Source organism: Ranitomeya imitator, chromosome 1 (assembly GCF_032444005.1).
Source record: "Ranitomeya imitator isolate aRanImi1 chromosome 1, aRanImi1.pri, whole genome shotgun sequence".
Lineage (NCBI taxonomy): Eukaryota > Metazoa > Chordata > Amphibia > Anura > Dendrobatidae > Ranitomeya > Ranitomeya imitator.
In genome coordinates, this window is record NC_091282.1 from 50,575,521 (window position 1) to 50,641,274 (window position 65,754).

The 65,754-nt window shown below is 45.7% G+C and overlaps 1 pseudogene; it reads right to left on the bottom strand.

Annotated features, from left to right (window-relative positions):
• Positions 1 to 11,864: 11,864 nt before the first annotated feature.
• LOC138661536 (acyl-coenzyme A amino acid N-acyltransferase 1-like) lies at positions 11,865 to 47,879 on the bottom strand (annotated as a pseudogene).
• Between the last annotated feature and the right edge of the window lie 17,875 nt (positions 47,880 to 65,754).

Consider the following 65,754-nt stretch of genomic DNA (forward strand, 5'->3'; position numbering starts at 1 on the left):
GTAGTGGGGCGTGATTCCCGGTGTCCACCTCGTGGACTGCTAACTCAGTCCTCCCAGGTCGGTTGGAGAATACGACCCGGAAGGGTTCCAGTGTGGTTTGCAACTGCACCCGCTGGGGTTCAGTTAACGAGGCGCTTACCTCCACATCCTCGATGGACCCATTGGCCTTGGCTTGGGCCAGCAAGTCCAGGAGGGTGTCTTCCTCCCCGTCTTCGGGTAAGCTGCAGACCGGTAGGACGAAAGGTTCACGTTCGTGATGAGCCTTCATCATGTTGACGTGAAAGGCCTTTCGCCTACCCCGAGCGTGGTCAAGCGTGACCACGTACGTGACCGGGTTGAGCTGTTGGTGGACGACGTACGGGCCCTCCCAGGCTGCCTGAAGCTTATCCGTTGGTACAGGGACCAGCACCCACACCTTTTGACCCACGTGGTAGGTCCGCTCCCGGGCGTTCTGGTCGTACCAGTGCTTCTGATCAGCCTGAACCTGCGTCATGTTGTCATGCACCAACTGCGTCAAGGTCTGCATCTTGTCACGGAAGCGCATGACATACTCCACTATGGACACTTCAGAAGGGTTCGGCTCCTCTTCCCAGGATTCTCTTACCAACCCAAGGGGTCCCCGGACTCGCCTGCCGTACAGGAGCTCGAAGGGGGAGAACCCCGTCGAGGCCTGTGGAACCTCTCGGTAAGCGAACAGCAGGTGTGGGAGGTACCGCTCCCAGTCGCGCCCTTGAGTCTCAACCAGCATGCGTAGCATCTGTTTGAGGGTACCATTGAAGCGTTCACACAAGCCATTGGTCTGTGGGTGATACGCACTCGATACCAGGTGCTTCACCTGCATTCTCTTACAGAGAGCCTCCATTAGGCGAGACATAAATTGGGTCCCTTGATCAGTAAGCATTTCCCTGGGAAATCCTACACGTGAAAAGATGGCCAACAGGGCATCCGCCACCTTATCTGCCCTAGTTGACGACAGAGCTACTGCCTCTGGGTACCGGGTAGCGTAGTCTACCACAGTAAGGATGTATTGCTTTCCAGAGCTGCTGGGGACGGCCAGCGGGCCCACAATGTCCACCGCGATCCTCTGGAAAGGCTCCTCTATCACTGGCAAAGGGATCAGGGGAGCCTTAATAGCAGGCCCCGCTTTCCCCACCCTTTGACAGGTGACACAGGAGCGGCAGTAGTTTGACACATCTGTCCCCATCTTAGGCCAATAGAAGTGTTGAGACAGCCGGGCCTTAGTTTTGCTGATCCCCAAGTGTCCAGCTAGCGGGATCTCATGGGCAATCCGCAACAACTCACCCCGGAATTGCTGTGGGACGACCAGCTGTCTTTCCCTCAACCACTCCTTTTGTGATTCTCCGGGTACTGTCTCCCGGTACAACCTTCCTTGTTCCCAGAACACCTTCTCCTTATCAGTCTCGGAGAAGGGCGTCCCGACAAGTTGTCTCAAACTCTCTAGGCTCGCATCTGTGTGCAGAGCGGCCTGAAACTCCTGGCTAGGGGAAGCCAGAAGCGACGTCAGGGTCCCTTCCCCACGGGAACCCTCTTGGACCTGCTCTGGGTCCACCTCTGGTTCAGTCACCGTGATGACTGAGGAGGGTCCGGAAGGCTGACAGTTATCTGCGTTCCGGGCACTCTGACTGCGGGTGACAGCAGCTACGTAGGCTGTCTCCCCGGGGATTTCTACAGGCCCATCAGCCGGCGCTGCTATGGGCTCTACCTCCCCATCCACCCCCAACACTCCAGGGGCAGTGCTACTTATGGGCCAGTTACCTTCCTCGGTGGCACTGGTCACTTTCATGGCATCACCTTCCTCACGGTTCCCATGCATCTCCCCATTTCCTGTAGCACCGACACTTGCCCCTGTTAGGGGTTCCTCAGCCGTCTCACTCCGCAGAGCGACGTGGCTGGGCACGCCTGTACCTATGGACACATTAACCTTCACAGAAAAATCATTATCAGGTTCAGCTGGCACAGGTACAACATTTTCACCATCAATCCTAGGGAAAAAATGGTTAATAGATGCATCATTGCAAGATAAAGCATGGTCAGGTAACACATGCGATCTCCCATCATCATCATCATCAGGGTTAACTTTACCCTCATTAGTAGATTGGGGAGGGGTGTCAGGGACGTAGTATGCAACCATCCTCCCCAAATCAGTCCCCAACAAAACATCAGTGGGCAAATTATCAGACAGCCCCACTTCCTTCACCCCGCTCCCAGCACCCCAATCAATAAAAACCCGGGCCATCGGTAAGGGACAGCTGATGCCCCCAATCCCAGTGACAGTTAGGGTTTTCCCCGGAATGATTTCTTCAGGGGCCGCCAGTTCGGGTCGGATGAGGGTTCGTTCAGCCCCGGTGTCCTTGAGGCCTGTAGCAACATGGCCTCCCACAGTGACGTGCTGTACGTTGTCACACACCCTCCCAACCACACCACCCACCAAAAGAACTGCTGCATTAGGCCCTGGGGCCTTGGCTGGGGGGTTCTTCGGCCTGTCTGGACAGAAGGTACTGATATGCCCAGGCCGCTTGCAGGTGTAACACGCGCGAGGTTCGGTGGTAGGTCTGGTGCTGTTGGCCACAGGGCCAGGACCTCGGGTTTGTTGGCTGGCAGGGGTACTGGCGTTGGTTGCAGGCTTACCCCCTCTCCAGCTGGTGGTGACTGGCTTCCGCACTTCCGATCTACGGTTGGCCTCATAGGCATCGGCAATCTGCGCTGCTTTCGTCACGTCTTTGGGTTCTCTGTCCATCACGAACTGTCGCACCTCAGCTGGGCAAAGATGAAAGAACTGGTCTTTGATCATCAGGTCTCGCAGCTGCGCAAAGGTGGTCACTGACAGTCCTTGGGTCCACTGGTCAAAGTGGGTCCCCAGTCTATGCACCACATCACTGTAACTGTCGTGTGGGCCACGTTGGAGGGTCCGGAACTTTCTACGGTACACCTCGGGTGTAAGCTGGTACTTGGCTATCAGAGCCTTTTTGATGGCCTCATAGTCACCATCTTGTTCTTGAGGGAGGGCAGCAAACGCCTCCAGAGCTTTACCTCTCAGCCCTGGTGTCAGGTATCGGGCCCATTCATCTGTAGGCAGCCGGTACTGTCTGCAGGCTTTCTCAAAGGCCCGCAGAAAAGTGTCCAAGTCTCCGTCCTTCTCCATAACAGGGAAGTGATCGGGCCGGGGTTTAGGCATCTGAGCGCTGCTGGGCTCACGGCTGGACTGGGACGACCCCTGCATTTGCAGTCGGGCCATCTGCAGCTGGTACTCCCGCTCCGCTTGCTGGGCCTGGGCCTCTCGCTCAGCTCGGGCCTCTCGCTCAGCTCGGGCCTCTTGCCGGTATTGCTGAATCAGCTGCCGACGTCCCTCATGGTCGTCAGTGGGGAATTCTTTCAAGGCCGCCTGCAGGTGGGGGTCCAATTCGCCCGGATTGCTAACAGGGCCAGCATTCAGTGGGTGGACCTCTGCTGCAGCACCATGTTCGCTGGTGCTGGCTTCTGCGGCCTCTGAGCTCTGAGATTGGTCTCGAGCGGCTTCCCATTGCACCAGATCTGCGACCAGTTGGGCTTTGTTTTTGCTTGCAAAGTCAATGTGCTGTGACTTGCATAAGGCGACAAGGGTGTCTCTGGTCTGCTGCTCATAGAAGGTTTCTCCCAGCACAACCATGGTTGCCAAATAAAAGATAGGATAGAAAAACGAAGAGAAAGGGAGGGGATAATTACCAGTACGCAATTGTCTCACAACTAAAAAGCACTGAGTTCGTTCTCCAAACTTATTTGCGCAGAGTCCTCGCAAGAACTTTCTGCAAGTTTTTAGTGAGAGGCATGATTACTCAAACCAAATCACTAATGCTCTAAGATATCCCACCGCCTTGCCACCAATTGTCACGATTCCCCCTGACCGCTGTCACCAATGGGTCAGGATTCACACCGTGACCGTCACCCCTACGTCACGGATTGAGGTGACTTTAGGCCAACAGACGGCGGTCACATGTGCAGGGGGCTTATCTTAGTTATCCCTCCACTCCACGATGTGATGAAAAAAACCACACACAAGGCTATTGACCTCTTAGTATACAGCAGGGGCTTATTCTAGGTATCCCACTGCTTTTCTATATACCACGAACTGCAGGGATTTATGTATATCCCGCTTACAGTTCCACTTAACACTTGCAGCTCTCTGGCGCCCCCTTACTCTCAGGTCAGATTAGGTACTGCACCCTGGGTAATTAGTCGCCAGAAAGGCTGCCTGCTATGTACTGGCTATTGGGCACGCTGCAGCGACGCGATAACTACTCCCACTCAGGCAGGAACAATAATTATTAACGTCGCAGCCGCTACAACATAACCCAAAAGTCTGCACACTTCTCGCTGCCACCAGCTTCGATTAAACGGGTCCGAAGCTAACCCAACACAACAGTAACAGTAGCGTATTTCACTTCAGAAGACAGGGTAAGTTTAGAGCATGGATGAACGAACTAATATATAATAGTATATTCCATTGAAATTAATTAGGCAGTGCTTTATGAAAAAATATTTTATAAAGAAGTTACAAATGAGACAATTGCCAATATGTACAAGGGTAATTATAACATAAAGGGAATAAATGAGAAAAAGCAACACTTACATGTTCAAAGCATGACAGGCAACCAGGCTAGGGCAGTTTCCATATATCCCAGTCCATGGGATGCTGCTGGCTTCAGGAGAGGACAAGAAGTCAGGAAGAAATCTAGCAGAGACACAGCTGGGGATGTGTGCAGCCAGTTATACTTTCAAGGCTGTGACATCACAGAAAGGCTGGCTTATCCAGACCCTCCTCTCTCTACATTCTGCCTAAACTTTAAACTATTCTCTCTGATTTCTATAACTTCACTACAAAACATGTCCGAGTCAGACCAAACTCATCATTCATCTCAGATTAACGTGGGCATTCTAATGAGATCAAATATGTCCTATCTGGGATACATATTTCCAGAGAAATCCCTACTTCTTTACCAGATGGAGTTAGAAGCTCGTGTTTCGCGGGTTGTGTAGATACACCGAGTGAGAATAAAAATATATATTTTCGTATTTCTAGCTTAAATCGTTTGCCTAATATCTAACAAAAACTAAACAAAGAATCTTTCCTGAATCTTGGAGCCACTTTTCCAGTTTGAACTAGAGAATGTGGGAGGGGTGAGGGACTTTCCTCTGAGCCTGGAATTTACGACCCCAGAGCAATAAAACCTCTCTTCCCCCATACTCTCAGAGAAGGAAAGCCAGGAATTTGCAGCTACAAACTGTTGCTCCAAGAAGGGGGCTTAGCCCACACAGGCTAGAGAACTACTTATGATATTTCATACCATATCGTGACAAGAGGCGTGGCCTAAAATTTGCCGCTTTGTCCCTCTTTCCCAGCTTCAAAAGTTGGGAGGTATGTATCATGTTATCAGCAGCACATCTACAGTTTACACCGGCGATGTGCTGCTGAGAACAAGGATTTCTGTTCCAGCATAAACAATCCAATCACTCGATGGATAGGCAGCATTTTGCTTGTTTAGTCTAATACACCCCATAGTCCTCCATGTATTATAATGTGCCCCATAGTCCTCTATATTGTAAAATGCACACCCCAGTCCTCCATATAGTATAATGTGCTCCATAGTGCTCTATATAGTATAATACACTCCCTATATTCCTCCATATATTAATACTCCTCAGTCCTCCATATAGTATAATACACTTCTCATAGTCCTCCATTTATTAAAATACACTCCTCATAGTCCTCCACACTAACCCCTTTCTGACACCAAACGTACTATCCCATCAAGGTGACCAGGGCCCGTATCACTATCGATGGGATAGTACTTCATATGCGATCAGCCACGCTTACGGGGGAGTGCGGCCGATTGTGGCCGGGTGTCAGCTGATTATCACAGCTGACAACCGGCACTATGTGCCAGGAGCGGTCACGGACAGCTCCGGGCACTTTAACCTCTGCCATCGGAACGCTGCAATCTTGTTTGATCGCAGTGTTTCAAAGGGAAGCATCGCGCAGGGAGGGGGCTCCCTGTGTGCTTCCTTGAGACCCTCAGAACAGCGTGATGTGATCGCGTTGTTCCGAGGGTCTCCTCCTGTCTCTTCCCTGCAGGCCCGGATCCAAGATGGCCACGGGGTCCTTCCAGGTTCTGCAGGGAGGTGGCTTTCTAGTGCCTGCTTAGAGCAGGCGCCGGCATGCCTCATGCACTGCCTGTCAGATTGCTGATCTAGTGATGTCCCACCTGGGATAATGTAAAATTATATATATATATATATATATATATTTGTCTAAGGGTCACTTCCGTCTGTCTGTCCTTCTGTCACAGTTATTCGCTGATTGGTCTCGGCAGCTGCCTGTCATGGCTGCCGCGACCAATCAGCGACGGGCACAGTCCAGAAGAAAATGGCCGCTTCTTCCTCCCCGCAGTCAGTGCCTGTCGCCCGCATACTCCCCTCCGGTCATGCTAACACAGGGTTAATGTCGGCGGTAACGGACCGCGTTATGCCGCAGGTAACGCACTCCGTTACCGCCGCTATTAACCCTGTGTGTCCCCAACTTTTTACTATTGATGCTGCATATGCAGCATCATTAGTAAAACGATCTAATGTTAAAAATAATAATAATAAAAAAAAAAAACCTTATTCTCACCTTCCACCATCGCGTCCTCTCCTCGGCACTGCAAGCGGCAGGTTCCGCTTCCAAAGATGCTATGGGAGAAGGACCTTCCATGACGGTGCTCAGGAAGGATATAATGGAACTAGAGAGAGTACAAAGGATGGCAACAAAATTAATAAAGGGGATGGGAGAACTACAATACCCAGATAGATTAGCGAAATTAGGATTATTTAGTCTAGAAAAAAGACGACTGAGGGGCGATCTAATAACCATGTATAAGTATATAAGGGGACAATACAAATATCTTGCTGAGGATCTGTTTATACCAAGGAAGGTGACGGGCACAAGGGGGCATTCTTTGCGTCTGGAGGAGAGAAGGTTTTTCCACCAACATAGAAGAGGATTCTTTACTGTTAGGGCAGTGAGAATCTGGAATTGCTTGCCTGAGGAGGTGGTGATGGCGAACTCAGTTGAGGGGTTCAAGAGAGGCCTGGATGTCTTCCTGGAGCAGAACAATATTGTATCATACAATTATTAGGTTCTGTAGAAGGACGTAGATCTGGGGATTTATTATGATGGAATATAGGCTGAACTGGATGGACAAATTTTTTTTTTTCGGCCTTACTAACTATGTTACTATGTTACCAATCCTGGGACCGGACACCTCTCACAAGCGCCGGAACTACAACGGGCTCTTCGGATGGTGAGTTTGTTTCTTTTTTATTTTTTAACCTGTTACATACGTGGCTGGGCAATATACTACATAGCTGGGCAATATACTACGTGTCTGTGCTGTATACTATGTGGCTGGGCAATATACTACGTGTCTGTGCTGTATACTACTTCGCTGTGCAATATACTACGTGACTGGACAATATACTAAAACGGCGCTCCTTCCATTCCGAGTTCTGCCATGCGCCCAAACAGTGGTTTACCCCCACATATGGGGTATCAGCGTACTCAGGACAAATTGGAAAACAACTTTTGCAGTCCAATTTCTCCTGTTACCCTTGGGAAATTTGGGGGCTAAAAAAATCATGTTTGTGGGAAAAAAATTATTTTTTTATGTTCACAGCTCTACATTATAAACTTTAGTGAGTTGGGGTTCAAAGTTCTCACAACACATCTAGATAAGTTCCTTGGGGGGTCTAGTTTTCAATATGTGGTCATTTGTGGGGGGTTTCTACTGTTTAGGTACATCAGGCGTTCTGCAATCACAAAATGACGCCCATAGACCATTCCATCTAAGTCTGCATTCCAAAACGCCAGTTCTTCTCTTCCGAGCTCTCCCATGCGCCCAAACAGTAGTTTTCTCCCACATACGGGGTATCAGTGTACACAGGACAAATTTGACAACAACTTTTGGGGTCCAATTTCTCCTGTTACCCTTGGGAAAATAAAAAATTGGGGGCGAAAAGATAATTTTTGTGAAAACAAATGATTTTTTATTTTTACGGCTTTACATTATAAACTTCTGTGAAACACTTGGTGGGTCAAAGTGCTCACCACACATCTAAATTAGTTCCTTATGGTGTCTACTTTCAAAAATGGTGTCACTTGTGGGGGGTTTCAATATTTAGGCACATCAGTGGCTCTCCAAATGCAACATGGCATCCCATCTCAATTCCAGAAAATGTTGCAGTGATAAGTCAAATGGCGCTCCTTCCCTTCCGATCTCTCCCATGCGCCCAAGCAGTGGTTTCCCCCACATATGGGGTATCGGCGTGCTCAGGACAAATTGTACAACAACTTTTGGGGTCCAATTTCACCTGTTACCCTTGGTAAAATAAAACAAATTGGATCTGAAGTAATTTTTTTTAATCCCATATGACTACTATCCCGTCAAGGTGACCTGGGACTTAATTACCAGTGACGGGATAGTATGTCATATGCGATCAACAGCGCTCACGTGAACACTGTAAAAAAAAAAAAATGAGGCAAAAAACAACGTTTTATTATCATACCACCGAACAAAAAGTGGAATAACACGCAATCAAAAAGACAGATATAAATATCCATGGTACCGCTGAAAACGTCATCTTGTCTCGCAAAAAACGAGCTGCCATACAGCATCATCAGCGGAAAAATAAAAAAGTTACAGTCCTCAGAATAAAGAGATGCAAAAATAATTATTTTTTCTATAAAATAGTTTTTAGCGTATAAAAGCGCCAAAACATAAAAAAAATGTACGGTAAATGAGGTATCGCTGTAATCGTACTGACTCGAAGAATAAAACTGCTTTATCAATTTTACCAAACGTGGAATGGTATAAATGCCCCCAAAAGAAATTCATGAATAGCTGGTTTTTGGTCATTCTGCCTCACAAAAATTGGAATAAAAAACGATCAAAAAATGTCACATGCCCGAAAAAGTTACCAATAAAAACGTCAACTCGTTCCGCAAAAAACAAGACCAGTTGTCACAGCAACTGTTGGGGTCCAATTTCTTCTCTTACCCTTGGGAAAATAAAAAATTAGGGGCGAAAAGATCATATTTTGGAAAAAATATGATTTTTTATTTTTACGGCTCTACATTATAAACTTCTGTTAAGCACTTGGTGGGTCAAAGTGCTCACTTCACATCTAGATAAGTTCCTTAGGGGGTCTACTTTCCAAAATGGTGTCAGTTGTGGGGGGTTTCAATGTTTAGACACATCAGGGGCTCTCCAAACGCAACATGGCGTCCCATCTCAATTTCAGTCAATTGTGCATTGAAAAGTCAAATGGCGCTCCTTCCCTTCCAAGCTCTGCCATGCGCCCAAACAGTGGTTTACCCCCACATGTGGGGCATCAGCGTACTCAGAACAGATGGCACAACAACTTTTGCAGTCCATTTTCTCCTGATACCCTTGGTAAAATAAAACAAATTGGAGCTGAAGTAAATTTTTTGTGACAAAAAGTTAAATGTTCATTTTTTTTTAAACATTCCAAAAATTCCTGTAAAACACCTGAAGGGTTAATAAACTTCTTGAATGTGGTTTTGAGCACCTTGAGGGGTGCAGTTTTTAGAATGGTGTCACACTTGGGTATTTTATATCATATAGACCCCTCAAATTGACTTCAAATGTGATGTGGTCCCTAAAAAATATTGGTGTTGTAAAAATGAGAAATTGCTGGTCAACTTTTAACCCTTATAACTCCCTAACAAAAAAATGTTTTGGTTCCAAAATTGTGCTCATGTAAAGTAGACATCTGGGAATAATATTAAGTATTTTGTGTGACATATCTCTGTGATTTAAGGGCATAAAAATTCAAAGTTGGAAAATTGCTAAATTTTCAAAATTGTTGCCAAATTTGTTTTTTTTCACAAATAAACGCAAGTTATATCGAAGAAATTTTACCACTATCATGAAGTACAATATGTCACGAGAAAACATTGTCAGAATCGCCAAGATCCGTTGAAGCGTTCCAGAGATATAACCTCATAAAGGGACAGTGGTCAGAATTGTAAAAATTGGCCCGGTCATTAACGTGCAAACCACCCTTGGGGCTTAAAGGGTTAAAGTTACATTTTTTTTGTTTTTTTTTTAACATTCCAATTATTCCTGTGAAGCACCTGAAGGGCTAATAAACTTATTAAATGTGGTTTTGAGCACCTTGAGGGGAGCAGTTTTTAGAATTTTGTTACCTTTTGGTATTTTCTATCATATAGACCCCTTAAAGTGACTCCAAATGTGAGAAATCACTGTTTAACTTATAACCCTTAAGTTCCTAACAAAAAAAAAAAAAATTTGGTTCCAAAATTGTGACGATGTAAAGTAGACATGTGGGAAATGATACTTATTAACTATTTTGTGTGACATAATGTATTTGTCTGTTTTAAGGGCATAAAAATTCAGAAGTTTGAAAATTGCAAAATTTTCACCAAATTTTTTAATTTTTTTTACACAAATAAATGCAAGTTATATAGAAGACATTTTTACCTCTAACATGAAGTACAATATGTCACGAGAAAACAGTCTCAGAATCGCCAAGATCCGTTGAAGCGTTGTAGAGTTATTACCTCATAAAGGGACAGTGGTCAGAATTGTAAAAATTGGCCCGGTCATTAACATGCAAACCACCCTCAGGGGTAAAGGGGTTAAAGACTTTATATTTAGTTGTAATTTTTATTTCGCATGGGGTAAAAATGCAGAGTAGTCTAAAAGACAAACCCCAGAGAACCCCAAGAGCAATGCCACCTGTTGTGAGAGGCAATTCAGTATCACAATGGACATGGAGGTCAGAGCACATACAGTGATCTGACAATAACCCAAAATAATAGAACGAGCTCTGAGACGTGGGAACTCTGCAGACCGCAATCCCTGATCCTCTCCAAACACAACTAGAGGCAGCCGTGGATTGCGCCTAACGCTACCTATGCAACTCGGCACAGCCTGAGAAACTAACTAGCCTGAAGATAGAAAAAATAAGCCTACCTTGCCTCAGAGAAATACCCCAAAGGAAAAGGCAGCCCCCCACATATAATGACTGTGAGTAAGATGAAAAGACAAACGTAGGGATTAAATAGATTCAGCAAAGTGAGGCCCGATATTCTAGACAGAAAGAGGATAGGAAAGATAACTTTGCGGTCTACACAAAACCCTAAAGAAAACCACGCAAAGGGGCAAAAAGACCCTCCGTACCGAACTAACGGCACGGAGGTACACCCTTTGCGTCCCAGAGCTTCCAGCAAAACAAATAGACAAGCTGGACAGAAAAAATAGCAACAAATAGCAAAGAAGCACTTAGCACAGGAATGATCCAGAGAAACACAAGTCCAACACTGGAACATTGACAGGAAGCATGAATCAAAGCATTAGGTGGGGTTAAGTAGAGAAGCAGCTAACGACCTCACCAGATCACCTGAGGGAGGAAACTCAGAAGCAGCAGTACCAGTTTCCTCCACAAACGGAAGCTCCCAGAGAGAATCAGCCGAAGTACCACTTGTGACCACAGGAGGGAGCTCTGCCACAGAATTCACAACAGCCACCTTAGTAAAAACCATAAAATAATAGCAGCAAGCGAAAATACCCAATAAGAATGGAATAGTATGGTGGAGTTTAAAATACAAAAAATAAATGAAATGGAATACTCGGGGGAGTAATAAAAATAAAATGAGCAAAAATTGAACACTTTTGTTCTTATAAAAAGTCTAGTAAATTGCAGCTGGACAATGAAAGATGGTGGTAAGCTTTGATTGTAATTTAATTAAAAAAGGATGAAAAAAACAATACAACTTTGAGTTGATTAAAGTAAAATGATAAAGTTTTAATCAATTTCTACAACTTTAGAACAGTCACCCCTGGGCCGTGCAGGTCCGATGGGGCACATGAGATCCCAGTAAACGGTGGCCTCGTTACAGATTTTATATCGGGGTCTAGTACTCACAAACGTTAAAGAGGTCTCTTTATGGACAATATCTTTGATATGAGAGCTTCCACAAGAATTAGCTAATCACTATGGGCTAGGCTCCCGAGACCCCAGCAAACAAGCAGTCACTTCAGTCTTACATGGTGACCAGATAAATCACTGTAATAATTGCATAGAAGAATCCACTAGAGTCAGAGCTGATGTTTGTTGTTACCACGTCTCCATCTCAAGTGCAGGGCCTAAACCAAAATCCAGGTAACGGAGAGTACAACAGTCCTCATTTTCAGTTTTCTGCATCGGATCAAGAATTGTATGCAGGTTCTCCAAAAAATAGAAGCGATCATAATTTATTTTGTCGAGAGCACCTAATATTTCGACGCAGAAACTCTTGAAGCTCCGACCAACTAGTTTCTTGTGCTCTACAATGTGGCAGAAGTTCTCCACCCCAAGTCAAAGGAAGTGGGGAGAATGGAGACTGTGATACTGGACAGAAAGGGGAACCGGGAGGCTCTAGAAGATGTCCTGCTCCTGGATAACACTGCACATACACATCCTTCTTGCCATACTTTTCTGCCCGAGATTTTGCTTCCCTAGCAAAGAACAAACTGTTGTAATTCTGGTCTTTATCTCCTACCATAAAGAGGATGGGGCCTCTGGCTTTCTCCAGTGGAAGTATAGAGTCCTTGTATTCTGGTTTTCTTGGGTCATTCATTGAGTTGGCAAGACAGAGGGATGCAAAGTCTGTGATGAGAAGTCCTTCCACTTTGTAGTTCATTCACAGTGAGATCACCATAAACTAGATTGTTGCCATTCACGGCATTGGTTCCATTGATGCATACTGTAGCAGCGAACTGAGGCAGGTAGGACGCCATAGCTAAAGCTATCTCAGCTCCTTTACATATAGCGACCACTCCAACTCCATCACCGGACACCTAAAAAGTAGAATATATGGTGAAATTCATATATCTATGTATAGGGGTATGGTGTGGGGGATATTAATGTTTGAATTGTCTTAAGGAAGTTCATATGGTGTTAAAATGATCATTCCCTCAAAACAATCTCATCTTTAAAAGTTGCATCTTCCAGTCATATTTTCTCTTTAATTTCTTCAATGCATGGCCATGTAATACATGGACTGAGCTATTAGAGAGAAAGCATCTCTAAACTGAGGTCCTTTTTGGATGATCCCCTTATATTATGTCATGTGCCTTAATATTCTCAATAGGACATCCCCTTTAATACTAGTATGTACAGTACAGACCAAAAGTTTGGACACACCTTCTCATTTAAAGATTTTTCTGTATTTTCATGACTATGAAAATTGTACATTCACATTGAAGGCATCAAAACTATGAATTGACACATGTGGAATTATATACTTAACAAAAAAGTGTGAAACAACTGAAAATATGTCTTATATTCTAGGTTCTTCAAAGTAGCCACCTTTTGCTTTGATGACTGCTTTGCACACTCTTGGTATTCTCTTGATGAGCTTCAAGAGGTAGTCACCGGGAATGGTCTTTCAACAATCTTGAAGGAGTTCCCAGAGATGCTTAGCACTTGTTGGCCCTTTTGCCTTCACTCTGTGGTCCAGCTCACCCCAAACCATCTCGATTGGGTTCAGGTCTGGTGACTGTGGAGGCCAGGTCATCTGGAGTAGCACTCCATCACTCTCCTCCTTGGTCAAATAGCCCTTACACAGCCTGGAGGTGTGTTAGGGGTCATTGTCCTGTTGAAAAATAAATGATGGTCCAACTAAACACAAACCAGATGGAGTAGCATGCCGCTGCAAGATGCTGTGGTAGCCATGCTGATTCAGTTTGCCTTCAATTTTGAATAAATCCCCAACAGTGTCATCAGCAAAGCCCCCCCCACACCATCACACCACCTCCTCCATGCTTCACGGTGGGAACCAGGCATGTAGAGTCCATCCGTTCACCTTTTCTGCATCAAACAAAGACACGGTGGTTGGAACCAAAGATCTCAAATATGGACTCATCAGACCAAAGCACAGATTTCCACTAATCTAATGTCCATTCCTAGTGTTTTTTAGCCCAAACAAGTCTCTTCTGCTTGTTGCCTGTCCTTAGCAGTGGTTTCCTAGCAGCTATTTTACCATGAAGGCCTGCTGCACAAAGTCTCCTCTTAACAGTTGTTGCAGAGATGTGTCTGCTGCTAGAACTCTGTGTGGCATTGACCTGGTCTCTAATCTGAGCTGCTGTTAACCTGCAATTTCTGAGGCTGGTGACTCGGATAAACTTATCCTCAGAAGCAGAGGTGACTCTTGGTCTTCAGCTGTGTATCCACCAGACTTCTGCACAACAAAACTGATGGTCCCAACCCAATTTATAAGGAAAGAAATCCCACTTATTAAACCTGACATGGCACGCCTGTGAAGGGAAAACCATTCCCGGTGACTACCTCTTGAAGCTCATCAAGAGAATGCCAAGAATGTGCAAAACAGTCATCAAAGCAAAAGGTGGCTACTTTGAAGAACCTAGAATATAAGACATATTTTCAGTGGTTTCACACTTTTTTGTTAAGTATATAATTCCACATATGTTAATTCATACTTTTGATGCCTTCAGTGTGAATGTACAATTTTCATAGTCATGAAAATATAGAAAAATCTTTAAATGAGAAGGTGTGTCCAAACTTTTGGTCTGTACTGTAAATGCATTGTCCAGTTTCGAAAACACATTTTCATTTATCCTGTTAGGAAATTGTGAGGGATCGTTTTTCTATTTAAGAACCTCAGCTCTTGAATACAGCTAAAGAGTAAAAAAGTTGACAGTAAGGTGAGAGGACAAACAAGCGCAAAATGGCGTTATCCAGACAACGGCGTTATAGGTGGTGTGACTGTGCTCATCTGGTAATGTGAGAAAACACAACATGCAAGAGGTCTCAGAATATAAATCCAGCTGCTGCTCTGCAAGTTGGAGAATCCAATGTAGAAATCAGATATAGTGGATGCGGGTGTGGTTTCATTTTTAACGCGTTTCAAAAGTATCTGTAACTTGTTCGTCAGGAGAAACCACAGAAAGTTAGACCTGATGAAGAATCTATAGCTACTTTAAAACACGTTAAGAATAAAACCGAAATTATTCTACAATACTCTGGACTCTGGATATCCTTGTTTAATACTGACCAGCTGCACAGCATGCCCACATCTACTATATCTGGGAAGGTATGGTATGTTGACTTATCATACTTGTTGAAATGTCAACTCTTCAACTTATTGACTCATCAGGTCTTCATATACCACTTTAGACTTGTTGATTTGTTATGAGTAAGGAGGATTCTAAACTTACTTTTGGATGATTACATAGAAACTGAGCGGCTTCTTCAAAATATTTTAAATCCACTTCACCGAGGAAAGTAGGTAAATCATCATAAGCAAAATAAGCCAGAGCAAGAGAGGCGAAACCCCGGCTGGCCAGGAGGCTACTGCGAAACTCTAGTAGGCCACCAACACCTCCAAACATGTCAATAACTCCCGGAAAGGGTCCTTCACCTGAAGAGAAGATGGAATGGTAAAATAAATGGATTTCAACCTTATGGATGGAAGGACTGGTAAAAGCAAGTACTGGTGCAGCGCCCCAGAGTCCTGGTTTGTTGCAGTAATGTTGTTCTTCCACCAGGGGGAGTGATGCTACGTCTGAAGGCAATGAAGGAGATCTGCTGTCCAGGTATCACAGCCACACACACACTTCAGACGCCAGTCCACCAGGGGGAGCTAAGGGTTCTATCTATTAGGCCACTCCTCACATAGGGTAAAACTGGAGGGTTGGTTAGGAAGTCAGTCAAATGGAGGAGAGGAGAGTTCCTGGCTGGGGACCGACGAGAAAAGGTCTCCCGGTCGAGCTGGCTGGGGTGATCCCTGGTCAGATCCAGACTGAAGTCTGAGGAAGAGAGATAGAAGGACACGGAGCTGCGCCTGCAACCCATGCGGCAGCATCCTAAGAAAGGACCCGAAAGGAATTGTGCTGTAGTGAGTGAGAAAAGAAGTCATAGCAACAGGAGTGAAAGATCAGTGGGAGACCAGCTAGAAGCAGGCTGCCTCCATCTGAAGCGCAGATCCGGTGGCCAGAATACTGAGGAAGTAAAGAGCTCTATGCCTTTACTTCAGAGACTGGCAGGGCAGTTAATTCCAAGTTGGCTGTCCGACTTAAACACCTAAGCAGACACGGTGGCAATTGTGGAGGAGGGGCGTCTCTAGGGTTCCTATAAAATAGACTCAGGCCATCACCGTCATACGGGTTTGTCCGATCCATCTGGGGGACAGAGAGAGAAGTAAAAACAGTGAGGACCTTATGGTAGCTTATGCAAGTAGGGACTTACTACGTTACTGTGCGCTAGGGGAAGGCTATTGAATTAATCCTGGACAAGGGGACTCTGGATTTGCCTTCAGACCAGCCGGACTCTGCCTACTCTGTGGTCCCTACTCTGGACTGTGGATGCTGAAGCCTTCAGTAAAGGTAAAGAGACTGCACCCATTGTGTCCTCGTTATTCGCCGCGCCTTACATCATCCACCATCATCATCTACACTTCTGGGAAGCCCTGGGGAAATACTTCACCTGTGGGAAGGTACACCATCTAGCTGCCATAACATCACCCCAGCGGACCCCTAAGCAGCGTCGGTCACCCTGACTGAATGCCACAGGTGGCGTCACGAACACTACTATTATCTACGAACTCTGCCTTTTTTTGGGCGCCCCTCATAGGGCCACGGTCCGGGTCGGGCCACCGTGACATCCTCGCTGAGGGAACTGAAGGACCCGGTGCAGAGTACCCCATTGCCCTTACGTGGGGGCGATCCACTGGCAAAACCTTTATAGGTAACTGGTCATCAAGTTTTTATACCCCAAGTAATGCCATCTATGAAAAGGCACTGTAATGCAGATTACATCCATTCATTTTAGAAATCTGGGTTTATGTTACAGACAAATTTATTGTTGAATTTTTATGCAAATAAGCTGCAAGTTCTCAGGGTGGTGCATGCGCAGTAAGGTCCGAATGAAGAAACTGCAGATCACTTCAGACAGTGACAGCCATCTAACACTAGGGCAATTAGCTCAGGAATGAAGAAGATAATCACTGGCGTTATCTGCAAACTGATCAAACACTGTGTAGTGCATCGGCAGCACACTATACAGTGAGGCAGTGACCCAGTGAAGTTCAAAGCAAAACGTCTCTTTAATGTTCAGCTCAAAACACATCACACAATATCTTCTGGATCACAGCCGGAAACAAGACAGTCCTTCTCCGATTCACAGCCAGACACATATCTTCTGTATTACAGTCACTAAACACGCCAGTCCACCTCTGACTGGTTGCCATGGGTGACTGCATAGCCATGTTAGTGTTCTACTCTCAGCATTACAGAGTACCACATATCCTCTGGTTCACAGCCAGGAACTATATCCTCCAGTTTACTGTCACTAAACATGCCAGTCCACCTCTTGAGACCAGTTGTTGTGGGTGACTGCACCACTATGTTCGCTGTGGGTGCCAGGTGTCTCACCTGCCCTAGCTGTTTGGCTCCACTGGCCAGTGCTGCCTCACACAGGTAAAGCTCTGCAGAGCCTCCTGCTCTGTACTCCTCCAAACACCAGACTGACACCAACTCTGACCCTGACACACCCAAACCTTATACTACGGGGTTCTTAACTAGCAACCAGTGGCCTTCCGCCACATGGGAAATCTGGCCCGGCATGAAACGGACTGCATCACTACTGTCCTGTAGTCCATTTCAAAGCACAGAAGCCCAGAGAAGGTTTTCCCTAAATCTGCCTCACAGCCAACAGTCTTCTTCATCAGGACCTCACTGTACATGCCCTGAGGATTGACACAGTTGCACTAGTGTTATGACCTGGTGGTTAGGAGCACCCGGAATGACCTGATAGTTAAACCTCATACAGGACGAGCTCTGGGATGTGGGAGCTCTGCTGACCGCAAGCCCTAATCCTATCACACACACTAGAAATAGCCGTGGAGCGCTCCTGACCAGACCTAGGCGCCTCGTCACAGCCTAAGAACTATCTAGCCCTAGAGATAGAAAATTAAGCCTACCTTGCCTCAGAGAAATTCCCCAAAGGTAAAGGAAGCCCCCCACATATATTGACTGTGAGTAAAGATGAAAGTCACAAACGCAGAAATGAAAAAGGTTTCAGCAAAGGGAGGCCAGACTTACTAAATAGACAGAGGATAGGAAAGGTAACTTTGCGATCAGCACAAAAACCTACAAAAGACCACGCAGAATGTGCAAAAAGGACCTCCGCACCGACTCACGGTGCGGAGGGGCCACTCTGCATCCCAGAGCTTCCAGCTAGCAAGACAAAATCATGATAACCAGCTGGACAAGAAAACAGTGAACAAATAATGACTATCAGGAACTTAGCTTCTGCAGGAGAAAGCAGGTCACCAGAGAGATCCAGGAGCGAACTGAACCAATGCAAAAACATTGACAGCTGGCATGGAGTAACGATCTGAGTGGCGTTAAATAGAGCAGCCAACCAAAGGATAAACCACATCACCTGTGTAAGGAACCTCAGAAGAAGCAGCTTCACTCATAGCCACCAGAGGGAGCCCATAGACAGAACTCGCCGAAGTACCATTCACGACCACAGGAGGGAATTCGACAACAGAATTCACAACAGTACCCCCCCCCCTTGAGGAGGGGTCACCGAACCCTCACCAGAGCCCCCAGGCCGATCAGGATGAGCCAAATGAAAGGCACGAACAAGATCGGCAGCATGAACATCAGAGGCAAAAACCCAGGAATTATCTTCCTGACCATAACCCTTCCACTTGACCAGGTACTGGAGTTTCCGTCTCGAAACACGAGAATCCAAAATCTTCTCCACCACATACTCCACGTATCTCCGCAACAACGACCTATGGAACACATGGATGGCAAAGGAAGCTGGAAGGTCCAAACGAAATGACACGAAATGACACAGGATTAAGAACTTCAGAAATCTTATATGGCACAATGAAACGAGGCTTAAACTTAGGAGAGGAAACCTTCATAGGAACGTGACGAGATGACAACCAAACCAAATCCCCAACACGAAGTCGGGGACCAACACAACGCCGGCGGTTAGCGAAACGTTGAGCCTTCTCCTGGGACAATGTCAAATTGTCCACCACATGAGTCCAAATCTGCTGCAACCTGTCCACCACTGCATCCACACCAGGACAGTCCGAAGGCTCAACCTGCCCTGAAGAAAAACGAGGATGGAAACCAGAATTACAGAAAAAAGGAGAAACTAAAGTAGCCGAGCTGGCCCGATTATTAAGGGCGAACTCGGCCAAAGGCAAGAAGGACACCCAATCATCCTGATCAGCAGAAACAAAGCATCTCAGATATGTTTCCAAAGTCTGATTAGTTCGTTCGGTTTGGCCATTAGTCTGAGGATGGAAAGCCGAAGAAAAAGACAAATCAATGCCCATCTTAGCACAAAAGGACCGCCAAAACCTCGAAACAAACTGGGAACCTCTGTCCGAGACGATGTTCTCTGGAATGCCATGCAAACGAACCACATGCTGGAAAAACAATGGCACCAAATCAGAGGAGGAAGGCAATTTAGATAAGGGTACCAAATGGACCATCTCAGAGAAGCGATCACAAACCACCCAAATGACCGACATCTTTTAAGAAACAGGGAGATCAGAAATAAAATCCATGGAAATATGCGTCCAGGGCCTCTTCGGGATCGGCAAGGGCAAAAGCAACCCACTGGCACGAGAACAGCAGGGCTTAGCCCGAGCACAAGTCCCACAGGACTGCACAAAAGAACGCACATCCCGTGACAAAGAAGGCCACCAAAAGGATCTAGCCACCAAATCTCTGGTACCAAAAATTCCAGGATGACCAGCCAACACTGAACAATGAATCTCAGAGATAACTCTACTAGTCCATCTATCAGGGACAAACAGTTTCTCCGTAGGACAACGGTCAGGTCTATCAGCCTGAAACTTTTGCAGCACACGCCGCAAATCAGGGGAAATGGCAGACAAAATTACCCCTTCATTAAGAATACCCGCCGGCTCCGGAACACCCGGAGAGTCAGGCACAAAACTCCTTGACAGGGCGTCAGCCTTCACATTCTTAGATCCCGGAAGGTATGAAACCACAAAATCAAAACGGGAGAAAAAGAGCGACCATCGAGCCTGTCTAAGATTCAACCGTTTGGCAGACTCGAGATAAGTTAAATTCTTGTGATCCGTCAAGACCACCACGCGATGTTTAGCCCCTTCAAGCCAATGTCACCACTCCTCGAATGCCCACTTCATGGCCAACAACTCCCAATTGCCCACATCATAATTGCGCTCAGCAGGCGAGAATTTTCTAGAAAAGAAGGCACAGGGTTTCATCACCGAGCCATCAGAACTTCTTTGTGACAAAACAGCCCCTGCTCCAATTTCAGAAGCATCAACCTCAACCTGAAACGGGAGCGAAACATCTGGCTGGCACAACACAGGGGCAGAAGCAAAACGACGCTTCAACTCCTGAAAAGCCTCTACAGCCGCAGAGGACCAATTGACCACATCAGCACCTTTCTTGGTCAAATCAGTCAACGGTTTAGCAATACTGGAAAAATTAGCGATGAAGCGACGATAAAAATTAGCAAAGCCCAGGAACTTCTGCAAGCTCTTCACAGATGTCCGCTGAGTCCAATCGTAAATGGCCTGAACTTTAACAGGGTCCATCTCGATAGTAGAAGGGGAAAAAATGAAACCCAAAAATGAAACCTTCTGAACTCTAAAGAGACACTTTGACCCCTTCACAAACAAGGAATTCGCACAAAGGACCTGGAACACCATTCTGACCTGCTTCACATGAGACTCCCAATCATCCGAAAAGACCAAAATGTCATCCAAATATACAATCATGAATCTATCCAGGTACTCTCGGAAGATGTCATGCATAAAGGACTGAAACACAGATGGAGCATTAAAAGCCCGAATGGCATAACTAGGTACTCAAAATGGCCCTCGGGCGTATTAAATGCCGTTTTCCATTCATCACCCTGTTTAATTCGCACAAGATTATATGCACCACGAAGATCTATCTTGGTGAACCAACTAGCCCCCTTAATCCGAGCAAATAAATCGGACAGCAGCGGCAAAGGATACTGAAATTTGACTGTGATCTTATTAAGAAGGCGGTAATCAATACAAGGTCTCAAAGAACCATCCTTCTTGGCCACAAAAAAGAACCCTGCTCCCAATGGTGACGACGACGGACGAATTATTATTATTATTATTATTTATTGTTATAGCGCCATTTGTTCCATGGCGCTTTACATGTGAGGAGGGGTATACATAATGAAAACAAGTACAATAATCTTAAACAATACAAGTCATAACTGGTACAGGAGGAATGAGGACCCTGCCCGCGAAGGCTCACAATCTACAAGTATATGACCCTTCTCCAAGGATTCCTTTATATAGCTCCGCATAGCGCCGTGCTCTGGCACAGATAAATTAAACAGACAGCCCTTAGGAAACTTACTACCAGGAATCAAATTAATAGCACAGTCGCAATCCCTATGAGGAGGTAGGGCACCAGATTTGGGCTCTTCAAATACATCCCGGTAATCTGATAAAAACTCAGGGACTTCAGAAGGAGTGGAAGGCGAAATTGACAGCAATGGAACATCACCATGTACCCCCTGACAACCCCAGCTGGACACAGACATAGATTTCCAATCCAACACTGGATTATGGACCTGTAGCCATGGCAACCCCAAAACGACCACATCATGCAGATTATGCAACACCAAAAAGCGAATATCCTCCTGATGTGCAGGAGCCATGCACATGGTCAATTGAGTCCAGTATTGAGGCTTATTCTTGGCCAAAAGCGTAGCATCAATTCCTCTCAATGGAATAGGATACTACAAGGGCTCCAAGAAAAAACCACAGTGCCTGGCAAACTCCAAGTCCATCACATTCAGGGCAGCGCCTGAATCCACAAATGCAATTACAGAATAGGACGACAGAGAGCAAATCAGAGTAACGGACAAAAGAAATTTAGACTGTACCGTACCAATGGTGGCAGACCTAGCGAACCGCTTAGTGCGCTTAGGACAATCGGAGATAGCTTGAGTGGATTCACCACAGTAAAAACAGAGCCCATTCCGACGTCTGTGTTCTTGCCGTTCAGCTCTGGTCAAAGTCCTATCACACTGCATAGGCTCAGGCCTATGCTCAGAGAATACCGCCAAATGGTGCACAGCTTTGCGCTCACGCAAGCGCCGATCGATCTGAATGGCCAAAGACATAGACTCATTCAGACCAGCAGGCGTGGGAAATCCCACCATGACATCTTTAAGGGCTTCAGAAAGACCCTTTCTGAAAATTGCCGCCAGGGCACATTCATTCCACTGAGTTAGCACAGACCACTTTCTAAACTTCTGACAGTACACCTCCGCTTCATCCTGACCCTGACACAAAGCCAGCAAGATTTTCTCTGCCTGATCCACTGAATTAGGTTCATCATAAAGCAATCCAATCGCCAGAAAAAACGCATCAACATCACGCAATGCAGGATCTCCTGGCGCAAGGGAAAATGCCCAGTCTTGAGGGTCACCACGCAACAAAGAAATAATGATTTTTACCTGTTGAACGGGGTCACCAGAGGAGCGGGGTTTCAAAGCTAGAAACAGTTTACAATTATTTTTGAAATTCAAGAACCTAGATCTATCCCCAGAAAATAAGTCAGGAATAGGAATTCTAGGCTCTAACATAGGATTCTGAACCACAAAATCTTGAATGTTTTGTACCCTTGCAGTGAATTGATCCACACAAGAGGACAGACCTTGAATGTCCATATCTACACCTGTGTCCTGAACCACCCAAAGGTCTAGGGGAAAAGAAAGACAAAACACAGTGCAAAGAAAAAAAAATGGTCTCAGAAGTTCTCTTATCCCTCTATTGAGATGCATTAATACTTTGGGCCAGCTGTACTGTTATGACCTGGTGGTTAGGAGCACCCGGAATGACCTGATAGTTAAACCTCATAGAGGACGAGCTCTGGGATGTGGGAGCTCTGCTGACCGCAAGCCCTAATCCTATCGCACACACTAGAAATAGCCGTGGAGCGCTCCTGACCAGACCTAGGCGCCTCGTCACAGCCTAAGAACTATCTAGCCCTAGAGATAGAAAATTAAGCCTACCTTGCCTCAGAGAAATTCCCCAAAGGTAAAGGAAGCCCCCCACATATATTGACTGTGAGTAAAGATGAAAGTCACAAACGCAGAAATGAAACAGGTTTCAGCAAAGGGAGGCCAGACTTACTAAATAGACAGAGGATAGGAAAGGTAACTTTGCGATCAGCACAAAAACCTACAAAAGACCACGCAGAGTGTGCAAAAAGGACCTCCGCACCGACTCACGGTGCGGAGGGGCCACTCTGCATCCCAGAGCTTCCAGCTAGCAAGACAAAATCATGATAACCAGCTGGACAAGAAAACAGTGAACAAATAATGACTATCAGGAACTTAGCTTCTGCAGGAGAAAGCAGGTCACCAGAGAGATCCAGGAGCGAACTCAACCAATGCAAAAACATTGACAGCTGGCATGGAGTAACGATCTGAGAGGAGTTAAATAGAGCAGCCAACCAAAGGATAAACCACGTCACCTGTGTAAGGAACCTCAGAAGCAGCAGCTTCACTCATAGCCACCAGAGGGAGCCCATAGACAGAACTCGCCGAAGTACCATTCACGACCACAGGAGGGAGTTCGACAACAGAATTTACAACACACTAGATCTCGAGCGTGTGAGGATGCTTACTGAAAGAAGGGTGACTAGTCAATCACTACTAAGGCAGGAAATAGGGAAGAGGCAGCAGAACTGTAATTGCAGTGTCTGCCCCTAATGTGTTTGCAAGTCATATGCATAAAAATTCAACAATAAATTTCTCTAAAAAACAAACCCAGATTTTTTTTATTGATTTATTTATTTATTTATTTTTTAAAAGGTACAGATGTAGTCAGCTTTAGATGGCATTCGATTTAACATGACAGGTTCTCTTTAGATAGGGTTCCACTTTTTTTTTTACCAACACATTCACATTGAAAAATAGTCTCGCCACCATGCACGTTTTACATCATTTTCTAGGGAGGACATTGAAAAATGTAGAGCCTAAAGCTTGAAATTCCAATTCAACACAAGGATCCCTGTTATGATCTGGTGGCCTAGGAGCAGCATGAGACGGACTCTGGAGAAGGTGGTCCCTGTACTGACCGCAAACCCTGAACCTAGCAGCACAACTAGAAGTAGCCGTGGGGGGTACCTAACACTCCCTAGACCCCTCGGCACAGCCTAAGATCTAACTACCCCTAAAGACAGAAACAGGAAACCTATCTTGCCTCAGAGAAAATCCCCAAAGGATAGATAGCCCCCCACAAATATTGACTGTGAGAGGAGAGGGAAATAACATACGCAGATATGAAATCAGATTTTAGCATAGGAGGCCATACTAGCTAAAAAGAAAGAATAGAACAGAGTACTATGCGGTCAGTATAAAACACTAGAAAATATCCACCGCAGAAAATACGGATCACCACATCAGACTAAAGACATGGGGGGTATATCTGCATCTCCAGAGAAAAAGCTAGGCTGCAAAAAATCCTTCACAGACTAAGCTGGACAAGACAAAAACATGAAAATGCACAGAACTTTAAGGTCCACAGCAGGTGGACAGCAAAAGCAAAGCCAGGACTTATCTTTGTAGAAAAGCACAGCAAACTGGAGAGACCAGCAGGAAGTGAATCCTTCAAGAACAATGGAAAACTGGCACTGACTAAAGGATCCTGCAAAGCTATATACCCCAGTCAGTCCTGCAATTAGTAGATACACATGTCCACTCCTGCAATCCAGGCACAACTGCATTACCCTCTACAACCACCGGAGGGAGCCCAAAAGCTGAATTCACAACAGATCCCATTTTGTGAGCTTGTAGGAGAGCAGGAGGTTAAGAAGCAGCAGTTTTAGTAACTTCTGTAGTGGACTCTCCATTTAGAGGACAATTTTGGAATTGGTCGCCTTCAAATTTTATCTGAGGAGCAGCGGTTTGGCCTGTACTGTGAAGGTTTAGGGGACTCCTACTGACCAGATGTTGGGTTCTTACATGGCGGACTAGTTCCATACCAATGAATGGTTGGCTTCATACTTTGAGATTAATTTTTATTGCAGTCCTCAGAGAAAAGGGGCATTGTTGTGCCCAATAAATCAGTGGGAGCTGCTGGTGATCGCTACCTCTTCCTCCCTTGATGGAGAAGGGAAGCACATGCTGCCACTCCCCTGCTTTCTAGAGACACCAACTGCTGAGATTATTCAGTAACCAGTATGGACACCATGCTATCTGACATAGAAGAGTTGGGCAATAGGGTATGAGGAGATTGGGCAGACATGCACTTGACTTATATGCGCAGTTGTAGACTTGTAGGTTTGTAGGGAGATAAGAACGCTTTTACAAGGGAGAGGCTCATGAAGATTAAGCCATCAAGGAGTTAGTTTATAAGAGTGAGAGAGTGCCATGACAAGTGAGAGACCTGTGGAAATTTAGTCATAAGGGAGAATAAGTCGGAGAAGGGTATTTAAAGTGTCTGGAAATTTCGAGCTTATAAAGTCCTGTGATCACAGCAGCATCAGCACTGATCTAAATGAGTTTCAACATGTTCTAAAGTGATTGCATATTGCCAGCACTTTCTGACCGTTGAGGTCCAGCCTTTGTGAACTCCAGTAATGCTGAGAACTGGTGTAGCAATGCCGAGAACTGGTGTAGCAATGCCTTCCTTTTATATGTTTTATCTGAACAGAACCTCCAGCTGACTGGCAAGGAACGCAAGTCCTGCATCCACTTAAAAGCAGTGTGAAAAACAAAACAAAAAAAACACCAGTAAAAGAGATAAGAGCACGATATTACCACTGCTCGCATGGTGGTCCCAGAGGTCCTAGTGATGCCATCACTTTAGAAAACGGAAAATTCTCACAATAAACTGGGATAAGTCTTGTATGTTGTTGATTGAGGGGGACAGTATGGGCAGTGGAGAGAGGGCGATAACCACGAAATTAAAGATTGTTCAAAAATTCAAATATTTGGGTATTCAGATTGCTCTTCCTCTAACTACCTTTGAGGAACTGAATTTAAGTCCGTTAATGCAGAAAATTCGTACCAAGATTGCGGCATGGAACAAATTACATTTATCGGTGGTTGGTACAGTGAACCTCTTAAAGATGATTGTAATGCCACAGTTGTTGTACGTGCTACATAAAGGTACCGTCACACTAGACGATATCGCTAGCGATCCGTGACGTTGCAGCGTCCTCGCTAGCGATATCGTCCAGTGTGACAGGCAGCAGCGATCAGGCCCCTGCTGTGATGTCGCTGGTCGGGGAAGAAAGGCCAGAACTTTGTTTCGTCGCTGGCTCTCCCGCTGACATCGCTGAATCGGCGTGTGTGACACCGATTCAGCGATGTCTTCACTGGTAACCAGGGTAAACATCGGGTTACTAAGCGCAGGGCCGCGCTTAGTAACCCGATGTTTACCCTGGTTACCATCGTTAAAGTAAAAAAACAAACACTACATACTTACCTACCGCTGTCTGTCCCCGGCGCTCTGCTTCTCTGCTCTGGCTGTGAGCGCCGGGCAGCCGGAAAGCAGAGCGGTGATGTCACAGCCAGAGCAGAGAAGCACAGCGCCGGGGACAGACAGCGGTAGGTAAGTATGTAGTGGTTGTTTTTTTACTTTAACGATGGTAACCAGGGTAAACATCGGGTTACTAAGCGCGGCCCTGCGCTTAGTAACCCGATGTTTACCCTGGTTACCGGCATCGTTGGTCGCTGGAGAGCTGTCTGTGTGACAGCTCTCCAGCGACCAAACAGTGACGCTGCAGCGATCCGGATCGTTGTCGGTATCGCTGCAGCGTTACTTAGTGTGACGGTACCTTAACTCTCCCATTTGGATTACACAGTGCAGATTCCGTAAGATTAGGTCTTTGTTTGGGGAATTAATATGGGGAGGAAAGAGTCCTAGGTTTAAACAGGAGATACTTCAGAGGGCCAAAACAGAGGGGGGTCTTGCACTTCCTAATACATGGCTATACTTCTTAGCAGCACAGTGTCAACATCTCAGAGGATGGGGGGAGGAGGCAGGGAGTGTGCAAATACCTAATAGCTTGAGGTTCTTACTACAGGCAGACGTTTTGAGTGACAGTTTGGAGGGAGGACAATTCAAAAAAATGGGTTCACATGGGTGCACTATCAGATTAATTCACAGAGTATGGGAAAAAGTCAAACTCATTAGGGAAGTGAGTGGGTTCACCAGATTCTCGTCTATTTGGGACAACATTTATCTACCGGAATTTAGGCAGAGGGAGGGTTTTCACTTTTGGTCTGCAGCAGGTATTAAACGGCTGGGGCGGCTGATAAGTCAGAGCAGACTTAAAACATTTGAGGAGTTGCAGGAAGAATTTCAGTTGCCACGGCCTGAATTGTTCCAGTATAATCGTATCTCTCATGCTTATCAGGCACAGAATAAAAGGGGAGCCATAGTGGTACAGATTGATCTCATGCTCGACTATATCCTCAAGAATAGCTGCACGAAGGGGGCGATTTCAGAAATATATGGGTTTCTACTTTTTTCTTTCCTGGAAAAATATCCCATCCGAGCCAAATGGAAATGGGAAGCTGAATTGGGAATAATTGACAATGATAGATGGGAGTCGGTCCTAGAATATGTGCCCAAGATATCAATGAGTGAACCAGGCAGGCTATCACAGTTATTCGTAATCCATAGGGCCTATAGAACCCCTGACAGGTTGTTCACGGCTGGGCTTAGGCAGAACTCGGAATGCCCTCGGTGCTCACAATCCCAGGCGGGGATATTGCATATGATGTGGCAGTGCCCTAGACTGTCCTCCTTCTGGATAGTTGTTTTAAATCGTATTGAACTGGTGTATGGATGTTCTATCCCTAGGGTTCCACTGACTTGCATATTGGGATATGTGGAGGAAATTGTTACGGACAACATGTTTAAAATAGCTATTGCACGATTGTTATTCATTGCTAGGAAATTGATCGCCAAATTTTGGATTAGAGAGGAACCTCCAACAAGAAGAGACTTTCTTAAGCAAACGGAGCATATACTTACTTTGGAGAAAAGTATCTACACCAAAAGGAATAAGCTGGACATGTTCCACAAGCTGTAGCAACCGTGGATGGACTTGAATTAGGATGATAAATGAGAACATAGGGAGCCTTGTATTCAATGGAAATATAACGGATGTTTATTCAAATGTTTGTATGATGATGGGAAGTGGGGTGGCTCTGGCTGAGGTCTCTGGGGTTGGGCGGGGTGGGGTGGCTCTGGGTCAGGGGGAAAAAGTTATCTGTAAATGTTTAATGAAACATTGTCATGAGAAATATTCTGATTGTTTATTCTTTGCGGATAATAAAAATCTATCTGATAAAAAAAAGAAAATGGAAAATTAAACATTGGTATGCAACCTGTGCCATTATACTCGGCACATTAAGTGCCCTTGCTAATATAGACACCACATATTATCTATCACCCATGGCTTACAACCACCACTAATCCAAATTACTTTATATCAGTACATGGTTATTATTACAACTGTATGGCAGTTATAATTAGGCACTAACTGGTATGGGTATTTGCACATTGTTACCTACCAGGTGGAAGAAAAAGTGCTCCTCGTACCCGTCCTTCTCATTGATATTCTCTGCACTCCGGGAGCTTTGTACCATCTTTCAATGACCTTAGTGGCAGCAGGTAAATCTTCAGGAAGTGGAATGAGTATCATTGAGGGATATAACTCCAGATGAACCAAGAAAGGACTTCCCACTACATCACGTTTCATCAGCCTTAGAAATGGGATTATTGGTTTCAGAGACCAAAATAGGCCCATAGGACACACTCCATTGAAGTCTCCACCAGTGGCCGGAGATTTCTCCAGGTCCACCTTCCCTTCCAAATTTGTCCTATAGAAAGCTCTGGAGTGAAATATTTGCCCTTTTTCATCCTTCAGCCATGCTTTTAGAGTGATCACCTGGTCGGGGGGAAGGCCCCAAGCTTGAATCTTCACTGGTTCATCCACCAAGGAGATCTCAGGAGATACTGTGAGACCAACCATATCTGAAGATCAAGGAGTCTTAAATGGGAAACAAGGTCCAAAAAGACAATTAATATTAAGTAAATAAAGGCATCAAGACAGGAATTTATTGCTATAGGCTCTCTACATACATGTGCTTATCACAAAATTAGAATACCATCAAAAAGTTAATTTGTTTCAGTTCTTTAATACAAAAAGTGAAACTCCTATATTATAGAGAGTCATTACACACAGAGTGATCTATTTCAAGTGTTTATTTCTGTTAATGTTGATGATTATGGCTTACAGCCAATGAAAACCCAAATCATTATCTCAGTAAATTAGAATTATTAACAAAAAACACCTGCAAAGGCTTCCTAGTAAAAAAGAAGGTCCCTTAATCTGTTTCAGCAGACAAGGAGGGTAAGCCACAAAAGGTCATTGCTAGTGATCAGTGAATATACTCGTTACTCGAGATTTCCCAAGCATGCTCGGGTGACCGATTTTTTTTTTAGTGCTCGGAGATTTAGTTTTCCTCACCTCAGCTGAATGATTTACAGCTATTAGCCAGCTTGATTACATGTGGGGATTCCCTAGCAACCAGGCAACCCCCACATGTACTTAGGCTGGCTAACAGATGTAAATCATTCAGCTGCGGTGATGAAAACTAAATCTCTGAGCACTAAAAAATGCTCAGAGGACCCCCGAGCATGTTCGGGAAATCTCAAGTAACGAGTATATTCGCTCATCTCTAGTCATTGCTAAAAAAGCTGGCTGTTCAGAGTCCTGTATCCAAGCATATTAATGGGAAGTTGAGTGGAAGGGAAAAGTGTGGTAGAAAAAGGTGCACAAGCAACCGGGATAACGGCAACCTTGAAAGGATTGTTAAGAAAAGACCATTCAAAAATGTGGGAGATAGATTCACAAGGAGTGGACTGCTGCTGGAGTCATTGCTTCACGAGCCGCCACACACAGACGTATCCAGGACATGGGCTACAAGTGTCACATTCCTTGTGTGAAGCCACTCATGACCAATAGGCAACTCTAGAAGCGTCTTACCTGGGCCAAGGAGAAAAAGAACTGGACTGTTGCTCAGTGGTCCAAGGTGTTTTGAGATTAAAGTAAATTTTGCATTTCATTTAGAAATCAAGGTCCGAGAGTCTGGAGAAAGAATGGAGAGACCACAATCCAAGCTGCTGGAGGTCTAGGTGTGAAGTTTCCTAAATCAGTGATTGTTTTGGGAGCCATGTCATCTGCTGGTGTAGGTTCAGTGTGTTTTATCAAGACCAAAGTCAGCGCAGCCGTCTACCAGGAAATCTTAGAGCACTTCATGCTTCCCTCTGCCGACAAGCTTTTTGGAGAAGGAAATTTAATTCTCCAGCAGGACTTGGCCCCTGTCCACACTGCCAAAAGTACCAATACCTAGTTTGCAAACAACACTTTCACTGTGCTTGTGTCACGCCGATAACGGCGATAAGGGCAGGACGGCGAACTGGGACCCGCACCTGTCCCTGCCACTATAATGGGGCCCTGGCTTTCCCTTATCTCAGGGGTACCTATGATGGTTAGGAGGCCTGAGCCGCCAGCGTATCCCTGTCTCCTGTGCAGGCCCTATCAGTGGCCCCTTCTCCCCCCCAGGGAGGTGGACTGCACCAGTGTATAAATACAACAATAAACAGGGTATACAGACAAGGTAACTAAAAGAATCAAACTCACCAAATGCTCACACAACCACAGAGGAAACAGAGATGGGAAGAGAAGGAAAAAAATAGGAAGGAAAACAGGTTTAACATGCAACCAAAACAGCAGACACCAATCTCTGTAAATAAACCTCCAAGCTCCAACACTACGCTCCTTCAACCTCCAAGCCAGGCAGCAGAATTGATCACTGACAATAGCTGTAGTCAAGGCTGGGTCTATATAGAGGAGAAGATTACAAAATCCACTTCAGCTGAGAAACCCAGCTCACAGCAACTCACCAACAAGGTTAACTCCTGCACTGCTGGCACAAAGCAGCCAGGTCAGAATACAGCAGAAGAGCTTCTGTTCACTGCGTGTGAACGAGGCCCAGAGCGCTGCGGTTCTCTGGAACCTCTCTGTCGCGGTAGCCCCGTGACAGCTTGATTGGCAGCAAACTTGCCTGACCTTAACCCCATAGTGAATCTATGGAGTATTGTCAAGAGGAAGATGAGAGACACCAGACCCAGCAATGCAGACGAGCTGAAGGCTGCTATCAAAGCAACCTGGGCTTCCATAACCCCTCAGCAGTGCACAGGCTGATCGCCTCTATGCCACGCCACATTGATGCAGTAATTGATGCAAAAGGAGCCCCAACCAAGTATTGAGCGCATTTACTGAACATACATTTCAGTAGGCCAACATTTTGAATTTTAAAATCATTTTTCAAGTATTCTAATTTACTGAGATAATGACTTTAGGGTTTTCATTGGCTGTAAGCCATAATCACCAACATTAACAGAAATAAACACTTGAAATAGATCACTCTGTTTGTAATGACTTTATACAACATGACTTTCACGTTTTGTATTGAAGAAGTGAAACAAATTAACTTTTTGAAGATATTTTTAATTTTGTGCGAAGCACCTGTATAATATTTCATAGCGTCAACCAAAATCCTACTTTATACTGATGGGGAACACAAAAAAAATTGTGGATTTGTTTCAATGGCGCCTAATGTAATATATTGTCTAAAAGCAATCCCAGGAGTCTCGCTTTGCAATTTAAAAGAAAGGATTAAAAGGGGATCACCATGTGAAAAAAAGGTTTACATGTGTTTGAATACCTCCTAACTATCCCAGACCCTGAGGGATAATCCCAAATTTGCCTTTCCCTCACGTCCCGTTGCTGTATGTTTTCAGTGCGTGTGTTAACACATGATGGTATTGTTACACGGTTTAGTGTATTACCATCCCTAATGTAATGGTACTGCTACAGGAACAGGTGTATTACCATGTATTTTTCTGCGACAGGTGAAACAGACAAACATTTGCTCCGCCGACCAAAAGATTTTCCCTGCCAGATTCTGTAGTGAGGGAAGTCTTGGCTCCCCCTGATGGTTAGAAAGGCCATAGTCATCATATTGTCCAACAGAATTATTATTATTATTATTATACATTTTTATAGCGCCATTTATTCCATGGCGCTTTACATGTGAATACGGGGCAAATATAGACAAATACATTAAACATGAGCAGATAACAAGGCACACGAGTACATAAGGAGGGAGGACCCTGCCCGCGAGGGCTCACAGTCTGCAGGGGGTGGGTGAGGATACACTAGGAGAGAATCCTCACATGCCTGTTTTTGACTATTAAAACAAAAAAAGACAGCACTCTGCAGCACCATAGCATGCAAATATTGAATATGGAAATTGAATTGCATTACTGCATTAGAAATATGAAAATTTGAGAAAGCTTAGCGCATAATTTGGCCAATTCATGTATACCTGGAAGCCATGTTAAGGTGTTTCTCGTTTCCAGGACCTAGCAATTCCTTTCCTCTTAGTCTAAGAGAGGATTCATGTTCCCATACAGATTAAGACTTTATTCTAAGAGAGGAAAGGCATTGCTAGGTCCTGGAAATGAGAAACACCTTAACGCAGCTTCCAGGTGTACATGAATTGGCCAATTTATGCGCTAAGCTTTCTCAATTTTTCATATTTCTAATGCAGTAATGCAATTTAATTTTCATATTTGCATGCTTTTTTAAGTGTATTTAAGTTGGTGACTCTAGATTAGCACCTGTTCACACTTAGTCTATGTTTGGATGTGACGATCAGTTTTTTAAAATTTGTTTTTGACTACTGGCATAGGACCTCCCAAACTGCTCGCAGTTCCCTGTAATTTGAGGGTCTGGCCAGGACTTCCGGAGTCCATGTTTCCATGAAGAATCTTCCTTCCAGATGACCACCCTAACCTAGCTGGCATGGATGGTGGTAACCATCATACAGGGAAAGAGGACCAAGGGGACTCCCCTCTGGAGGTTTTCTGGAACGGTCCACCAGACTAGGGATTTTTTTATTTTTACTGAGGAGGGGGGCATTATGGCATCTAGAGATAGTTGGCATCTCTGTTGTGAATTCTGTTGTCGGGCTCCCTCCTGTGGTCATGAATGATACTTCGGCTGGTTCTGTCCATGGACTTCCTCTGGTGGGTGTTTCTGAGTTTCCTTCCACAGGTGACGAGGTTAATTCGTTAGCTGGCTGCTCTATTTAACTCCACTTAGATCTTTGCTCCATGCCACCTGTCAATGTTCCAGTATTGGTCTAGTTCACTCCTGGATCGTTCTTGTGACCTGTCTTCCCAGCAGAAGCTAAGTTCCAGCTTGTATTTCTTTGGTTTGCTATTTTTCTGTCCAGCTTGCTATTTTTATTGTTGTCTTGCTTGCTGGAAGCTCTGGGACGCAGAGGGAGCGCCTCCGCACCGTGAGTCGGTGCGGAGGGTCTTTTTTGCGCCCTCTGCGTGGTCTTTGTAGGTTTTTGTGCTGACCGCAAAGTAACCTTTCATATCCTCGGTCTGTTCAGTAAGTCGGGCCTCACTTTGCTAAATCTATTTCATCTCTGTGTTTGTATTTTCATCTTTACTCACAGTCATTATATGTGGGGGGCTGCCTTTTCCTTTGGGGAATTTCTCTGAGGCAAGGTAGGCTTTATTTTTCTATCTTCAGGGCTAGCTAGTTCCTTAGGCTGTGCCGAGTTGCATAGGGAGCGTTAGGCGCAATCCACGGCTATTTCTAGTGTGTTTGATAGGATTAGGGATTGCGGTCAGCAGAGTTCCCACGTCCCAGAGCTCGTCCTTTATTATCAGTAATTATCAGGTCATTCCGTGTGCTCTTAACCACCAGGTCCATTATTGTCCTGACCACCAGGTCATAACACATCTCTTCCTGGCTGATAAAATGGTCTTCTGGGGTCCCCGTGAATGGAACGGACTCCACTACACACAGGGAATGCAGGACATCATTACACCCAGGACCCTTGCCAATTTTCGGAGAGCTGATGGATTCTGCCCCCTATTGAGGCCTACTTCTCCACTGGTAGAAAAGACATTCTTAAGTGAAAGTCCAGAAGAAAACCCAGGAACTTATTCCTGCTTTCTGGAGTAAGATTCATCTACCCCCAATTTATCACCCACCCCAGATTCTGAAGTATGCAGACCGAGGTCCGAGGTTTGACGATGCTCTATAAGCTCTCCTCTGGAGCTGGCTATGATTAGGAAGTTGTCTAGGTAGGGGACTATGATATCTAACCTCCCCAGATAGGCCACCATTTCTGCCACGAGCTTAGTAAATACTAAAGTTGCTGAGGCTAGACTGAAAATAAGGCTACAGAACTGTTAGTGATGGACCCAATCCTGGACCCTCAGTGCGAACCTCAGGTACTCTCGACTGCAAGCATGGATTGGAACGTGATAATACACTTTCTTTAAGTCCATGGTCCACATCACTGCATCTTTGTATACCAGGAGGACTGTGGACCTGATTGACTCCATTTTTAATTTTCTGTTCCTTACCTAGCGGTTCAGGAGTTTTAAATGTATTATTGTGCGACTTTCTTCAGTGGGTTTTCTAACTGAAAAGAGCCTAGAATAGTGTCCCCTGAACCTTCTGTCCTCGGGAACCATGACTATCTCTCCGATTTTTAGGACATCCTGAACAACGGACCACATGGGGAAAGTGGCGGACGGGAGCTGGGAGTTTGTTAGAACTAACCTTTCTGGCGGGGTCTGGGTAAACGCTATCCTGTAGCCTGAAGAGATTGCTCCTAGTACCCACTGAATTTCAGAAATCTCCCGCCAACCTTCCAAGTATGACTTTAGTTGTCCTCACACTCTCATGGCGTCATTTCTTTCCTGACCCAAAGCATGAGCCAAAGATAGAGCCCCTATCACCTTTGGGGTAGCTCGACTTGCCTGATTTTCCCTTCACTTTGTAGCCTGATCTCTGGGGGATTGGGGGTCTACGAAAGGGCTGTTTTTTTTAGGCTTATCCTCTGCGAACCCCTTCTTCATGTCAGATTCCTTCTCTAGAATTTCATCCAGGCCCGAGCCAAATACTCTAGCTCCTGAAAAGGGAATGGAACAAAGCTTATTTTTAGATTGTGTATCCCTAGACCACATCTTTAGCCAAATCACTCGCCAGGCAGCATTTGACAAAACCCCATTCCTGGCAGCAAATCTGACAGACTCCGCATTTGCGTCAGCCATAAACCCCATAGCCAGTTCAAGCAGCGGAAGGGATCTCAGGATAACTTTCCTGGGGGAGGGTTTACTCTTTAAGTGGGTCGACGACCTAGAAGAACACAGGTGCATGAACCTGGCGGCCGAGGTTGTTGTTATGTTGACCTGTATTATGGCCGCTGACGTCTCCCAGGTTCTTTTTAGCAGGCCGTCTGCTTTCTAATCCATCGGCTCCTTGAGACTTGATGAATCTTCGAATGGGATCAAAGTCCTTTTCTCCACCTTGGCTACAAGGATATCGATTTTCGGAATGTCCACCTAGGGCTCAATGTCCTCCGGTTCAAAGGGCAGGTGAAATCTAATGTCTCAGGGAATAATGTTATGACCTGGTGGTAAGGACAATAATGGACCTGGTGGTTAAGAGCACACGGAATGACCTGATAGTTACTAATAATATAGGACGAGCTCTGAGACATGGGAACTCTGCTGACCGCAATCCCTAATCCTATCACACACTAGAAATAGCCGTGGATTGCTCCTAACGCTCCCTATGCAACTCGACACAGCCTAAGGAACTAGCTAGCCCTGAAGATAGAAAAATAAAGCCTACCTTGCCTCAGAGAAATTCCCCAAAGGAAAAGGTAGCCCCCCACATATAATGACTGTGAGTAAAGATGAAAATACAAACACAGAGATGAAATAGATTTAGCAAAGTGAGGCCCGACTTACTGAACAGACTGAGGATAGGAAAGGTAACTTTGCGGTCAGCACAAAAAACTACAAAAAGACCACGCAGAGGGCGCAAAAGACCCTCCGCACCGACTCATGGTGCGGAGCCGCTCCCTCTGCGTCCCAGAGCTTCCAGCAAGCAAGACAAAATTCAAAATAGCAAGCTGGACAGAAAAATAGCAAACTAAAGAAAAACAAGCAGGAACTTAGCTTCTGCTGGGAAGACAGGTCACAAGAACGATCCAGGAGTGAACTAGACCAATACTGGAACATTGACAGGTGGCATGGAGCAATGATCTAAGTGGAGTTAAATAGAGCAGCTAGCTAACGAATTAACCTCGTCACCTGTGGAAGGAAACTTAGAAGCCGCAGCCCCACTCACAACCAACAGAGGAAGCCCATGGACAGAACCAGCCGAAGTACCATTCATGACCAGAGGAGGGAGCTTGACAACAGAATTCACAACAGGGCGGTCCGGTCCAATGGGTGTTGCAGGTCCTGTTCTGGCGCCTCCCATCTTCTTATGATCACTGCCCTCCTGCTTGCTTCACAGGCTCCCCGGCATCGTGCTCCTGCACAGGTGTACTTATTTGCTCTGTTGAGGGCAGACCAAAGTACTGCAATGCACAGGTGCTGGGAAAAGTTTGAGAGGCCTAGCCCCTGCGCACTGCACTACTTTGCTCTGCCCTCAGCATGGCAGATAAGTACGCCTGTGCAGGAGCGCAATGCCAGGGAGCCTGTGAAGCAAGCAGGAGGGTGGCATCGCAAGAAGATGGGAGGCGCCGGACCTGGACTGGCGACACCCATCGGACCGGACCACCCTGCAGGTGAGTATAGTAAAACTTATTTTTCTTCTTATGCAGGTGGGATTGGGGGCTTATCTACAGCATTACTGAATGCTGTAGAAAACTCTGAAAGGCGGACACCGTATCTTATATCGGCCAAACCTGGTGACAGGTTCCTGTTTAAGGAAAAAGGAAGATTTTCCAGCTCATCCCTTGTGACCGCACTATGGATGTTTGTTCTTCTTGGCTTTGCTGGGACAGGAAACAACAAGAGGTTAAAAGGAATCTCCCACCTCCACCCTTCAGTGTTTTTCCCTGTCTCGGCAAGGATAGAAACAACAAGAGAAGAGATCGTATCTGGAACAGACTGAGTGGGATCAGGGGGCCCAACCTCTTCCTTCCCGCTATCAAGCAGTCTGTGGCCGACATCCCCTGAATGGGGTTCCTCAGCCTACCCGGTCGAGTGCTGCTCTAAGTTGTGAGCCACTTCATCCCACTGTGGGTGCACTTCCAGTGGCGTCATCACTGCGGCAGGGCCGAGCACTTCCAGGTTCATAGTCAGCGTGCGTTCCACGGTGCAATGCAGGAAGTACAGGATACAAGCAAGGACCTGGATAGCTCCTCATGAGACACGGTATCGTATAAATGTGATACCGATTGTATGTATTGCTACTGTATACTTAGCATGGAGGATTCATGCAAAGCACAGGCTATAGCCAGCCGAACAAGCCCAAGGGCACATGAGTAGGGGTCTAGTATGGAATATAGCCACTGACATTACCCCACATAAATACACATAGCATATACTCTGTGTATTTTAGGAGGGAGCATCCAGCTCTACGGCACATAAAAGGGATGGCAAGAAAGTGGGGAAATGTGGGAGATGCGCTATCTGCAGCGTTAAATTACCAGATGCCTGGTTAAAGCAGCTATGCGAGACATGCACCTCCAAAGTCATCAGAGATGAGCAGTCATCTCTGTAACTGATATGAGGTCCATCATCCGGGAAGAGGTTCAGGCCTCTATTTCCTGCTTACTCCATACACATGCTTCACAGCCAATATCCCAGGTTGGACTCCATGCCAAAAGGCCAAGGTGGGAGATGGAGCTAAGCTCCAAGGAAGACGTGCACTCCGGTGGGTTCAACCAGGAAGAAGAGGGAGAAGCGGTTGAAGACCCCCCCAGAAAAGGAGAAAACATACCTCTTCTCTTCTGAGTATACAGATGAGTTCCTCCGTGCAGTTAGGAGTGCTACACAGGTGGAGGAAACCCAGAAATCTCATTCTATACAGTGAAATGTTTGGTGAATTAAGATCCCAGAGACACAATCTTCCCCGTTAACAGTCACATTCAAACCATGATCATGGAGGACTTGGAGGATGCCGAAAAAAAGCTTATTCTGTTGTGAATTCTGTTGTCAAGCTCCCTCCTCTGGTCATGAATGGTACTTCGGCTGGTTCTGTCCATGGGCTTCCTCTGTTGGTTGTGAGTGGGGCTGCGGCTTCTAAGTTTCCTTCCACAGGTGACGAGGTTAATTCGTTAGCTAGCTGCTCTATTTAACTCCACTTAGATCATTGCTCCATGCCACCTGTCAATGTTCCAGTATTGGTCTAGTTCACTCCTGGATCGTTCTTGTGACCTGTCTTCCCAGCAGAAGCTAAGTTCCTGCTTGTTTTTCTTTAGTTTGCTATTTTTCTGTCCAGCTTGCTATTTTGAATTTTGTCTTGCTTGCTGGAAGCTCTGGGACGCAGAGGGAGCGGCTCCGCACCATGAGTCGGTGCGGAGGGTCTTTTGCGCCCTCTGCGTGGTCTTTTTGTAGTTTTTTGTGCTGACCGCAAAGTTACCTTTCCTATCCTCAGTCTGTTCAGTAAGTCGGGCCTCACTTTGCTAAATCTATTTCATCTCTGTGTTTGTATTTTCATCTTTACTCACAGTCATTATATGTGGGGGGCTACCTTTTCCTTTGGGGAATTTCTCTGAGACAAGGTAGGCTAATTTTTCTATCTTCAGGGCTAGCTAGTTCCTTAGGCTGTGTCGAGTTGCATAGGGAGCGTTAGGAGCAATCCACGGCTATTTCTAGTGTGTGTGATAGGATTAGGGATTGCGGTCAGCAGAGTTCCCACGTCTCAGAGCTCGTCCTATATTATTTGTAACTATCAGGTCATTCCGTGTGCTCTTAACCACCAGGTCCATTATTGTCCTTACCACCAGGTCATAACACCGCCCCACCCCGCAGGTGAGTATAATAAAAGTTATTTTTCTTATCATTCAGGTCAAATCAGGGGCTTATCTACAGCATTATAGAATGCTGTCGAAAAGCCCTAAAAAGCGGGTGGCCGTATATTATATTGGCCAAACCTGGTGACAGGTTTGCTTTAATAGCTCAGTGGGTTGTTAGGTTGGCTCCCAAGCAAAAGATCACTGGTTCAAATCAAGGAGCAGCCATGAAGATTTCCCAAGAAAAGAGAAACAGCATCATCCAGCTCATTGATGTCTCCCGTGCAAGAAAATTGTTTAACTGCATCATGTGAATGCCATGACAGTTGGAAGAATACAAAATGAAGTCCGTCCATGCATTCAAAAGCCAAGAGGTGGACATCCAAGCAAAATATCGGAGTCAACTAGTCAGCTCATCATAAGGTCTCGAGTTTGCCGAAAAGTGGACATTAGAAGATTGGAAACAGGTGAGTTGGAGTAATGAGACAAAAGTCAATAGACAAGGCTTTGATGGGTGCAAATGGGTCTGGAAGAAATAAGAGAAAAAGGGGCTAACGGATCGAGGAATTGAAGAAACTGTCAAGTTCGGTGGAGGAAGCCTTATGTAATGGTTGTTTCACAGCCAAAGGCATTGGATTCGTGACCAGGATTGATGGTGGTCCCAATGCTGAGCTATACATGAGTATCCTACAAGACGAGTTACATCGTACACTCAAGTACAATAGATAGGAAAAAGATGACTCTGTTACAGCAGGAGAATGATCTAAAGTATAAGTCGAGATTACCGAAGAACTGGTTCAATAACAATGAAGTAGAGGTCCTGAATTGTCTCCCACAGTCCCCACCAGGGCCGGACTGGCCATCTGGCAATTCTGCAAATGCCAGAAGGGCCTGTCTGGTCATGGGCTGCCTTTTCTGCTACGTTGTTAACAGAATCGGTGTTCTCAAGATACCCAGGCCATACTGATAAGAGTTGTGATGGAGCACAAAGTTGCCAACTCATCACTTACCCCAGCAGGGCACGGGTATCATTAGAAATATTGGTCTTGTAGAAAATCTTCCTTTCCTCCATCCAGGGTAATATATCCCATCTGGTTCATGGGGAAGGGGACAACATGGGCTTGTGTGATTTCAAACGCCAGGGCTGAATTTCAGCCTCAGTCCATACCTGGTCCCCAGACCTCAACCCAATCGAACAGGTAGAGTTGAAGAAAAGTCTGTATACATACCCAAGTGAGTCGGTCAGTGTGCACCAATTTGAGAACGTGTAGAAGAGACCTAGGATCAGATTTCAGTCGAGACATGTTTAAATCTGATCAAGAGCATGCCCAGAAGGATTCAGGCAGTGTTGAAAGTCAAAGGTGGATTTTCAAAATACTAACAAAATAATAAATAGTTGCAAGTCAAATCTATGTAGGAGATTGCCATCATTTTATAGACAATCATCTTGGCTGTCTCACATTTGAAGCAGCAGTGGATGGTGAGATATGGAGCCTGAAAGTCAAAAGTTCAAAACATCGTTACCCTTTTGCTTGTCAGTGTATATCAGATTTAGGCCGGAGTCACACTAGAGAGGAATACGGATGTGTGCTATGTGATTTAAAAAAAAAAAAAAAAATCGCTTAGCACTCGGACCAGTATTCATCTATGGGGCAGCTCCCATCACTGTTTTTTTCCTCGGCCGTAATGTACGTGTGAGTGAAATTGCAGCATGCTGTGATTGTCACCAACACTCGGCCGAGTCTCGGCTCACTCGCACCCATATAAGCCTATGGGTGCGAGTGAGACAACGCACATCACCCGGATATCATCCGAGTGATGTGCGATATACGCAGGCCCCGGCAATGGAGAAATTCATTTCTTCACCTCCTCCGCAGCGGTGCTGTGATTTTCTCCATGCGAGCAGGAGCCGAGGGTCATTAGCATATCGCATCCGATCCAGATTTGTGACGACCGAAAAAAAAAAAAAATGTAAATTTTGGCATTCTTGATTTTTTTTCCATTTATGGTGTTTACTGATCTGGTTATTTATTTTTTTATTTATATTTTGATAGACCAGACTTTTCTGAAAACGGCAATACCAAATATGTGACACAGCTGACATGTGCCAGGAAAGATGTGGGCTCACTGCCGGAGCCCACATCAAATGGAGGGACACAAGATATGCAGTACTAGTATGGCGCATGACTTGAAGGGGTTAAAAGGAACCCGTAACCTCGGAAAGCACTTTTCACCTGCAGGTAAATCACGTTCCAATACTTTCTATCTGCCTTAGGCCGGGATCACACATGCGAGAAACACGTCCGTTGTCTCGCATGTGAAATCCAAGCTCTGGCGCCGGCACTCCAGAGCGGAGCGTGCGGCCGCATAGCAACACATGGAGCCGCACGCTCCGCTCTGGAGTGCCGACGCCAAAGCTTGGATTTCACATGCGAGACACGGACTTGTTTCTCGCATGTGTAATCCTTGCCTTACTAAGAGTGCAGCTACTGGGAGAATATTAACAATTTCCTCCCGAGAGTTGCCGTCTTTCAGACATGGGGGCACAGAGCGGATACAGCACCACTCCTTGTATCGCAAGAGGCGACTGTAAGCATGCTTGCTCTGATCGATCACTCGCTCTGCACAGATGTGCGGCACCATGCGCTGTGAAAATGCCGGGGCATGCTGTGAGCGATGACTGTAGCCGCTCCATGCCCCCATAACTTAAAATTGGCACGCACCGGAGGGACATAAGTTTTTTGTTTCCCAGTAGCCGCACTTTTAGAATGTTGGCCAGGCAGCATCCCACATCTGCGGATAAATAGCGTTTTACGAAGAGACAGTTTCCCATTAAGGAGTACAGCAGTCTGTTGTGAATTCTGTGGCTGAATTCACTCCTGTGGTCACAAGTGGTACTGCAGCTTCTGAGCTTCCTCCCTCAGGTGTTCTGGTGAGCTCGTTAACTGCTTCATTACTTAACTCCGCCTGATGCTGCTATCCTTGCTCCTTGTCAATGTTTCAGTGTTGGATCTGAGCTTCTCCTGATTGTTCCTGTGACCTGCTGCTCTGTATAGCTAAGTGCTTTTTGCTTTTTTGTTGCTTTTTTTCTGTCCAGCTTGTCTTTTGTTTTGCTGGAAGCTCTGAGACGCAAAGGGTGTACCGCCGTGCCGTTAGTTCGGCACGGTGGGTTTTTTTTGCCCCCTTTGCGTGGTTTTGCTTTAGGGTTTTTTGTAGACTGCAAAGTTCGCTTTACTGTCCTCGCTCTGTCCTAGAATATCGGGCCCCACTTTGCTGAATCTATTTCATCCCTACGTTTTGTCTTTTCATCTTACTCACAGTCATTATATGTGGGGGGCTGCCTTTTCCTTTGGGGAATTTCTCTGGGGCAAGTCAGGCCTATTTTTCTATCTTCAGGCTAGCTAGTTTCTTAGGCTGTGCCGAGTTGCCTAGGTAGTTGTTAGGCGCAATCCACAGCCGCTTTTAGTTGTGTTTAGGATAGGATCAGGTGTGCAGTCTACAGAGTTTCCACGTCTCAGAGCTCGTTCTTGTATTTTTGGGTATTTGTCAGATCACTGTGTGCGCTCTGATCGCTAAGCACACTGTGTTTCTGGATTGCCTTCATAACACCTGTCATTAGCATACATAACAGTACAAGGAGCCCAACTAATGATTCTCAATAGAGGGAAAGAAAAAGTTCTGACATCATTTTTTTTTTTTTTTCTGCTCTGTGTTCACTTTTTTTTTTTCCCCTAGACATTTGGGTGATTCTGGACACAGGTGTGGACATGGATATTCAGGGTCTGTGCTCTTCAATGAATAATCTCGTTATAAATGTACAAAAAATTCAAGATACTATTGATCAGAAATCTATGTTAGAACCAAGAATTCCTATTCCTGATTTGTTTTTTGGAGATAGAACTAAGTTTCTAAGTTTCAAAAATAATTGTAAGCTATTTCTGGCCTTGAAACCTCATTCTTCTGGTAATCCTATTCAACAGGTTTTGATTATTATTTCTTTTTTGCGCGGCGACCCTCAAGACTGGGCATTTTCTCTTGCTCCAGGAGACCCTGCATTGAGTAGTGTCGATGCGTTTTTCCTGGCGCTCGGATTGCTGTACGATGATCCTAATTCAGTGGATCAGGCTGAGAAAAATTTGCTGGCTTTGTGCCAGGGTCAGGATGATATAGAAGTATATTGTCAGAAATTTAGGAAATGGTCAGTACTCACTCAGTGGAATGAATCTGCGCTGGCAGCTTTGTTCAGAAAGGGTCTCTCTGAGGCTCTTAAGGATGTCATGGTGGGATTTCCTATGCCTGCTGGTTTGAATGAGTCTTTGTCTTTGGCCATTCAGATCGGTCGACGCTTGCGCGAGCGTAAATCTGTGCACCATTTGGCGGTACTGCCTGAGGTTAAACCTGAGCCTATGCAGTGCGATAGGACTATGACTAGAGTTGAACGGCAGGAATACAGACGTCTGAATGGTCTGTGTTTCTACTGTGGTGATTCCACTCATGCTATTTCTGATTATCCTAAGCGCACTAAGCGGTCCGCTAGGTCTGCCGTCATTGGTACTGTACAGTCCAAATTCCTTCTGTCCATTACCTTGATATGCTCTTTGTCGTCGTTTTCTGTCATGGCGTTTGTGGATTCGGGCGCTGCCCTGAATCTGATGGATTTGGATTATGCTAAACGTTGTGGGTTTTTCTTGGAGCCTTTGTGGTGTCCTATTCCATTGAGAGGAATTGATGCTACACCTTTGGCCAAGAATAAACCTCAATACTGGGCCCAGCTGACCATGTGCATGGCTCCTGCACATCAGGAAGTTATTCGCTTTCTGGTGTTGCATAATCTGCATGATGTGGTCGTGTTGGGGTTGCCATGGCTACAAACCCATAATCCAGTATTGGATTGGAATTCCATGTCGGTATCCAGCTGGGGTTGTCAGGGGGTACATGGTGATGTTCCATTTTTGTCGATTTCGTCATCCACCCCTTCTGAGGTCCCAGAGTTCTTGTCTGATTATCAGGATGTATTTGAAGAGCCCAAGTCCGATGCTCTACCTCCGCATAGGGATTGTGATTGTGCTATCAATTTGATTCCTGGTAGTAAATTCCCTAAAGGTCGATTATTTAATTTATCCGTGCCCGAACACGCCGCTATGCGCAGTTATGTGAAGGAATCCCTGGAGAAGGGACATATTCGCCCATCGTCATCACCACTGGGAGCAGGGTTCTTCTTTGTAGCCAAGAAGGATGGTTCGCTGAGACCGTGTATTGATTACCGCCTTCTTAATAAGATCACTGTTAAATTTCAGTATCCCTTGCCATTGTTATCTGACTTGTTTGCTCGGATTAAGGGGGCTAGTTGGTTCACTAAGATAGATCTTTGTGGTGCGTATAATCTGGTGAGAATCAGGCAAGGAGATGAATGGAAAACTGCATTCAATACGCCCGAGGGTCATTTTGAGTATCTAGTGATGCCGTTCGGACTTGCCAATGCTCCATCTGTGTTTCAGTCTTTTATGCATGACATCTTCCGTGAGTATCTGGATAAATTCCTGATTGTTTACTTGGATGACATTTTGATCTTCTCAGATGATTGGGAGTCTCATGTGAAGCAGGTCAGAATGGTTTTTCAGGTCCTGCGTGCTAACTCTTTGTTTGTGAAGGGATCAAAGTGTCTCTTCGGTGTGCAGAAAGTTTCATTTTTGGGGTTCATCTTTACCCCTTCTACTATCGAGATGGATCCAGTTAAGGTCCAAGCCATCCAGGATTGGATTCAGCCGACATCTCTGAAAAGTCTGCAAAAGTTCCTGGGCTTTGCTAATTTTTATCGTCGCTTCATCTGTAATTTTTCTAGCATTGCCAAACCATTGACCGATTTGACCAAGAAGGGTGCTGATTTGGTTAATTGGTCTTCTGCTGCTGTGGAAGCTTTTCAGGAGTTGATGCGTCGTTTTTGTTCTGCCCCTGTGTTGTGTCAGCCAGATGTTTCTCTTCCGTTCCAGGTCGAGGTTGATGCTTCTGAGATTGGAGCAGGGGCGGTTTTGTCACAGAGAGGTTCTGATTGCTCAGTGATGAAACCATGTGCTTTCTTTTCCAGGAAGTTTTCGCCCGCTGAGCGTAATTATGATGTGGGCAATCGAGAGTTGCTGGCCATGAAGTGGGCATTCGAGGAGTGGCGTCATTGGCTTGAAGGAGCTAAGCATCGCGTGGTGGTATTGACTGATCATAAGAACTTGACTTATCTCGAGTCTGCCAAGCGCTTGAATCCTAGACAGGCCCGTTGGTCGTTATTTTTTGCCCGCTTCGACTTTATGATTTCGTACCTTCCGGGCTCTAAAAATGTGAAGGCGGATGCTCTGTCTAGGAGTTTTGTGCCCGACTCTCCGGGTTTATCTGAGCCAGCGGGTATCCTCAAGGAAGGAGTCATTGTGTCTGCCATCTCCCCTGATTTGTGGCGGGTGCTGCAAAAATTTCAGGCGAATAAACCTGATCGTTGTCCAGCAGAGAAACTGTTCGTCCCTGATAGGTGGACTAATAAACTTATCTCTGAACTTCATTGTTCGGTGTTGGCTGGTCATCCTGGAATCTTTGGTACCAGAGAGTTAGTGGCTAGATCCTTCTGGTGGCCATCTCTGTCACGGGATGTACGTACTTTTGTGCAGTCCTGTGGGATTTGTGCTAGGGCTAAGCCCTGCTGTTCTCGTGCCAGTGGGTTGCTTTTGCCCTTGCCGGTCCCAAAGAGGCCTTGGACACATATTTCGATGGATTTCATTTCTGACCTTCCCGTTTCTCAAAAGATGTCAGTCATTTGGGTGGTCTGTGATCGCTTTTCTAAAATGGTCCATCTGGTGCCCTTGGCTAAATTGCCTTCCTCCTCTTATTTGGTACCTTTGTTCTTTCAGCATGTGGTTCGGTTGCATGGCATTCCTGAGAATATTGTTTCTGACAGAGGTTCCCAGTTTGTTTCAAGGTTTTGGCGAGCCTTTTGTGGTAGGATGGGCATTGACCTATCCTTTTCCTCGGCTTTCCATCCTCAGACTAATGGCCAGACCGAACGAACCAATCAGACCTTGGAAACATATCTGAGATGTTTTGTTTCTGCAGACCAGGATGATTGGGTGTCCTTTTTGCCGTTGGCTGAGTTCGCCCTTAATAATCGGGCCAGCTCGGCTACCTTGGTTTCTCCATTTTTTTGCAATTCTGGGTTCCATCCTCGTTTCTCTTCAGGACAGGTTGAGTCTTCGGACTGTCCTGGTGTGGATTCTGTGGTGGATAGGTTGCAGCAGATCTGGACTCAGGTAGTGGACAATTTGATCTTGTCCCAGGAGAAAGCTCAACTTTTCGCTAATCGCAGACGCCGTGTGGGTCCCCGACTTCGTGTTGGGGATCTGGTTTGGTTATCTTCTCGTCATATTCCTATGAAGGTTTCCTCTCCTAAATTTAAACCTCGTTTTATTGGTCCGTATAGGATTTCTGAGGTTCTCAATCCTGTGTCTTTTCGTTTGACCCTCCCAGACTCCTTTTCCATACATAATGTATTCCATAGGTCGTTGTTGCGGAGATACGTGGCACCTATGGTTCCATCTGTTGAGCCTCCTGCCCCGGTTTTGGTGGAGGGGGAATTGGAGTATATTGTGGAGAAGATTTTGGATTCTCGTGTTTCTAGACGGAAACTCCAGTATCTGGTTAAATGGAAGGGTTATGCTCAGGAAGATAATTCCTGGGTTTTTGCCTCTGATGTTCATGCTTCCGATCTTGTTCGTGCCTTTCATGCGGCTCATCCTGGTCGGCCTGGGGGCTCTGGTGAGGGTTCGGTGACCCCTCCTCAAGGGGGGGGTACTGTTGTGAATTCTGTGGCTGAATTCACTCCTGTGGTCACAAGTGGTACTGCAGCTTCTGAGCTTCCTCAGGTGTTCTGGTGAGCTCGTTAACTGCTTCATTACTTAACTCCGCCTGATGCTGCTATCCTTGCTCCTTGTCAATGTTTCAGTGTTGGATCTGAGCTTCTCCTGATTGTTCCTGTGACCTGCTGCTCTGTATAGCTAAGTGCTTTTTGCTTTTTTGTTGCTTTTTTTCTGTCCAGCTTGTCTTTTGTTTTGCTGGAAGCTCTGAGACGCAAAGGGTGTACCGCCGTGCCGTTAGTTCGGCACGGTGGGTTTTTTTTGCCCCCTTTGCGTGGTTTTGCTTTAGGGTTTTTTGTAGACTGCAAAGTTCGCTTTACTGTCCTCGCTCTGTCCTAGAATATCGGGCCCCACTTTGCTGAATCTATTTCATCCCTACGTTTTGTCTTTTCATCTTACTCACAGTCATTATATGTGGGGGGCTGCCTTTTCCTTTGGGGAATTTCTCTGGGGCAAGTCAGGCCTATTTTTCTATCTTCAGGCTAGCTAGTTTCTTAGGCTGTGCCGAGTTGCCTAGGTAGTTGTTAGGCGCAATCCACAGCCGCTTTTTGTTGTGTTTAGGATAGGATCAGGTGTGCAGTCTACAGAGTTTCCACGTCTCAGAGCTCGTTCTTGTATTTTTGGGTATTTGTCAGATCACTGTGTGCGCTCTGATCGCTAAGCACACTGTGTTTCTGGATTGCCTTCATAACACCTGTCATTAGCATACATAACAGCAGTCATCATGGATCTGGGCAGTGTACACATTGCAGTACGGACACGGGATAACAGTTGAAAACGTAGATCTGGGTCTGACCTTGCAGTATTCAAGATCCCGATGCAATATTCCTGCAGTAGAGTTTATAGGGATCTGCTCAGGAACTGATGGACAGATCTCGTCTCTCGGGGAGAGCAGAATATGTTAGTCCACAGGCTGCAGCTGCAGCGAAATGGACGGATTGTCAGAGCTCATGGTGAGGAAGGAGGAGATCCGAAAAGGGAGTGGAATAGATTCAGCCCACACCTCTAATAACACGTGCACAGCTTCAATTTATATTAACCCCTTAGTGACAGAGCCAATTTGGTACTTAATGACCGAGCCAATTTTTACAATTCTAACCACTGTCACTTTATGAGGTCAATACTCTGGAACGCTTTAACGGATCCTGCTGATTCTGAGATTGTTTTTTCGTGACATAATGTACTTCATGTTAGTGGTAACATTTCTTCGATATTACTTGCGATTATTTATGAAAAAAAACAGAAATATGGCAAAAAATTTTAAAATTTTGCAATTTTCAAACTAAGTATTTTTATGCCCTTAAATCAGAGAGATAAGAAAAATAGTTAATAAATAACATTTCCCACATGTCTACTTTACATCAGCACAATTTTGGAAACAAATTTTTTTTTGGTTAGGGAGTTATAAGGGTTAAAAGTTGACCAGCAATTTCTCATTTTTACAACACCGTTTTTTTTAGGGACCACATCTCATTTGAAGTCATTTTGAGGGGTCTATATGATAGAAAATACCCAAGTGTGACACCATTATAAAAACTGCATGCCTCAAGGTTCTCAAAACCACATTCAAGAAGTTTATTAACCCTTTACGTGCTTCACAGGAACTGAAACAATGTGGAAGGAAAAAATGAACATTTAACTTTTTTTTAAAAAACATTTTACTTCAGAACCATTTTTTTTTATTTTCACAAGTGTAAAAACAGAAATTAAACCATGAATTTTGTTGTGCAATTTCTCGTGAATACGCTGATACCAAATATGTGGGGGCAAACCACTGTTTGGGCGCACCGCAGAGCTTGGAAGAGAAGGAGTGCTGTTTTACTTTTTCAATGTAGAATTGGCTGGAATTGAGATCGGACGCCATGTCGCGTTTGGAGAGCACCTGATGTGCCTAAACAGTAGAAACCCCCCACAACTTATCTAGATGTGTGGTGAGAACTTTGAATGCCCAAGTGCTTCACAGAAGTTTATAATGCAGAGTCGTGAAAATAAAAAAATGTTTTTTTCTTCCACAAAAAAGATATTGTAGCCCCCAAGTTTTTATTTTCACAAGGGTAACAGGAGAAATTGGACCCCAAAAGTTGTTGTTCAATTTATCCCGAGTACTCTGATGACCCATATGTGGGGGTAAACCACTGTTTGGGCACACGGCAGAGCTCGTAAGGGAAGGAGCGCCGTTTTGGAATGCAGACTTTGATAGAATGGTCTGTGGGCATTATGTTGCGTTTGCAGAGCCCCTGATGTACCTAAACAGTAGTAACCCCCCCACAAGTGACCACATTTTGGAAACTAGACCCCCCCATGGAACTTATCTAGATGTGTGGTGAGAACTTTGAATGCCCAAGTGCTTCACAGAAGTTTATAATGCAGAGTCGTGAAAATAAAAAATATTTTTTTTTCCACAAAAAAGATTTGTAGCCCCCAAGTTTTTATTTTCAGAAGGGTAACAGGAGAAATTGGACCCCAAAAGTTGTTGTCCAATTTATCCCGAGTGCGCTGATGCCCCATATGTGGGGTTAAACCACTGTTTGGGCGCACGGCAGAACTCAGAAGGGAAGGAGCACCATTTGACTTTTTGAGCGCAAAATTGGCTGTCATGTTTGGAGACCCCCTGATGTACCTAAACAGTGGAAACCCCCCAATTCTAACTCCAACCCTAACCCCAACACACCCCTAACCCTAATCCCAACCCGATCCATAATCCTAATCACAACCCTAGCGATAATCACAACCCTAACCCCAAAACAACCCTAATGTCAAACCTAACCATAACCCTAATCAAAACCCTAAATCCAACACACCCCTAATCCTAATCTCAACCCTAAGCTCAAACCTAACCCTAATCCCAATACACCCCTAATACCAACCCTATCTTTAACCCTAATCCCAAACCTAACCCTAATCCCAAGCGTAACACTAATGCCAACCCTAACCCTAATACCAACCCTAATCCAAACCCTAATCCCAACATTGCGTGGATAAAGGTACAGCTGTGTGGTCAGGAGTTGGGGACCAAGAGAGTGGTGCTCGTGAAGACGCAGGCAAGACCAAACCTTCCGGTGGTTCTGGGAATGAGCATCCTGAGAGAGCTGGATTCCCTTCTGTTTGAACGTGATGGTTATTGGAAGCGGGCGACGCCCCACAAAGTCACTCAGAGAGTCCTGCAGCAGGTGGTCCGTTCGTGCGGCATTCAGAAGAGTTCGGCAGAAGGAAGAGCAGTGGGAGCGGTGTATGTTCCACGCGGGTCTGCTGTTGTGATCGGTCTGGTTCAAGAGAAGCTTGTATTGATGCCGGTAGGAACACACGGAAAGCTGAATGGTGTGGAGGTGATTCTGGAACCGACCAGTCGGTCAGAAGACACAGACAGCCTAATGGTAGCCCGGACAGTGGCCGTTGTACGAGATGGAAGTGTACCAATAAGGTGCTTGAATCTGCAAGATCATGAGATGACTCTGGCGGCAGCCACCAAGCTGGCTGATGTGTATGTGTGCGGTGAGAGAGTCATTCCCAAAAGTCAGTTTACATTGAGAGCAGAGCGCAGGACTGCCTGGACCCTGTCAATGCAGAGGACAACCGAAGAGTCCCCCACACCTGCATGGAATGGCAGGAAGATCATGGAGATTATGGGGGTGGATGAATCCCAGTTAACATTCGAGCAGGCGCGCAGGCTGGAAGATACACTGTGGGAATATCAGGCTGCTTTCTCCAGGGATGATGAAGACTTTGGTTGCACAAAGGCAGTGGAACATGAAATACCCACAGGAGATACCCCTATGATTCGAGATATCGTCAGATCCCACCGAACCTCTATCAGGAGGTTAAGGGGATGATAGCGCAAATCCTAGACAATGGGGTGAACCGCCAGAGTCAGAGTCCTTGGGCCGCACCAGTCGTGTTGGTACGGAAGAAGAATGGGTCCATACGGTTTTGTGTTGATTACCGCAAGCTGAATGCACATACTGTACGTGATTCTTATCCGTTACCAAGAATCGAGGAATCCTTGTCCGCACTAGGGAAGGCGAAGTATTTCTCTACGCTTGACTTAGCCAGTGGCTACTGGCAGGTGCCCGTGGCGGCTCGAGATCGGCAGAAGACAGCATTCATCTTGCCGATGGGTCTCTTCGAGTTTAACCGGATGCCCTTTGGACTGAGTAATGCCCCAGGAACATTTCAACGATTGATGGAGTATTGCTTGGGTGATTACAATTTTGAATCTGTGTTGATCTATCTGGATGATGTAATCGTATTCGGAAATTCATTCGATGATCACCTGAAAAAGCTGCGGCAAGTGTTGCACCGACTGAGAGACAATGGACTTAAGATCAAGCCAAAAAAATGTCAACTGTTCCGGATGCAGATTGAGTATCTGGGGCATGTAGTGTCGGCTGAGGGTGTGCGTCCGGCACCGAGTAAAATTGAGGCCATTCAAGGGTGGCCCAAACCCAAGACCCGGAGAGAAGTGCAGGGCAGGCATTTCTCGGTCTAGCCGGTTACTATCGCCGATTTGTAAAAGACTTTGCTAAAGTGGCTGAGCCAGTGAATGAGCTGTTGAGAGGGACAACGCGAGGGCCCAAGAACCAACCCATCCAATGGACAGATCGACAACAACAGGCATTTGATCGGATCCGGGATGCCCTTGTGCAGGCACCTTTGTTGGTGTATGCACGTATTGACCGACCTTTCATTCTGTACACTGACGGGAGCCTCCATGGCCTGGGAGCTGTGTTAGCCCAAGAGCAGGGGGGGCATCAACGCGTTATTGCATATGCCAGTCGGTCTCTATGAGACACCGAGCGAAACCCAGATAATTATAGCTCGTTGAAGTTGGAGATGTTGGCCTTGGTGTAGGCTATGACTGAGAAATTTGCAGAGTACCTTGCTGGCTCTGAGATTTTTGTGATGACTGACAATAATCCGCTGGCACACCTGGAGAATGCCAGGCTAGGAGCCCTAGAGCAGAGGTGGGTAGCGCGGATGTCCAAGTGTAATTACCGGATTCGGTTCCGCTCTGGTAAAGAGAACTCCAATGCCGACGCACTGTCACGAGTGACTTGTGGTACTCCCAGGCATGTTGTGGATGAAGACCTTGATCCACAACAGATGATACAAAACTATGTAAAGCAGTTAATACAAGAGAAGATAGTATTCTGCTACAGATGGATCTGGATAAGTTGGAAACTTGGGCTGAAAGGTGACAGATGAGGTTTAACAATGATAAATGTAAGGTTATACACATGGGAAGAGGGAATCAATATCACCATTACACACTGAACGGGAAACCACTGGGTAAATCTGACAGGGAGAAGGACTTGGGGATCCTAGTTAATGAGAAACTTACCTGGAGCAGCCAGTGCCAGGCAGCAGCTGCCAAGGCAAACAGGATCATGGGGTGCATTAAAAGAGGTCTGGATACACATGATGAGAGCATTATACTGCCTCTGTACAAATCCCTAGTTAGACCGCACATGGAGTACTGTGTCCAGTTTTGGGCACCGGTGCTCAGGAAGGATATAATGGAACTAGAGAGAGTACAAAGGAGGGCAACAAAATTAATAAAGGGGATGGGAGAACTACAATACCCAGATAGATTAGCGAAATTAGGATTATTTAGTCTAGAAAAAAGACGACTGAGGGGCGATCTAATAACCATGTATAAGTATATAAGGGGACAATACAAATATCTCGCTGAGGATCTGTTTATACCAAGGAAGGTGACGGGCACAAGGGGGCATTCTTTGCGTCTGGAGGAGAGAAGGTTTTTCCACCAACATAGAAGAGGATTCTTTACTGTTAGGGCAGTGAGAATCTGGAATTGCTTGCCTGAGGAGGTGGTGATGGCGAACTCAGTCGAGGGGTTCAAGAGAGGCCTGGATGTCTTCCTGGAGCAGAACAATATTGTATCATACAATTATTAGGTTCTGTAGAAGGACGTAGATCTGGGTATTTATTATAATGGAATATAGGCTGAACTGGATGGACAAATGTCTTTTTTCGGCCTTACTAACTATGTTACTATGTTACTATGTTACCTTGAGGATACAGAGATTCCTGACCTGAGACGATTACCTGTGTTCGTGGATGTGGCACGGTTAAGTGGGGTGGCGACACGAGTCGCCATGTTACTGGGAAAGACTCGTCAGGAGTGGGCCAATTTACAGGATGCGGACTCCGAGCTGTCACGAGTAAAGAAGTGGCTGAGTCAAAAGTCCTGGCCCAATGGAAGGGCGAGAGCTCGGCTGGGTGTAGAGGGGCAGAAACTGCTACGGCAGTAGGATCGATTGGCCATAACGGAAGGAGTACTGTATCTACATAGCGGCAGAGCTGGGGTACCGTTGGCAGGTGGTGATCCCAGCCTCAATGGCTCTGGACATTGCCCGAGAGTCTCATATGCAGGGTGCACATTTTGGACCTGAAAAGACTTATAGATGGTTGCACCAATTTATATACACACCTGGCTTGGAAGAAGTCGTGAGAGAGGTGTGTGCCGGCCCTGTGAATTGAATAAGTCCCCAGAACAGAGAGCTCCTGTTCAAACAATTGTGACGTCTGCCCCGCTGGAAGTATTAATGGTGGACTATCTGTCCATTGGGTACTCCAGCAGTGGTCATCATTCATGCCTGGTCATGACCGATCATTTCACAAAATGTGCTGGGGCCGTTCCCACTAAAGATCAGACTGCTAAGTCCGCAGCAGAGGCGATCTGTAAACATTTCATTCCGGTGTATGGGTGCCCCCAAAGAGTGCATTCAGACCAAGGTACCTGTTTTCAGGGTCAGCTCATGACTGAGTTGCTGCAGGTCTATGGGATTCAGCAATCACGGACGACGCCCTATCACCCGCAGGGAAATGGAGCTTGTGAGCGAACGCTGCTCCAGATGCTGAGAACGCTGGAACAAAGGCAAAAGGGTCGATGGCCTGAGTTTCTCCCTGAACTTATGTGGGCTTATAATAACAGAGTCCATAACACTACAGGGTTCACGCCTTATGCAATGATGTTCGGCCGGCTTGGACGAGAAATCGGGGAGCTGAGTCTGACGGTACCGGATGAGCCGCAGTATCGTACAGCCAGTGAGTGGGTCCAGGATCACCGAAGAAAACTGCGAGAGATCCATCAGATAGTGAAAGAATGTGTACAGGATCATCCACACCAAGATCGAAAACCAGTGCACGGGGATGAGTTCCAGGTGGGTGACAGGGTGCTAGTGCGGGTTACACGTCCAGAGGGGAAGTTGAGTGACAGGTGGGAGGATACGCCTTATACAGTAGTGGAAAGGGTGTTCCCAGGAGGAAGTGTGTACACGGTGGTCCCTGAGGGGTGTATCGAACCTCGTCGCACGATGCATCGGAATTGGCTAAAGCGGTGTATATCCGACGCACCTGTCTGTTCCCCTGAGCCATCCGATCCAACGATGGTGCAACCGAGCAATGTTGAGTGTTACTGTTGGGATAACTGTGATGGCGATCTCCCAGAAATGCAGAGTCTGACAGTGCAAACTCCAGATATGCCCACTGATGTTACTGTTCCACCAGATACTACAAATGTTTAGTTGAACCCGACAGGTACTGGCTTACGGAGGTCAGAGAGGAGCACAGCTAGAATTCCTCCAATACGATATAATCCTGATGAGTATGCGTTGCTTGTGAGTTGTGAGAAGCCATTTGTCGGGGCGCCAAATTGAAAGTGGGGTGGAGTGTAAAGTGGTGATGTCTTTTTTCTATCATAAAGAGTGTTGATACAGTAACTGTGTTCAGCCACCGGAGGTCACCCTTGAGTAATAGACAGGATAATTACAATGTTGTTGCAGTAATTTTGTTCAGCCACCGGAGGTCACCCATGAGTAAAAGACAAGAAGATTCTGGAAACAGGACAGTTACCTCAGAGAGAGTTTCTGGGCGTTTGAGAAGAAGCAGCGCGGTGATGGAAAGTGGGGAATCCAGTTCTTGAGGCATTCCTGTTTTGGGACTGTGAGATTTCAAGAAAGCTATTCTTGTGAGTAAACAGAGAAGTGTGACCGGTCACCGACTGTGTCGTTAGCTAGGGATAGCTAGGTAGGAATCACAGCCTAATTAAAGGGAACCTGTCACCTGAATTTGGCGGGACCAGTTTTGGGTCATATGGGCGGAGTTTTCAGGTGTTTGATTCACCCTTTCCTTACCCGCTGGCTGCATGCTGGCCGAAATATTAGATTGAAGTTCATTCTCTGTCCTCCGTAGTACACGCCTGCGCAAGGTGAATCAAACACCTGAAAACTCCGCCCATATGACCCAAAACTGGTCCCGCCAAATTCAGGTGACAGGTTCCCTTTAAGGACAGTCTTGTATTAAGAATTGCCTGATAACTAATAGACACTGTGTGGATTCCTGCGCTTCACGATTCTGGCTATGGGATATTCCTGGAATTATTTGTGAACTTTATCTGGATCTGCATCAGAAGATTTGGTGGCTCAAATACCTATTTAATCCGCTGCTGGACATCTGTATAACAAATTCAGTTATTTACCGTTGAAGCATATTTTGTGATGGAGTACACTCTGAGCATTCAACAATAAGACAGTGCACTGCGTATACATTGAGTATATACTGTGATATATATATATATATATATATATGTTGGGAAAAACCGGGTACCCGTGATCTATTGTAAATTAGGCGGGAGGCGGGTGTAAGATTGTATTCCTGAGAGGACCACGTGTCACAGGCACAGTATAACCCCGTGTAGACCTGTTACAGGTAAGGGAGGGAGCGGTATAGTTGTGGGGTAGTCGGATTACTGTCTGTGAAGCTGGCACTTGGGGTCTCAGGCTGCATAACTTGTATTCTGTGAGTTGTGGCTGTTGTGGCCCATATTGTGTTGGGAGAGAAAATTCTGTCATTTTTTGCATAAGTTTTAAAGAAAAGTTGGTTTAATATCATATTGTGCTCTGAGTCATTCATAGCAGCGCCATATTCTGTTCTCGAGCAGCGACCGGCATAACGGTCGTTACAGTGGTAAGGTTGTTGACGTCATTGCGTCCTGATTCTGTTCTGCTATGCAGTATCCATTGGACACAGACTGAAGAGACAATGGCTGTCATACAAAACAGATCTATACTCACCAAGTCAGGTGTCAGAAATAATGAATTCATGATGCACATATAACTGCCTCATGAATTCACTATTTCTGACACATGTACAGGTGAGCATAGATATGCGGTGTTTATGACCACCATCGTCCCTTCACTTTGTGTGGAATATTACGTACACAGACGAGAAAATGGAGGTTATACAAGGCAGTTCTCTAGTCACGAGGTCAGGTGTCCTAACTAATGAGTTTTTGGACACCGGACCTGTTGAGTATAGGTCTGCATTGTATTTCCGCCATTTTCTCTTCAGTCTGCAACACTAGTCACAGACTAAAGGAAGAGATTATGGAGATAATACATGAATTCGTTTTTTGGCCCACCTCATATCTCTATACTAAAGACACACAAAGCTGCAGTCATTAATTTGCTAACTACTGGAGCTATGATGTGGCCAAAAAATTAAGTGTTCGGCGCACGGTGTGTGTTGACGGCGGCGAAAGACACAATAAACCACACATAATTGGGGGCAAAACAACATTATTTATTTATTTTTTTACACAAACTTTTAATTTAACTGCGCCTGCTTGGTGTAGAGTGATGTAAACGGGGGGTGTGAAGCAGTGAGGCCTAGCTAACCGTGGAAGACGCAGGGGTGGCAGGAGATGGGGCAATGAAACTTGGGCTGTCTGGTGGTTCGGGGATAGGGCTTTACACATGAGAGGCTTGAGATGCACTGGATGGGTGAGACAAACCTGACATTACAGACACACTGGGAGGTGAAGGGGGAGGAATACTAAGAGTCCGCTGTTTGTTTGTTTTTTCCTTTCTGTGATTGCCGGGTTCTGGGAAGCCTCGGAGGACTCATTTGTCGTGGCATGGTCGTGGTGGGTGACCTGTTAGAGTCCGGTTGCACTGTGCCAGAGTCCATAGTGCTCGTAGAGCGTGCAGCCGTGCCAGAGTCCATAGTGCTCGTAGAGCGTGCAGCCTTGCCAGAGTCCATAGTGCTCGTAGAGCATGCAGCCATGCCAGAGTCCATAGTGCTCATAGAGCGTGCAGCCATGCCAGAGTCCATAGTGCTCGTAGAGCGTGCAACCATGCCAGAGTCCATAGTGCTTGTAGAGCGTGCAGCCATGCCAGAGTCCATAGTGCTCGTAGAGCGTGCAGCCATGCCAGAGTCCATAGTGCTCGTAGAGCGTGCAGCCATGCCAGAGTCCATAGTGCTCGTAGAGCGGAAAGCCATGTCAGGGTCCTGCTGCATCGTGGTGGTGGTGGTACGGAAGGCCATATCAGGGTCCTGCTGCATCGTGATGGTGGCGGTATGGAAGGCCATGCCCGGGTCCTGCTGCATCATGGTGGTGGTGGTACGGAAGACCATGCCAGGGTCCTGCTGCATCGTGGCGGTACGGAAGGCCATGCCAGGGTCCTGCTGCATCGTGGTGTCAGTGGAGGAGGTCCAAGCAGGAGCAGCGGTTGTCATGGTGGTGGCGGTGGGCTGTCCAACAGCACTCGGCATGGTGGTGGTGCTATACTGGTGTCCGGCAGTGCTAGGAATAGAGGTGGCCGTGCAGTGGTATGCAGCAGAGGTCGGCATTGAGGTTAATCGTGACAGTGAAGGCACAGGTGGATATGCACTGCTGAAAATACCGACTCTGCTGCATAGCCTGCACATAAGCAGCATTGCAGGCCTGCATGACACTAAGCTGGAGGTCAGGAGTAAGGTATTCTGACATGCCCTGCTCAATTTGGTTAAAAAAATGATGTGCTGACCTCTGGAGGTCGGCTTTTACTTGGTCAAGGCTTTTGGTGACCTCCTGGATACGTGTATTCATGTGGATAAGAGAAATATCCATTCGGTCACCCAAAGCCTTGAGTCCTTTGTGAAAAACCGAGCTCAAGTGCAAAAACTCGGGCATGAGGGACCTGTCCGATGCCCTCTGCCGCTGCCGGGAGGAGCCCAATAAAAAGGGGCAGTGGCAGAGGACTGGGAAAGGGGAAGACCTGATGGACCAGCTTCCTGGTCTCCAGTTTGTGTGGCAGGCCCACTTGCTGCAGCGCTGCTGGATGGCTGGGATGAGTCTGTGGCTGTTTGATGAAGGACTGCTCCAGAACCTGGGCCAACAGTAGTGCTCCATGTGCTGTGAAAAAAGGAAAAAAGAAATTAATACCAAAAATTAAACAGACGACAACTCCTGTGGAATAGAAACATACAGATTATGTCAATACAACACAACCTAATGCACGGGATAAATACTTACGTTCTCTGGGCAAGGACCGGTCTTCAAAATGCCAGAACACGATGGCATTTATATTTTCGGATCCTTGCTCCTGAACCACTGGGATTACGGCTCTCTTGACGCAGGTCCTTGTTTAAGCGGTCCTTCATCGAACACCAACGTGTTTTGACTTTGGCCACTGTTAAAAAAAAAAAAAATGGTCAGAAAATGGACTTTTGCCCATGCTCACACAACTGTGTGTGATGAGAGAAGCTCCTGAGAGTTTCTTTCATCACACAAAGTTGAGTGAGCACGGCCAAGGTCTCTGCTGCTTCACACTGCAGTGCAATACTTACCAAATGCATTTCGGACCCGAGTCCGGGCGTTGTTCCAGCCATCCCACATCGCTTTGGCCACCTCATTCCATAGGCGCCGGATCGTTACGTTGTTTGAGTGCAGTGGATCCTGGGTGTCCCACAACGGGACTCACTCCTGGACCAGGGAGATGAGGAGGTCATTTTCTATGAGGTCTTCATCCCGTTCTGGAACCTAAAAATTAAATAAAGACATTAATGTTGGATACATTAACATAAGGAAAAGAAAGAAAACAGAGGCTGAGAAATGGCATGAATAAGGAAAGTCAAGATAAAAAAGGAGTCCAGAAGAGAATTAAAAAGAAAGAGTAAAGTACAGAAAGGAAGATTAAAGAATACAACAGTAAGGATACAGCAGTCAGCCTTGTATACGTACCCGCTGCCGCCTTGCCACCCGACCGTGACTCCGCTGCTCCTGCCCAATCTCTGCCGCAGTAGAAGAAGTGCTCTAAAAAAATGAAAAACAAAAGATTGTCATATGTGTAGATTTGACAGTGAATACTTAACAATCTGAGGAGGTGAGTACTCACTTCACTGACATGTTCTACTTCGGAAGGCCCAGGACGTTGATCTTCATCAAAAAAAGAAGACATTCTGATGCATTGAGAAAGAAAGAAATGGCAGAAATTAGGACATGTAGAGACAGAAAATAGAAAATAAAGGCATTGGCTAGGATATACTCACATTGTTCAGAAGCTTGTTTTCTATAAGGTGCTGTGGTCTGTATCCTCTGCTTGGCTGTCTGCTGTGGTCTGTCTATTCTGCTTGGCTGTCTGCTGAGTAGTGACCTGCAAATGTCCACTACCTCCCTTTATCACCTGGTATGGGGGGTTATCAGTGTTTAGACATGTTTTTCTCTGGTGCAACGCATGCTTTTACGAACGCAAGCAAACGCATGTGATTGTGAATGCATGCGTTTGCATAGACAGCAATGCATTTTTTTGGCGCATTCCTTACGCAATTGACCGCATACGTTTATAGGCGGCAAATTGACACCTCTAAAAATTACTACATGTTGCATTTCCGCGCAAAACGACAGGCGATGAAACGACGCATGCGTCGTCAAACGCGGCCAAAGCAAACGATCGCAGACGCATGCGTCCCTAATGTTAAATATAGGAATACACAACGTATGCGGATATATGCGCAAGAAACGCTGCGGACACAACCGCAAATGTGAAACCGGCCTTACTCCACTGATATATGTACTAGAGGCTCAGCCGCCAGAAGAAGGACCATGTGCTAGGCGAGGAAGCCAGCAGACATTACGCAGAACATCGCTAGCATTCTGCTACCCACGGAGTCTTCAGAGAGTGACAGGCTGCCAAGTCGCGATAAGTGAAACTGTTAACAAGAGACTGTTTAGTTAACCAACTTTTATTTAGTTTTACCTTTGTAGTCTTTGTTTACCCTGCTATCTCCCTGCGAGGAGTACTCCAACTGTTAAATAATTATAGTTGATCCCTGCTCTGCAGCACTTGTGTTACTGTATACCCGTGGCTGCTTATTACATCTCCACATTTCAAAAAAATTTCTACAAGGCATACCGCTGTGCGTCTACCTAAAAAGCCCGGCCAGTAACAGAAGTTGTCAGTTGTCTTTGGATAGGACGAGCCTGTGTTTGTTCAGTAGAGTTTTCAGTAATATTACCACCTACACAGGGCTGCCACCAGGAATTTCAGGGCCCCATACTGGCAAAATTTTCGGGCCCCCTTGAGACTTCGCCCAGGCTCCACCCCAGCTCTGCCTTCACCCCTCGAACCTTCCACAGACCCACCGCCCTCTCATGGAAAAATCAAACCACTGGAAACCGTAACGATCTGATGAATGGGGAACTTTTATCCCCATTTTGAAATGCAGTATCAGGCGGGATCTATCCGCAGCTGCATTCATGCTCTTTGGGGCTTCCTGAAAAAGCCAAGTGCAGCCTCTGAGGGAATGAATAGATCAGTGGCCGAGTCGCACATGAGCTTTGTTCAAATGGGGATAAAAATTCCACATTCGGCTGATCAGTGCGGGTCCCAGAGGTGAGATCCCCACCAATCCATAACTTATCAGTTATCATCAGGCCACGTTCAAACGGTCAGTATTTTAAATTATTGTTTTTAAGCCAAAATCGGGAGCAGAAAAATCAGAGGAAAAGTATAAGGCCGGGATCACACATGCGATAAATACGTCCGAGTCTCGCATGGTAATACCCGGCATTGCCGCCGTCACTCAGGAGTGGAGCGTGAGGCTGCATAGCAATACATGCAGCCTCACGCTCCGCTCCAGAGAGATGGCGGCAATGCCGGGTATTACCATGCGAGACTCGGACATATTTATCACATGTGTGATCCCGGCCTAAGAGAAACACGTCACCACTTCTGCATGTTTCACACACTTCTAGTTTTGGATTACAATTACTGATGTAAAATCTTGGCCAATTACTGATCGTGTAAATGTGTCTTAGGTGATTACTTGTTTTCGCCAGAGTGCATATATGTTACTGCATAATGGTCAGAGGACAGGGACCCCCATACGCAACACAATCCTCTATATCAAGACCAATTAATACCAAAACAGGGTAAAAATACCATCACACCATGACCAGACCACATATTACCACCACATAGTGACTGAATAATATCACATACAAGGTACAAATACCGACACACCATGACCAGACGTGATATTACCACTATATTGTGACCAATAATGCCACATGAAAGGTACAAATACCTCTACACCATCACCGGACCACATATTACCACCACATAGTGACTGAATAATGCCTACAAGGAACAAAAACTGTCAGTCCATGACCAGACCTGATATTACCACTATGCTGTGACCAATAATGCCACATACAAGGTACACATACCTCTACATCATGACCAGACCACATATTACCACCACATAGTGACCAAATAGCACATACAAGGGACAAATACCGCCACACCATGACCAGACCACATATTACCACCACATAGTGACTGAATAATACCACATACAAGGAACAAATACTGCAGGCAACAAACAGCTGGAGACAGACCGGAGCAGGGGTGATAATACATGAAACCGCTGGAGTGTATTTCCTGTGTTTTTTGCAGCAAAAACTGCAGCATTTCTTAGTACCAACTAAGTGAATGAGATTTCTGATGTCTTATGCAAATGTTGCTTAGTTTTGCCTTGCAGATATGGAGCACTTTCACATCTGCAGTATGTAAATTCTTTCAGTGTTTTTCACCCTGTCCAATGCAATGGAAGAAAGAAAAGCAAGTAAAAAAAAACATAAAAAAATGCAAGTAGAAAATTAGATAAAGCCGGGCGTAGTTTATATTGCATTTTTTCCTGACACAAGACAGGTTTTTGGTGTGGGAATATCTGCAGCAAATACTTAATGTGTGCACTTACACATACTATTACTTAATGTGTGCACTTACACATACTATTACTTAATGTGTGCACTTACACATATTATTTCACCCACACAAATTCAGCTATATGCCTTATCTATACACAAATGCACACATAGCCACAAACATGCAGTACACAGCAGAGTTATTAGACATACACATTACATGTAGGCTATGTGCACACGATTCGGATTTAGTGCAGATCCGCAGCGGGTTTTTCTACGCAGAAACGCTGCAGATCCGCACTGTGATTTACAGTACAATGTAAATCAATGTGAAAAAAAAGCTGTGCAGATGGTGCGGAAACGCTGCGGATTTAAAAGAAGTGCATGTCACTTCTTTTGTGCAGATCTGCAGCGTTTTTGCACCCTTCCATTATAGAAATCCGCAGTGGTAAAAACCGCACAAAATCTGCATCAATTCCGCATTAAAACCGCACAAAATCCGCGGCAAATCTGCACCTGCGGTTTCTGCCAAGAGATGGGGTTTTTGTGCAGAAAATTCTGCACCCCAATCGGCAACGTTTGCACATAGCCGTACTGTGCATATATTATACACATGTACACTGTAGAGGACTGGGCAGCATGCATTCTCAGTCTCAAGCAATGGGGGGGGCGGCACAAGACCCTCACTAAGTGATCCATGTGCAGCTCTGTGCACAGCGGCGTGACTGCTCCCCTCCCCCTCCTGTTTGCCGACTACTAGATGTGCTGGAAAGGCCGGAAGGTGAGGTGTAAGGGTATGTGCACACATTCAGGTTTTTTCGCGTTTTTTTCCGCAATACAAACGCTATTAAAACGCAGATATATGCATCCTAACATTTAGAATGCATTCTGCAATTTTTGTGCGCATGATGCGTTTTTTTCCGCGAAAAAAAACGCATTGCGGTAAAAAAAAGCAACATGTTCATTAATTTTGCGGATTTTTCGCGTTTTTCCCGCTATATAATGCATTGGGAAAAAACGCAAAAAAACTGCACAAAAAACGTGCAAAAACATGTCAAAAACGCATCAAAAACGCGATTGAGCACAGACACTTACAGGAGGGGTCACATCTACATCTATGTGTTGTGCTCCCAGGAGCAGGAGAGGAGTCAGAAAAGGCTGCTCTGGAAGAACGCGCCTTCAGGAGGTTTGGAGTATCACGCTTTTGATCCGGGACTCAGGCCCCGAATGTAACTGAAAAGTGACGTCCCTGCACTGGAGCCCGTTGTGCAGAAGAAAAGTGTTGGGCCCGGAGTGAGTGAAACACGCTGCTGGCATATCTCACCCAGTCCGGGCCCCTCCTCCTTGCTTCTGCTCACGGGGCCCCGTACACCAGTAAGGGTAGTAGTGCCCTGATGGCGGCCCTGCACGTACACGTCAAACGCCAAGCCTTTTCCCCCTTCGACCACGACCTTGCTTTTTCCCACTCGTGTTGGATGTACCCTTCCCCTCTTTTAATCTGATGTTTCACTTTAGGCCCAGACCTATCAGTCACATGTCACTAAATTAGCAATCAGTATTTATTTGCTTGAGATAATGTGGCTAGACCCCAGAATCAGCAGCACTATGGATTTATATGCTGAAGTGCCGACCTGTGGCTGCACCACAGAATTAGCGCTCCAGATTTAGATGCTGGAAGGTCGATTTGACGCAGGATCCTATCCATCTGAACTAGCTGAGAATAAATTGCCTAGCTATCTGACTATTTGCAGCAGCAGCCAATGACACAAGCACTTCTGTCTGGACGTTGTTTCTGCGCTCTCATTAGCTGCCGGAATCTTTACACATTAAGTTAATTAAAAGAATAACAGTCCGCGCCGCTCCTCTGACCTCTCCCCACCCCCTCCTCTCATCAAACATGTCCCCCCCCCCCCCCCCCCCGTGACCCCCACTGATCATACAGCACCACTATCCTCTCCAAAGTCCTACCATAAGCATTAGCGGAAACTATCATTTACCGAACTTTGGCTGAATTTTGCCGATTTTGAGGAAAATGCTCGGGAATCCAAACACGAATCTGTGTGTGCTACCGAATTTGATAATGGCGAACGTTTTCCGAACTAGTTCGCTCATTGCTATGCCTAATATCTTAATACTGCTGTCACAGTTTACACCGGTATCTCAGACATGAAACTATTGTGATCAGAGCTGAGCTGTTATTCTCAGGTGCCGACCGTATAGCACAGACGTTTCCCACCATGAACGGAGTGGGCTTAGCTCCCCGGCCTTCCATACGGTATATAGGGATAGTGCTCTTCTGTTGTATATGTGCGGTATGTGTTGCAAAAGGGTTAAAAAAACAAAAGAAAATGATCAAAAGAAAACAATAAAAGCAATGGTTATACAAGTAGTACATAAATAACAAGAGTGGAGGTAGCTGCAGAAGTGACGCTGCAGAAATAATACAGACATGGTGCCAAGGAGGTGTAAAAGTAATAATGACTTACTACTACTAATAATAATTGTTTGTTAGTTGTGCTATGTAAAATGTTATATTTATGTAGATTTTATAGGTTTTTATATATTTACCTGTGATTGTCTCTTCAGTTAGAATCAGGTGTAGTAGTAGTAATATCTTCTTAGGGCAATGTAACCTGCGGAACAAAGGTCATCACATGCTGCAAGTAAAGTCACAAACAACTAATGTGCTTAGACTGTGCTCCGTGACAGGCGGAATTTTCATATTTCTATAGAGCTGATACTTTCCTTGCACATGGAGTGATAGATCATACAGTCATGGGTGAAAATATTTCTTCCCGAAAAATATTGCAATTACACCTTTTGTTATACATATGTTTATTTCTTTTATGCGTAAAAAATAAAAATCATAATTTCAAACAAAAAACAAAATGGGCCAGACAAAATTGTTGGTACCTTTATAAAACTTTGTTTCAAGCATGTGATGCTTGTTCAAATTCACCCGTGGCAAGTAACAGGTGTGGACAATATGAAAATCACACTTGAAACCAGATAAAAAGGGGATAAGTTGACTCTATCTTTGCGTTGTGTCTTTGTGTGCCACATTAGGCATGGAGAGCAGAAAGAAGAGAACGGTTTGAAAACTTGAGAATCAAAATTGTTGAATATTATGAAGAATCTCAAGGTTGCAAGTCCACCTCCAGAGATCTTGATGTTCCTTTGTCCACGATGCGCAACATAATTAAGAAGTTTATAATCCAAGGTACTGTAGTCAATCTCCCTGGACATGGACAGCAGAGAAAAATGATGAAAGGTTGCAACGAAGGATAGTACGAATGGTAGGTAAGCAGCCCCAATCAAGTTCCAAAGAAATTCAAGCTGCTCTACAGGATCAGAGTCCATCTGTGTCAATGCGAACTATTTATCAACATTCGGCCGGAGTCACACTACTACTTTTTCCGCCGATCCGTTTTTTTCCACCGATCCGTTATTTTCTGCCAATCCGTTTTTTTCCGCCGGATCCGTTTTTTCTGACGGATCCGTTTTTTTCCACCGATCCGTTTTTTCTGCCAATCCGTTCTGCTGATCTGATCCTGCTGATTCTGCAAAAAAAAAACGGATCCTGCTGAAAAAAAAACGGATCTGGCAGAAAAAAACGGATCCAGCGGAAAAAAAATGGATCGGCAGAAAAAAACGGATCGGTGGAAAAAAACAGATCTGGCAGAAAAAAACGGATACGGCAGAAAAAAAACGGATACGGCAGAAAAAAAACGGATCGGTGGAAAAAAATGGATCCGGCCAAAAAAACAGGATCCTGCGGAAAAAAACGGATCTGGCAGAAAAAAAACGGATCCTGTGGAAAAAAAAGGATCG